We start from the raw sequence: 69,968 nt of genomic DNA on the forward strand, positions 1-69,968 counted from the left end.
CTCAACTTGCAGGTTGAGAACCATTGCTCTAGGAGTTGGTGTTAGTTAAGCTCAGACCTTTCTTGGAATCTCTGTCCGCACAGCCCCTGGCGTGTTCAGCCCTGTACCGGTATTCCTCAGGCACGGTCGGGAATGCGCAGCCTGAGGCTTACCCAGCAGCCCATCCTGGCTCCCCTCTGCCCCAACTGCCAGCATTCCTGCTCGTGTGGAGGAATCGGGTCTGCCTTGACGAGGCTGACCCTCTCCTGTCAGCTTTCATGCCTATTCTTCTCATACCTGCCTCGGTGTCCCCTCCATGTCCCTTCAATGCTGTCCTGTGGTCACTCCTGCCTGACCCTGGAGATGCCTGTCCCTTCCACATCAACTAGTTCCCAACGAAAGAAGCCATTTGGGTGTCTCCCCAGATTCCCATTGCTAAAGTCATGGGTAAAAGAACCCAAAATAGCAAGTAAGCCGGGGCCTGGCCTGGGAAGGGTTGGGCTTCGCAGGGGTCAGTCCCCAGGGGCAAGGGTCAGTCCAGGGGTGAGGGACGTATGAGTTTGCTCACCAACACCACTCTGGGTTCTGTGCCCAGCTTAAGTGCTCTGCCCACAGGCGTAGGCTAGACTGTGTGCCTGCTGACCTTGCTCCTTACGTGAAACACAGGGACATTTGAGCCTCAGTTTCCCCAAATGTGGAAGAAGGATCATATCTGACTGAATCTTGGAGTAGTTTAAAGGCTGAAGTGAGACAGGGCCTTAGAGAAGGGTATGTGATTTATTATTATTTATTATTATTATTATTATTATTTGAGGCAGGATGGCAGGATCTCATGTAGTCTAGCCTAGTTTTAACTCCCTGTGTAGCTGAAGATGTCCTGGAACTTCTAATCCTCCTGCCTCCACCTTCTAGCACAGGCATTACAGGTTTCTGATCCTATACCCGGTTATATGGTATTGAGAACCAAATAGCCACATCACCACAACTTGAACTGCCAGGGCATAATGCATGTTAGGCAAGACTCTGCCAACTGTACCCCAGCCCCTGTATTATTTCTTTGATACGGTCTTTTTTATTTATTTTATTTATTTATTTATTTATTTATTTATTTTTACCATAAGCCTGGGACTCATGGTAATCCTCCTGTCTCGGCCTACAGAATGCTGGGATTACAAGCATATTCTACAATATGGTTTGAGATTATGATTTTAGAACTCTGCATTACTGTTTGCCCTGAGATGGATGTGAAGGGAAGAAGGCAGGGAGAATGGGCTCAGAGACTGAGGCCCCACTAGGTGTGCCTCCTTTCTGTAAAATGGCAGGCCTCCATCTCTGTGACCCCCACCCCCCAGTTTATGAATGTGGAATTGAGGGCCTACAAGGTATCAGGCAGTGGGTGGTAAAGACCCACGCCTTGTCCACTTGACAACAAGGCTGCTGGTGTGTGCTTTTTCCCAGATGATTGTAGAAATAACTTGATGCTGTTCTGATTGAAGCCTTGGTCAACAGTGTGTAGTATAGTCCTGGTGTGCATCAGGTGCTCAATAAATACATGTGTAAACGAGTGAATGAATGTAATAGGTTTCTCTGGTGATATGATAAGCCAATTCAAGTCTAATTGAAAGTATAAAAGCAGATTTATTTGGGAACAGTTCCCAGATGAGTTCACCAGTCTCAGGGGGACAAAGACAAGGATTGAGAAGTTGAGGCCAGGTAGAGAGAGAGAGAGAGAGAGAGAGAGAGAGAGAGAGAGAGAGAGAGGGAGGGAGAGGGAGAGAGGGAGAGAGGGAGAGAGGGAGAGAGGGAGAGAGAGGGAGAGAGAGAGAGAGAGAGAGAGAGAGAGAGAGAGAGAAGGGACAGGGAGAACAGGTAATTTAAAATGTCTGGATTAAATAGGGAAGAGCCTCTGCTGGGCTGGAAAACTCAGAGTGGAGGGCGGGGTTTGCCAGCTGTATCGTGTAACAGGCAGTGACTGAGGGATGCTGGGAGAATCTGGATGCCAGGTGTGCTTTGATATGTTAAATAGGCACCTCCACCGCTTGTTTGAAACTTAACACAATCAACAAAATCCATAAAACTACCTGTTCAGATCCATGTGGCCCATGCTTGCTGTGCAGGCCAGCCATGACACCCGGCTCACGGTCTGCAGAAGGCCCTGGTGTGCCTGGGCAGGAGTGTCTGGAGCAGTGGTTTGGACCTCAGTCTGTCAGGCCAGGTCATGAGGATAATTAGGTCCCCTTGGAAGGTCCCTACGGGGATCCAGCCTCCCTGGGTCCCTAAAACTTTCTCTGTCTGCAGGAATGCTTGTTAAGCTGGGTGGGTGGTGGTGGTGGGGAGTTCAGGACTTGGTTTTATGTTTGGAGGGTTCCTTAAAACAGGGAGAAGCCTAAAAAGAAAGAAGACCACAATGTGGATGCTTCAGTGCTTTTTAGAAGGGTGAACAAAATACTCACAGGAGGATATATGAAGACAAAGTATGGAGCAGAGACTGAATGAAAGGGCATCTAGAAGGAAAAACAACAACAAAAACAAAAAAAATAACAAAACAAAAACAAAAACAAAAAACCGAACTGTGGTAGGCATACTCCAAGTAACATCCAAGACAGTGTCAGGAAGCTGAGGGGGGTTTCTGACTTCCAGCCACAGTGGGCACCTAGTGGGACTTGAGTACTCTTGGGAAAGAAGGCATGATTCCTGCAGTGACTGAGTGGACTGAGGTCAAGCCAGTGTCTCCACCAAGAGGTCGTTTCTCTTCACTGCAGGACCCGAGGCCCCAGACCACAACGCGCAAGGCTGGGATATGCAGCCCTGTGCTGTGAATGAGACAGGTTCGGTGTGCGGTGCCTACCGCTCTTGTTGCTTTAGGGGAGGGAGGAGAGGCCTGGATCCCAGTGTGGATCCCCTCTGCTGTTTGCGTGCCTCGGGCCAGGGGTGGGAGCACAGGGAAGGGAGTTTCCAGCAAGGCCCCTTTCCTCACCTGTACCCCAAACTCCTGGCTCAGGCTATTTGAACACCTCATTTGGCTCAGCACCCTGGCATCCTGCCGTGTCTCTGGACAGCCCTTTCTGTTGAGCTGTGGGCGGCTCACTGGCTGGGCCGGTGGCTGTTGACTCTGTGGGTGGTGGGCTGTGGCTGTTGTGAGCCGCTGTTCCAGTCCATCAGAGGATCCAGCCTCTGGGAGAACCCATGCAGAGCCCCTCCAGCCTCAGGAACTCAGGGGTGGCAGGTTCCTTGCCCCCCCCCCCCCCCGTGTGGGTGAACAAACTCAGTTCTTCCTGCCTCTACCCCCGAATGCTAGCATTGTGACACCTCTGTGCCCGGTGAAGTTTTCTTTATTTATTCAACCTCAATCAGTTATAGTAATACAGACAAAGACAATCCACAAGGAACCTACGTTCGAAATAAGTTCATAGGCTGGGCATAGCGTATTAGCATTTTGTCTAGGCTCTGCCCCACGGTTCCTGGCAACAGCCAGGTGTGCCTGCTTCTTAAAAGAGACTGCTTGCCCCCCTCCTCTCTCTCTTGCCTTCTCTGTCCTCTTGTCCCTTCCTTCTCTCTCCCCCTTCCCCCTCTCTCTCCACGTGCTCATGGCTGGCCTCTACTTCTCTACTTTCTCTCTCCCTCTCTCTTTCTCTGCCTTTCTCTGTCTTCTCTACTACCCTCTCAACTCCCCTCCCCATGGCCTGAATAAACTCTATGCTATCCTATTCTGTCATGTGGCTGGTCGCTCAGGGGAAGGGATGCCTCAGCATGGGCCCGCAGAGGCACTCCCCTTTCCATCAGTGGCTCAGCGGTCAAGAGCACTGACTGCTCTTTCAAAAGTCCCGAGTTCAAATCCCAGCAACCACATGATGGCTCACAACCATCAGTAATGAGATCTGCCGCGCTCTCCTGGTGTGTCTGAAGACAGCTACAGTGAACTTACACACAGTCACACACATACTTACACATAACCATAAAGCCACACTCCTACTCATCCAGGTGGCACTGAGGGCCACAGGCCCGGCCACAGCAGCTTGTCTGTTCTTTTGGGGCAGGGGAGGAGGCAGCACACATTTATGTATCCTGTTAGTCTGGCTCCTGGCCCAGCTATTATCAGTTGAGAAAGATTCACCTTATCATGGCCAGTTAATGAAGGAGGCTTAAAAAGAGAGAGAGGGGTTTAGGGAATGTGGCACGGTGGTATGGGGGAAGGGGGTGCCCAGGCGGGCCCATGCCCAGGCACCTCTTCCCCCGGAAGGACCACACACACACAGGCATGGTATAGAATAGAGTTTATTCAGGGCAGAGGATGGGAGTTAATGGTATAGTGGAGGTAGAGGGAGGCAGAGAGAGAGAGGGGAGGGGAGAGAGAGAGGAGGGGCAAGTAGCCCCTTTTATAGTGGGCCAGGTCTATGGGGAGGGGCATACCTGGCTGTTGCTAGGTAAGTGTGGTGTGGAGCTTAGACAGAATACTAACAGTTAATACCGACCATATGTGTGGGTTATCCAAACAGAGGCCCGCGTGGGCAGCACTGAGTCTCAGGAGAGAAACCCAGTCTCAACAGAACAAAATCAAAGAAAAAGAAAGCAGAAAGAAAGTTTGGGATCATAAAGAAAAAAGACCAACCATAAAGAAAAGGTTCCAACTGAAGTGTCAGTGCTCGGACAAGGCGAACTAGCCTCTTCATCCAGACGGTCCACGTGGGAAGAGGGGCCACAGAGGCAGGAAGCACAGCTGGCTTTTATGCTAACTCAGGTCGGGGCTGTGTCTTCTCTCCATTACCTAAGGTCCCATCTCACAGTCTTATTCGGCCGGCTAGTCTGAAAAGAACCGGTGCTCAGGAAAGGAAGGAAAGAGAAAAGGCTCCTGGCCTCAGACCGTCAGATTCCCAGAACAGAGAGGGAAAGGGCTCACTGCTCCCGGCCATCAGATTCCCAGAACAGAGCCATAGATCTTTGTGTGGACAAAGCTTTCACCAGGTGGGAGGCTTAAAATATTTGCATAAAAGTCTTACCAGGTGGGGTAGATAAAAAGATTTAAATTCCTTGTCTTTTGTTTTGTTTTCCTGAGACAGGGTTTGACTGCATAACAGCCCTAGCTATCCTGGAACTCTCCCTGCACACCAGGCTGGCCTTGAACTCCTTGACCAGGAGCCTGGTCACTACAGGCTTCAGTCAACACGTCAACATGACTGACATCTAATTATCAGGCTTACTTAATGAAACCTTTTAAAAATCCTGAACAGTAGGCACAGATTCCTAGCTTGACCAGGAAACCTTGGAATCATCAGGAAGGGGCATTCATTTGAGGCAGCCGCTACCCGACACTACCCGACCAAGCTACAGCACCAGTCTCTTGTTGACTTTTTTTTTTCTTTTTTAACTTGAGCACTGATCCATCCTATCTATGGAAAATTTCATCTTTAAATTTTATTTTCTGTGTCTGAATGTTTTGTCAGCATGTGTGTGTGTCATGTGCCTAGTGCCCCCAGAGGTCAGAAGGAGGCACTGGATCCCTTGGAAGTGGGGTCACAAATGGTTGCCACAGGTGAGTGCTTGGGTACGAGGTCCTCTGAGAGAACAACGCTCCAGCCCCAGAAAAATATGAGCTCTAAAATAGAATTAGATTTATTTATTTTGTGTGTGTGCCTGTGCGTGCGTGTGTGTGTGTGTGTATGTATGGTGTGTGTGCGCGCACGTGCGTGTGTGTGTGTGCATGTGTGTATAGTAGAGGTCAGAAGAGCATTCTCAGGAGCTGGTTCTCTCCTTCCTCCACACGGAACATGGGTTCTGGGGATGACTTTAGGGTTTCAGAATAACGGCAAGTGCCTTCACCCGCGCACGAACTACCTCACTAACCTGGACCACAAAAGACTTTTTCTTTTTGTGACCTTGCTTATATTAAATTAGATAGTTTTTTTAATTACACACATGTCAAATGAATAAATAAATAAATTTTAAAGAGACAGAGATTATCCTGGACCCAGGCAGGAGGATTGCAAGTTTGAGGCCAGCATGGGCTACTCAGCAAGATGTGTTTGAAATAAATAAATGAATGAATAAATAAATACCATTAAACTGTAATATTGCCAGTTAGAAAATAGGACAGTTTCAGTATCTCCAGATGAATGGGGTGTGGGACAGTGGGGCGACCCCAGTGCAGTACTGAGTATCGGCTCCACACTACTGCTCAGGACTTGAACAAAAAGCCTTAGGTGGCTTTTTGTTTTTTTTTGTTTTTGTTTTTGTTTTTGTTTTTTTTTTTTTGAGACAGGGTTTCTCTGTGTGTAGCCCATGCTGTCCTAGAACTCTAGGCTCAAACTTTTAAAGACCTGTCTGCCTCTGCCTCTGCCTCCTGAGTGCTGGGGTGAAAGGCGCTGAGCCGCCACCGCCCGCTGATGAACAAACCTGTAGAGATGGGCAGAGGGGAGCTTGTGGGAGGGATATAGTGACCCCAGGAGCTGGGAGCCATCCTGGGCACCCCAGGCGTGTCCAGTAGGATCCAGGCGTGTCCAGTAGGATCCAGGCATGTCCAGTAAGATCCAGGCGTGTCCAGTAGGATCCAGCATGGATCTCAGTCCAAGCTCCAAGGAAATGAACTCAGCATGCTTCCTGGATGGGTCCCAGGTGGGTTTTTTTCTCAGTCTCTGAAGAAGATCTCTTAGTGCGGCTGAAGTCAGGGTTCAGTGGTGAAATGCACTTGCCACGGAAGCCTGAACACCTGAGTTCAGGCCCTGGAACTGACGTCTGAACGTTGTCCTCTGACCTCCACATGTGCTGTGTGTTATGTCTCAACATGCCTGCATTTGTATGTATACATATATACACACACAGACACAGACATACACATGAATACATACATATACACACACAATACAACAACAATAATAAAAGAAAAAAATGAAAAAAATCCCAGTAGGGTGGCCATACTTTGATTTCAGCCTTCTGAGGCCTCAAGAGGTAGCCCTGTCTTTGGACTTCTGACCTCCAAGACCGACAGGCAACAGATAACAGCTGTCTCTGCTCTCTCTCTCTCTCTCTCTCTCTCTGGTGGAATTAACTAGTAGGGGGCTGTTCCCAGATTGACATGAATCCTCATGTCTTTGCTACCTGTAGCACTGGGATTCCATGTCTGTGTAGCAACATGCCCAGTTTCAAGCTTTAGTCTGTTTAATTTCAGAGGAGAGATTCAAGATTCATTTTTGTGGGGGATGACTTCTGTGGTCACTCCCTTGTACGCAGTACTCACATGCGTCAGAGTCACGCAAAATGCTTGCTTAAACACTTCTGGGCTTTGAGTCACACAAAATGCTTGCTTAAACACTTCTGGGTTTTGGGTGTAGCTGGGGGTTGAGAACTTGCTTGGTGTCTTATAAGGCCCTGGAAATAAAAAGCAATCAAGAAAGCAAGCAAGCAAGCAAACTCAGTCAGTCAGTCAGTCAGTCAGTCAGTCAGTCTGTCTGTCAGTCAGTCAGTCTGTCTGTCAGTCAGTCAGTCAGTCAGTCAGTCAGTCAGTCAGTCAGTCAGTCAGTCAGTCAGTCATTCAGTCACTCATAGTTAATCAGACACTCAGTTTCTCACTCACTCACTCTCCTGACATTCCTAGGGCTGAGAGGGGTTAGTAGTCATTTGCATTGATTAAAAAACTTCCTTGAGAGCTTGGCTTCTCAGCCCTCTGCCCCACCCCGCTGCAAAGAAGCGGAGCTCCACCCATTGGAGGAGGGGCTTATTGCTTCCGCCTTCCAGCGGGATCACTCCGTTCTCATTGGCTGTTGCTGGGAGTCATCACAGAGCTCCTCCTCCGGAACGCGGGCGCTCTCACTGCTGGGACCGGGTCCGGCCAGTGATAGTGGTGGGATGGCGGCAGAAGTGCAGCCCCTTCTGGGCCGGGACCGAGGCGGTGGCCAGGTCCACTCTGGTGAGTGAGGTGGCACTTTCAGTTTTACTTTTCTTTTTTCCCCCTTACTTTTTGAGACAGGCTTTGAACTCCAGATCCCAAGTGTTGGGATTATAGCACCACCACTCTAGCTTCTTCCAGGGGAAACTGAGGCTTAGGTAGAGAAGCGTTCTCCAGTCCATGGTCCTCAGGTAGTAAGTGGCTGAACATCCCCTGGGAGCGACTCTGAAGTACTGCTTTGGCTGCTAAGGGCTGAAGCTGGTGTCCCGAGGTCAGGGTGGCTTCCTTCCCTGTTTCCTTAACTGCTTCCGGGCTTTTTTTCCTTTTCCCTTCCTCGGTCAGGGACATTGCTGAGCCCAGGGAGAGTGGAGTCAGTTTTCCAGAAGGTGCAGGCTGAGAGAGGCAGGAGGATATTCATCTCATTTTCCAGATGAGGAAACTGAGGCAGAGAGAGAGAGAGAGAGAGAGAGAGAGAGAGAGAGAGAGAGAGCGCTCTCCTCACCTCTGACCTACCTGTAAGGTCACAGCCCTGCCTTCTGGTGTGGTCACTGCCCTGTGCTGGTCTGGTCATTCAAACTTCCCTTTCTGGGCTTCCTTTCCTCTCCTGTTTGGGAACAGACTGGGTTGGCACATTGGTCCCTGTCTGCCCATAGCACGTGACTTTTCAATGAACAGTGAGGCCACAGGGTCCGTAATGGGAGCCGAGGAAGCTGGACACTGAGGTGACCACACATCCATCCACTCCTCCCTCTCTGCTGAAACCCCTCGACAGGGATAGGGCATATGGTTCAGGGGACACACGCTTGGTGTTAAGGCATCCGGGGACCTTTCTGGGGCTGCTAGTTGCTGGGTGTGGGTCTTTGACAGGTTACTTAGCCCGGATACAAGGGGGTCATACAGACTGGTGGGGTAGGGGACACATTTTGAGGATCCATAGAGAGATTCTGAGGAGATTCTGGTGTGTGTCTTGACAGATGTCCAAGGTTGCAGTGCTAGGATGCTACTGAGTCTTGCCCCTGCAGAATGGACAAGTGATAGGTTTCGTCTTCTCTGTGGAGGGAAGACTCAATGCCGGGCATTGTCACACCAGAGACTCTCTGGGAAGGCTGGGCAGTGTCCTATGAGACTCTCTGGAGGCTCTTTGTCCAAACACTGTGGTTTTGGGTAGGGCTGTTGAGGACCCAGACAACGCTCTCTGTCTTTGCGTCTGCTGGACTGGGCTGTCTATGAGAATGGACCATTCAGCCTCCAGGCCAGCATCCTGTGGGTGCAAGAGAGTCTTGGCTCTGAGTTCGGCTGCCCTGTGATTAAATTCTCAGAGGGGGTAGCTGTTGCTGCAGGCCTCCCCAAGGATCCCAGGGGTCCCTACAGTTGTATCCTGCTAAACCAGGCCCACCTGCCTGGGCCCTGTCAAAGGTTTCACAGAATGGTTTTTATCTTGTTCCTGACTGCTGTAAAACAGGATGCAGCTGCTTATAGGCGTTGTGGGTTAACTGCACAGCGGAGGGCCTTCACCTGTGGGCCCGCTAGGCAAGGTCGGGGAGGAACCCGCGCAGAAAGGTGAGGGGCTCATGCAGGGCACTCAGCATGCGGGGCAGAGATCTAGAATGGCTGTGTAGAGAGAGGTAGAGCAGGCCTAGACCTGGCTCTCAGGGAGTAGCAGGGATTGTGGGGGACAGTGTCTGAACTCATGTGACTCCCTGACTTTGCCTCATTCTGATCCTGTGTGCAGCAGAAGTCCCCTGGGCCTGATGGTTGTGCTTATAGGTATGACCATGTGACTGCCACCTAGAGAGATGAGCTCAGGGCAGTAACCCCCGAGGAGTCTGGACTCTCAAGTTGGAGGAAGGTTTTCTGGTAGACAACTTGACTGAGGGCTTACAGGCTTGGCGGAGCTAGGCCTCGGCAGGGTCAAGTTCAGAATGTGTGGCGTGGCTGGGGTTGTGTGGCGAAGCAGCAGGAGAGGGAGTGGGTGGGCAGAGTGAGTTACCAAGTGCTGGGATGGGGTGTAATGTGGACTCTGAGCATTAGGGACCCCCAGGAACCTATGACATGCTCCCTAGAGGTTGTGACACGCCCCCCTCTGGCTTCTGCAGCGTGCTGATACTGAGGTATGAGTGGATACTGAGGTATGAGTGGAGGGCCTGCCTCTTCAGGTACCTGCCGCCTGGAGGAGCTCAGGGGGCGGGACCCAGGATCTCACACACTAGCTGCCAGAGGCTAGATGGAAGATTTGTGTCACGGGTCATGGCTCCGCACCCAGTCTGCCTTCTCTAGGGCCAGTTGGTCTTCAGTTCTGCCATGCTGGGTAACAGCAGTATGGCTTCTTGTTCATTGCTGTCCCTGAAAACCTTCGGGAGTGCCCGAACCCACAACCCTCAGAGACTGTCTTAGAAACATTTATGGTGTCTTTGGGATAACCCTTACAGACATACAAGTGGGGAAACTGAGGCCCTGGTTGATAAGGTGTTATAGGCTGGCTAGGTGCAACTCTGGTCATCCTCTGGGGTGTACTGTCTCTGGTCTGTGAGCCCCAAGAACTGGAGCAGGTGGCTCTCCAGAGACAGGGCACACGGTGTAGGCAGCCACTGGGGCTTAGTCCATGGTTGTGCACTGGCCTCAGGGTTTCTTTCTGTGACAGCTCTGTTCTTCGAAGGACATGGCTCCTGTGAGCCGCACGAGGCCAGATTTTTATAAAAACCAGAACTACAAGCTAAGATAAGCTGGGGCTTTCACCTTGTTTCCAAGTGTGCTGTGAGCAGTCCCCTAGTTCCTCTAGTGTGTGGGTGAGCAGTCCCCTAGTTCCTCTAGTGTGTGGGTGAGCAGTCCCCTAGTTCCCCTAGTGTGTGGGTGAGCAGTCCCCTAGTTCCTCTAGTGTGTGGGTGAGCGGTCCCCTAGTTCCTCTAGTGTGTGGGTGAGCGGTCCCCTAGTAACTCTAGTGTGTGGGTGAGTGGTCCCCTAGTTCCTCTAGTGTGTGGGTGAGCGGTCCCCTAGTTCCCCTAGTGTGTGGGTGAGCGGTCCCCTAGTTCCCCTAGTGTGTGGGTGAGCGGTCCCCTAGTTCCTCTAGTGTGTGGGTGAGCGGTCCCCTAGTTCCTCTAGTGTGTGGGTGAGCGGTCCCCTAGTTCCTCTAGTGTGTGGGTGAGCGGTCCCCTAGTTCCTCTAGTGTGTGGGTGAGCGGTCCCCTAGTTCCTCTAGTGTGTGGGTGAGCGGTCCCCTAGTTCCTCTAGTGTGTGGGTGAGCGGTCCCCTAGTAACTCTAGTGTGTGGGTGAGCGGTCCCCTAGTTCCTCTAGTGTGTGGGTGAGCAGTACCTAGTTCCTCTAGTGTGTGGGCGAGCGGTCCCCTAGTAACTCTAGTGTGTGGGTGAGCAGTACCTAGTTCCTCTAGTGTGTGGGCGAGCAGTCCCCTAGTTCCTCTGCTTGGGGTTATTTGGGGACCCCTCAGTCCGGAAGATAGGGGTGGGAGGGAGTTAGAGCTCAGTGGTTGTTAGTATTGGCTGGAGAGGGAGAGCGAGGCCTTTGGGTCCAAGTGTAGTTCCCCAGGTTGGTCTGAAGTCTTGTGTTCACTGGGGAGTGATTACCCCATCTCACAGTGGAGGATGCTGGCTGAACAGGAGGCGGCGTGGCACGGGCTGGCAGAGTGGTCAGCAGCCTCCCTGGGAGCCCACTTGAGCACCAGGGTCCCCGCACCACATCGGCTTTTTGGCATCCACTTGGGGGCCAAGAAGGCATCCCCCTGGCATCTACTTGACAAGGGTGACCACACCTGTATGTGCCCTGTTAGTAGATGTCCAGAGTATGAGGCCAGGGTTCCGCAGGACACACTGCCTCTTGTGTCCTTGTGCATGCTGTGCCCTGGGCAGTGGTGGCTATGGATTAGAGCTGCCTCCACTCCAGGCCTGGTGTCCTCTGCCCAGGCCATATGCTTCTTACCTGCTTGGGACTCCGGCCTGGCCTGGCACCCACTTTGGAGTGGAGGGCCTCCGGCTGCAGGCAGCATCAGCTGGCTTCCCTCCCCGATGTGCTCACCCTGTAGAGGTCCTCACCTCTACTGTGCCCTCCGTCACCTGCTCTGTCCATCTGCTTGCAGGCGCTGTGGCCGATCAGGAGCTCTGCATAGACCAGGCTGTGGTCTTCATTGAAGATGCCATAAAGGTGTGTGGGTGGCTGCCCTGCTGACTCTGCCCTGTCCCTCTGTTCCTTACAGTCCTGGAGCGGGTGCCTTGAGTGTAGGATAGACCCAATGGCAGGCACGTGGAGCCAGCTCTCCTCTTGTCCGCTGATGGAGGCCATCTCCTTGGTTGGAATCATGGTCATTGGCTTAGCACATACTGAAGCTTGCCTTGGGCTACCCTGTGCTAGGTCCAGGTCCAGGAGACATCTGCAGGGTGGATACAGATGTCCAGGAGAGGGCAGCTGGCCTTACATGGATGAGAAGAGAGCCTGGCACACAGGCAGAGGGCACGGTCTTAGCTCATGCCCAGGGAGTGCTCTCCACTGGGCAAGGTCTCAGCTTGATCTGGTTTAATCCTGAGGCCCAGTGAGGGCTTGCTTTGCATCTCTCACACAGACTGGCTACTTGTACCTCACCTGGATACGTCCTCTCTCTAGGGAGATTGGAACACTGCATTGAGCCACGTGTAGTGTGCTGGTACAGTCAGGGCATACACATATGTGGGGACCCTTCCCATACCCGTCTGTGTGTGTCACAGAGGGGACCTCACTCAAGCTCCTTTGTGTGTGTCATGGGGAGACACTGCTCTTGCCCTATGTGTACAGCCCTGGAAGAACCACACACGTCCCTGTGTGTGAGCTGCTGGAGAGACCCAACCTAAACTTCTGTGTAGAGCCCTTGGGGGCCATGCTGAAGCCTGTTTGTGTGCAGCACTGGCCCAGGGACCCTACTCACTTTGCTCTATTGTGTGGCCCTGGAGGGACCCTGCTTGTCTCACTCTGTGTGTGCCTTAGCGTTGAGGAGGATCTATCTCATGCTTATATACCCTTCGTTCCCAGTACCGCTCCATCTACCACCGCATGGATGCCAGCTCATTGTGGCTTTACCGCTGGTATTACTCGAACGTCTGCCAACGGTGAGACTGCACCCCAGTGGAACCCGGCTGAGCAGGCCCACCTGGTGGGGCTGGGCCACTCCTACACTGTCTTGAGCTTACCATGCTCCCAATCCTCCTGGGCACAGAGATGACCCTTGGTCCCTCCTCCAGGGAGGAGCCAGCTGTGGCCAGAAAGCTACTGCTGGTAAGAGATTCCTCCTTAGGATGCTGGGTCAGCCTAGCCACGGAGTCTTGGGCAGAGCCGTGTAACTTGGCCAAGCATGGTAGCCACAGCTGGGAAATACTAGCTTCCGCCTTCCACCCCTAGACCCTAGGGCACCTGATAGCATGCATGCTTCCCGACTCAGCAGGCAGCAGCCCTCACCCACTGACTGTCTTCCTCCTTCCCAGAGTGCTGGGCTTCACCATTTTCCTGATCCTGGTCTTGGCTTTTGCGGAGGTCCCATCTTCCTTCACGAGGACTGCGGATGTGCGCTACCGCTCCCAGCCCTGGCAGCCGCCCTGTGGCCTGACGGAGACAATCGAGGCGCTCTGCTTGCTGGTCTTCCTGGTCGACCTCTCTGTGAAGGTGAGGTGGGTGGTGCCCAGGTCCTTGGTGTTGTCCAGATGTCAGAGCTTTCATTGTGTGGTTGCTAGTGAGCTGTGGCACTTTGAACAAAAGCCTGGCAGGCATGTGCTGTCTTAGTTTCCTTACATCTGTGTGTATGTGTGTGTGCCCGCGTGCGCGCGCGCATGCACACACTCATGTGCACTCCTATAAGGACAGCTCTGGGGAGTCACTGCTCTCCATTTACCCTGGGGTTTCCTGGGATCAAACAGGTTCAGGCTCAGTACCCAGCTCCTTAGTCACTGAGCCATTTCCCCGATCCAGGCCTGGGTTCTCTCACACATCAGACCCCGTGTGGAAGCCTGGGGACTGTTGGAGGTCTGGTCTTTGTGGGAGGAGACCCTAGCTGCATGAGACTGTGGGTGGCCTCTCTTTGACATCCCTAAAGAGTCGAGGGGTTAGACGTACTGTAGGTGGTGTGTCTCGCCCACATAGGACTGCTGTGTGTCTGACTGGGGTCTATGTGTGGGTAGATTCTTCTGGTGATGGAGGTGACCTTCCCAGTGCAGCCTGCAGGCTGCCTGTAGTACTGCTGTAGTGTCTGTTAGTCTTGCCAGCCTTTGGCCTGGGCCTGGGCCTGGGCCTGGGTTTCTTTAGCTTCCTATGGCCTGTCTGTTGGGTGGCACGATTGTCTGACATCTGCCCTGTAATCCCAAGTGATGAGTGTGTGGGCTGAGGAGTATAACTGAATCCTGTCCCCCACCCCTGTGTGTGTGTGTGTGTGTGTGTGTGTGTGAGAGAGAGAGAGAGAGAGAGAGAGAGAGAGAGAGAGATCAGTGGGCTCAAGGCAGTTTTTCTGTCTCTATCTTTGTCCATGGTGCAATGGGTAGCTCTGGGTTTCAACTGGTGAGAGCTTGGTATTCACTGGTCGGAATGGCCAGCGCATGTGTGTATTCTCGAGAATCAATGATCAAAATCAAGATCAAATGATTTTTTTCATAAGCCTTGACCTCTAGAGGCAGGTGTGATGGTGGGACTTCAAGAGGACAGGATGGGCGGAGACCCCACCTCCTGGATTGACTTCCTGGAGTGGCTGCCCTGCCCACCCAGCACATGTCCTGTTTGTCCCCCTGTCTTTTGGAATGCTGTTCACATGGCCTGCCCTGGTGGCTTAGATAGACAAAGCTAATGGGAACCCCTGTCACCAATGAGGAAGCAGACCAGCGAGACCAAGTGCCACCGCGAGGCTGCATAGCGAGCCCCAGTCGGCGTTGGCATGAATACATGCTTCCTGACCCCTGCGCATCACTTTGCGCCACAGCGGTCATGCGTGGAGGCCGGAGTGGAATTCCTCCCTCTGTGGCCACACCCTTGTGTGTGTACTGATGCCCTCTGCCTGGCTGCAGGCCCGTGTCTGCCTGGCTTGCTGTTCATCCCTCCGTCTCTTTCAGGGCTACCTGGTGGGGCAGGCCCAGTTGCAGCAGAACCTGTGGCTGCTGGCCTACTTTGTGGTGCTGGTTGTGTCTGTGGTGGACTGGATCATTTCGCTGAGCCTCGCTTGTGAGGAGGTAGGTGGTCAGTGGGCTCTGAGACTGTGGCAGCATTGTGCGTGTGACACGAGGTGCAGCTGAGCTCGCTGTGGCCAGCTGAGCCCTCTCCATGTCCTGTTGGGCTTTGGTTCCCCCTACTAAGGATCCTGTTCTCATAGCAGGAAAGGGGCTGTGGCTCGAAGGCCAAGCTTTCCCCTGTGGTGTCTCATTGGTGAGGGGAACAGGAAGCAGGGTCCAAGTCGCTGGGACTCCTGGTCCTTCAGGTTCCATGAACTCTCCTGGGACCCCTTATAGGAGAGGTCTCAGGCATACTGGGTGTGTTTCACATCCAGAGCTGTTTGAGCTCAGCAGTAAGCAAGCCTCATCTGCCGCGTCAGCTCTCATCACAGTGTCATGCTTCCTCAGAAGCGCCCAGAACCCTGGAGGTAGGAACGGCCAGTGAGGCAGATATAGGTCGGTTTGGCCTTCATGGATCTGTTAGGTGTTCTGGGAAGGTGGGTGAGTTGGTGGAATTGAATAGAGGGTCTAACAATAGTGTAGCGGAGCTGGCTTGTCCTCTGCCCTTTGGGTTGGTCCCGCCTGGTAAGGACAGCCAGTGGTGTATAGCTATCTCTTATCACTAGCCTGCAGCCTCCCCTAGATCTGACAGGGAGTTGCTGGGGGTATGCATGGGTGGTGGGTACTGTACCCAGCAGAGGCTGTACCCAGCAGATGGCTCCTGTACCCAGCAGAGGCTGACGGGGGATGGAGGCACAGTTCCACACTGACACCTTCTACCTCCTGTGTCCACTCGGGATGGTATTTTAACCCTCCATCATAAGGTGCAGCTCCTCCTCTGATTGAAGAAGTGCCCGTGCCTTCCCGGAACAAGAAGGGGAAGGATAGCCATCATTTCTTACGGATGCTTCCCGTGGGTCTCTCTGCCAGCCACCAACCAGACCTACACCAGGGATGCCTGGGTAGTGCCAGGGCGAAAGACAAGGGAAAGAGGCTCTCAAGATGCATAAAACAGTCTATCCAATGATTGAGCCACAGTCACGGAGCAGCCCTGGCCATCTAACTAGTCTTTATAACATCCTTTATAGCCTGCTGCTGTCCCCCTGCCTCAAAGCTTGGCTAGGTTTGTCATGGAGACCCAGACCTTCACCCCTAGAGCTGGGTCCTTTAGTTCTGCCTGGTTTTGGTTTGTTTTTGTTGTTGTTATTATTGTCTTTTTTTTGTTTTGTTTTTTAAATAGGAGAATGTTGTGTTATCCTTTGCCAGGTCCTATGGGTCTTGTGCTGGTCACATGTTCTATAACGAGTCACTTCCCACAGCTGCAGTCTTCCCTAGAGGTCCCTTAGTGCCCTGTCCTGTCTCCTGGACTTGGCTATTCCCCACTTTAGACAAGTTAGGTTCCCACTTGGTTGGGCCTTGGTGGCTTCTGCCTTTGGAAATGGATACTTCCAGACTACTAGGGGCCAGCATGGTAAGACGAACAGTAGAAATGTGGTCACTGACCCCCAGCATCATGTCTAGCTGAGCCTGAGTCCTCTGAGACCCTTTCTGCAGGCCTCAGATCTGGCGGCCTTGCTACAGGAGGGTTGCTCTGACTTGCAGTGTCACATGTCACTCTGAGGTAGTGGGGATTGCTCAGAGTCATTTCCAAGTTCCGGGGTGGTGGTGCTCGACGAGACACTGTGGACAGGAGGGCGGATCATGGCTGCATGGAGAGGACACGGTGCTGTGCTGCCTGTCACCAGAGGCCACGTAGGGCCTTGTGTCGGGCTCTGCTTCTGCACGGTGGATGTGTCATTGGCCTCAAGTAGAGCTTTTACTCCTGTCCTGGTGGCTCTGTCATGTGTAGCTGAGGTCAGAGGCCCGGCATTTGTAGGACCACTGAGTTGATATGCTGGTTAAACAGGTCTGGAGACTGAGCCCTGAGCATTCTGCGCATGTTTGGAGGGGCCTATCCATGTATGTCCTCCAGACCCCTTGTTCCCAACCCTCCACGTCTTTGCATGACACTCTCTGCTCTCAGAAGTCAGGTCCAGTTAGCAGGACCCTGCCCGCCACCTCTGAGGGGATTTTTGACCTAAGGATGTCTGGCCTGCCACACGAGGTCCCTCTCTGGCTAGGTTGCCATGTCACTCAGAACCTCTGCAGCTAGCAGGACCCTCTGGAAGCACTCCACAGGTGCTGGGCAGCCTGATGGGGAGACCAGACAGACACCTGCTGTGCAGCTTTGGTTCCTATCCAATGAAGTCCTCCGGATGGATAGGTCAAATGACATGGGGTCTTCCAGGCCCTGGTGCTTGTGACACCCCCAGCCCATTTGTGCCCAGGTGCTTGCCTTCACTGTAGACCTGGGCTGTGATTCTCAGTGTGGTGTGACTGAGGCTAGCCTTGGAGTTAGTCAGGTCAAAATATCTTCTCTCATCTTTAGTCTGTGTATTTATAGGCCCAAGCAGCTGGCAGGACCATAAGTAGCTGTTATGTCCCTGTACATCAGGAGGTAGTTCAGGTTCTTGGTGGGGTAATGACTGTCAGGAGGGCTGGAGAACCCTGGGATTCTGGGCTACTACTGTGGGCACTAGGTGGTGTTCTGGGGAGCCAAGGGCACTGATCTCTCAGTCATGAGAACCAGGCAGGGCATCTGGGGTTGGGTCAGAGCTCTGAGCACTTTTCTGGTTGTTGCGGTTCCTGCTGCCTGCTCAGTCTGTTTCTGGCTGTTCTGGGGTCCTTTTGTATGAACACAGCCTAGAAGGACCATCAAACTCTCAGAAGGGATCCTTGGGTGCCTGTCGTGTGTTGGTGATGGTGCTAGAAAGAGGCTGCCAATAGTAACAGGTGCTATGATGGACAGGAACCCAGGACAGTGAGGAGGGGTTGGGAGGCATCAGGCCCAGATACGAGGAAGGCCTTGAGCTCAGCAGTAGGACCCTTGGGCTCAGGATAGCTGGAGTGGTTGGCAGGGACTACTCCCCTTCCCAGGTTCTGGAATCCCTGGAGGGAAGGTGTGGATGGTCCTGGCCCAGTGCATAGTTTCCTGTTACCTTTAGCTCCTGCGGGTGCGCCGGCTGCTCCGCCCCTTCTTCCTGCTGCAGAATTCCTCCATGATGAAGAAGACCCTGAAGTGTATACGGTGGTCGCTCCCAGAAATGGCCAGGTGAGCACGGGGGCTGGAAGTGCAAGCTGGGCCAGTCCAGAGGATGGGCCTGCTCCTACGTGGGTACGGTTGGGGAAGCTGAAAAAGTAACTTTTATTCACCTGATGTAATTGTAATCTCAGCTTACTGGTGAATAAGCTCACCCTTTCTAGTTCTTCCCAAATGCTATCTGGCTGGTTCAACTCAGCTGTTCTGGCTCAAACTCCTCTCCAAGCTGACTGATTCAATTTGGCTTCTTTCAGCTTCTTCACTGAATCACTTTACTGACTTCAAACTAACTCTGGTATCTTTGTTTGTTTGTTTGCTTGTTTTGTTTTTTGTTTTTCCGAGACAGGGTTTCTCTGTGTAGCCCTGGCTGTCCTGGAACTCATCATAGACCAGGCTGGTAATTTGTTCTTATCTTCTGGCGCCTTCTTATCTGGCTTCAATGGCCCCTGCTGTCCTGCACTGAACTGCGGGAACTCACGAATGAACTCTCACTGCACTGCATTCACTGCACTGCATTCACTGCACTGCATTCACTGCACTGACTCTCTCCCTGCTCTGCCTTTAACCTGCCTCTCCTGTCTCTTTCTGTGAGAGTTGGGCATATCCTGTCTGACTCATTCTGTCAAATCTTTCTCAGATTCGCCATTATCTGCCCCTTAATTAATCAGATGTCACTTTCAAACGTGACTGCTTCCCTCAATAAAGTAAGCTTACCTACATTGTTTGGGATTAAAGGAGTGTATTAAGGGTGTGTCTACATTCCAGCCAGAGTAGCCCTGTTGCTGAATGAAATTCTTCTACTGGCAGCCCTCTGGCTACTCCTAGCCCAGCGTCCTTCAGGGGTCAGTGGGCAGTGTTTGGGGTCCTGCTCAGACCGGTTCAGACCTTACAGACTCATCCCTACCACACCTAATCCAGATGCCTCATTTCTTGGCGGTTGTCTCTACAGCTTCAGTTAGCTTCCTCTTACACTGTGGGAAGCTATGCTGGCCTGAAGCCCTGTAGCTCTTGAGGCCTTCAACTCCCCAGATCCCTCCCGAGCCCTCTTGGCTCCTGCCAGTGAAGATGCCACCCATGCCCTCTGTCTGCCTCTAGTCCCTTTCCTGGTAGGCCACCTGGGTGACTTCCTGCTGTCCTCTGTGTCCTGGTCCATGCCATGGCCCTGGGGTTGTGTCCTACCACAAATAGAGGATCCCGCAGGGTAGGCTTGGCTTCAGGTCCCTGTCCCAGGGCTGAAAATACTCGGGAGAGGAGGGGACCCTGTGCCCATGCTCCAGGCCATGGCGGATGATGTCCTACGTCTCCGGGTGTGCGGCCTGTGCTGTGCTCTGCTGAGTACCGTCTTCCCCCAGTGTCGGACTGCTGCTGGCCATCCACCTGTGTCTCTTCACCATAATCGGGATGTTGCTGTTCACCATTGGTGAGAAGGTAAGTGTGGCCCTGGCTGGAGGTGGGTGGGGCTCACAGGCCTGCCTGCTCTGAAGTAGCCTGAGTAGCCAAGGCTAACAGACCAGGAAGTGGGTCATGACCCCTCTTAGGCCCAGGGGCTGTCTTCCCGTTGCTAGTATCTTTGTCCACCCTGTCCCCTGTGCTGGCTGCCTCCTTTGTGCAGGAGGGTTCCTTCACAGGGTGGCTTGAAAGGTCCTCTCCAGTCTGACCATTCCTCAGCCAGGGCTGCCCTTCCTGGTGCTTGTTCCAAGCCCCAGAAATCCTTGGCTGAGTTCCTGGCCTCTGACTCTGGGCCCCTGCCCCGCGCAGCCACAGTTGAGGCTGAGACTGTAGAACTTGTTGCCATGGGGAGGTATCCACCTGTCCATCTGTGGGGACATCTGCCGTGATTGTCCCACTTTAGGTTCTGTCTCTCCTCACATTTACCAAGGGCTATATCCAGGCCAGGTCACTGTCCTCCGGCCCGGGCCATCCTATATCTCTGCATCTGTTGTGGGGTACAGCAGGTGTGCTCATGGCTAGTTTTCCTGAGAGGGAGGTGACGTGATGGAGCTGTGCTGCCCGTGTGGGGGAAGACAAGGCAGATAGTCTCTGGGTCTATATGTGCGTATACATGTCTGTGCATTTGTGTGGATCTGGGTGTGTCTCTATGTGTATGTATGAGTGTTGTGTGTGTGTGTCTGAGTGTGTCTGTGTGCATGTCTTGGATGTGCCTCCATGTCTGTAGATGGGTATATGTCTCTGTGTGTATGTGTGATTGTATCTTCATGTCTGTGTCTCTCTATCTTTATTTCCACGTCTTTGTGTAGTGTCTCCATGTCTGTGTTTGTAAGTGTCTCCATTGATGTATCTCATGTCCAGTGAGTGCTTGGGTCTATGCATGCATGTCCGTAGGGAGTGGGGTAGTGGCTGGACTGGTTGACACACCCTTGAGATCTCTGCGTGACTTCCTATGACTGTGGACACTGATGTTTCTCGGAGCCTGGGCAGTATGGCAGCGAGCGGTGGCTATAGCCTTAGCCTTAAGATGAGTGCGTGGGTCTTTCACAGGAGTGCTATATCCAGAGCTACTGGAAAGTTCCTCCTACAGACTGGTTTCTGCCCCCTTGAAGGGGAACCAGGCTGAGTAGGATGAGGGTTGTGTAATTGAGGGTGAGGGTTGTGAAATTGAGGGTGACTTTCTGCCGCGATCTTGACAAGGTCTTACTCCCTGTGCTCTGTCATAGTTGGGAGGCTGTGAGGACTGACTGACCCCTGCTGAGTTCCTTGTCCATCGCCAACCTTGCCACCCTGGCCTGAGGAACAGGCTGAGAGCCTGTTGCATGTGTAGGCCCAGCTCGGGCTCTCCAGACTCATGCTATCTGAGGACGCAGCACCTCCTCACCTTGTCTGAGCCCCTTCTATAGGCGTTACTTATAGCTAGCCTGCTTGCGACCCACGTCCTGCTCACCACATGGAGCTGGAGTTTGGCTGTGGTTACACAGTGCTGCATTCCCACTGTGTCGTCAGGGTTGTGACTCTGTGTCAACAGTGAGCTCCCTCTGCTGCCACAGCTCATAGCTCAGAAGAACCTACACAGCTTGAGGAAGTAATAGATTTTTTTGTTTTGTTTTGTTTTTTTTTATTTTTATTTTTCAAGACAGGGTTTCTCTATAGCCCTGGCTGTCCTGGAATTCCAGACCAGGCTGGCTTCAAACTCAGAAATCCGCCTGCCTCTGCCTCCCAAGTGCTGAGATTACAGGCATGCGCCACCACCGCCCGGCTAGTAATAGATTTTTTTTTTAAAAAGATTTATTTATTTTATTATATGTAAATACACTGTAGCTGTCTTCAGACACCAGAAGAGGGCGTCAGATCTCTTTACAGATGGTTGTGAGCCACCATGTGGGTGCTGGCATTTGAACTCATGACCATTGGAAGAGCAGTTGGTGCTCTTACCTGCTAAGCCCTCAGAAGTAGTAGATTTTTTTTTTTTTTACAGTGCTGCAAGAGACCTGCTGGGAGATGGGCCAGGCCTGGGGCTCCTACCTTGGAGGCCTCTCATCATCCTTGAGCCTCAGTGTTCTTGTCTGTAAACTGAGGCAGGTGCTAGAACCTTCCTCATCCAACACAAAACCTTCCCTGAGCTCACTTCAGTGGATGGCTTTAGACCCTGGAAGGCTGGCTTCAGTCCTCTAATGCTGCAATCCCTGGACATGTCTTTGAGAGATAGCTTGTCCTCTGGGACCCTTAGCTGAGCAGTGTCTTTGAAGGTGTTTGCTCTCCTGTTCTGAGCCCAGGTTGGGCTGCCTGGTCCCATGCCCAGTGTTTTTGTCAACCGAGTTGGTTTTTGTGACATTTATGTCCCACACCCCTAGTCATTTGTGGCATCTGTGACCACCAATCACTCATCTGTACCCGTGTGAGGCAGACGGGTGACAGTGCTGTTTTGTAGATGAGGTGAGCGGGTCCTGGGGTTAATGCTTGTCCTGGGTCCTGCTCAGGTGGGGGACAAGGGACAGGGTTTGGGGTAGGGTCTAGGGGGTGGGGGTAGTGGCAGGTGGCTACTTGCTGGGCTGCTGGCAGAGTTGGCCTTTGGGCGGCAGAGGGACTTGACTTTGACGATATTTTAGGAGAAAGCTGGTTCTGTGTGCGTGCATCTGATTCTTGTATGTCACCTGTCCTGCTGTTGTACATCACTATCCATATTCTGGCTGGGTAGGCACAGGGTGGCTCCAGGGACAACACTGTGTGAATTCAGGAGTCTGGAGCTGAGGTTTCTTTGAGACATATGCACTACCCATGTTTGCTAACCTCCATGTGAGGGCTCTGAAGGAGGACCAAGAGTGGGAACCCAGGCATGGCTGCCCTGCTGTCGGCTATGGGAAGGCACTGCTGTGTGGATAAGGCCTCTGAGTTTCAAGGGTCTCTGCTCCAGGAGCAGTGAGGTCTCTCCCAGGAGTTCCATCCCACATCACTAGAGATACCCAGTGCGGCGGCCTCCCTGAGGTCATCCTTTCCTGTCTGGGTCTTTGCCTGTCCTGCCCCCTGGCTCTTCCTCACTGTGCACCCAGTGCCTGACAGGCTCCATGGGGGCTCATATGGCTGCTTGGCCACCAGGCTGCTGTGCTTCATTGCGCTGTCTCAAGGTTTTCACTGGGCCCTGGACAGGCAATTATGGTGGTAGGCCTGCTTAAGTGCCTGCCTGCAGGCCCTGAGTCTAGACCTGCCTGGCAGTGAGTGCAGAGCCTGTTGGGAAGGAATAGAGATAGAGGGTGCTGACCCCACCCCTTGCCCTGTGTGTGGTCCTGGCTGTGGGACTGAACGGAGCTGCATTAGATTAAGACCTCAGCTGGGAGACAGAGGTCCAGATGGCTACCTCATCTGCTCTCAGGACGAAGCACTGGACAAGGAGAGGCTGGCCTACTTCCGGAACCTTCCAGAAGCACTGACCTCACTCCTAGTCCTGCTGACTACTTCCAACAACCCTGATGGTGCGTGTGGGAGCTGGGAGGGGCGGGGCTAGGGCCGGTCGGGGTGGGGCGAGGGCCTGTTGGGGGCTGAGTCAACAACCCTGATGGTACTTGTGGGAGCTGGGAGGGGTAGGGCGAGGGCCGGTCCTGGGCTGAGTTGTGATTTGACCTGAGTGTGTGAGCCTTTTTCATTAGCATGGCGATAAGGTACCAGGCCCCCACTCCCTGCCTTTCCTCTCACCCCTTTGCAGTTTTGGTCTCTTCCAGTCCGTTCTTTCTTCCTTCTTGCCATTTTATTCCTTGGAGAAACTGAAAGTGTCTGGTAGTGTGTAATGATGTGGTGTTACTCAGTGGTTCCTATAGTGGTCTCTTTGGGGCCTGGCCACTGCCAGGGCCGGCTGTGAGGTGCTTGCCATTCAGGGGCATCAGCGTGCGAGCTTCCTGGTCTTAGCAGGCCATGGTTGGGTGCTGCCAGGTCCCCACTACTGCCGTGTGGACTGTGCAGGCATGGAAGGCTGCAGTCCTTCTGAGCCCTGCTGTGGCCTGGCCACTGTGCCCAGTGCCATTTACTCTGGTCTTAGGTCTTCTCACAACCTGGGCAACCCCCCTTCACGGCCGCCTGGGATTCCCATCCCAGAAGTGCTGTGCAGCCTAACACCGCAGTGTGGCTTGGGGTGTGGTCACAGCCACCCCTACCCCCACCCCCACCCCCAATGCGGGGGGGGGGGGGGGGAGGGCGGGGGCGGGTGGCTAAGCTTCTATCCAAGAGTCTGAGATCAAACTTTGAACAAGGATTTCTCAGCTGCTCTGTGAGGTCTGGTGATGAGGGGTCAGGATGAAAACAGGGCCGGCTGCCGCAGGCCTGTGTTTAATCCCAGGTTCTTCCTTTGTCTCAGTGATGATGCCTGCGTATACCCAGAACCGGGCCTGTGCTCTCTTCTTCATAATCTTCACCTTGATAGGTAAGTGCCTGTGGGTTTGTGTGGCACTGGGCCACGCTCACCCACGCGTGACAGGATCGCCGTGCTCAGGAGTGGCTGGCCGCAGCTGGTCCCCACTTTCTAGCTCGGCTTGGCCTCAGTCTACCCTCACCCTGGAATTTCCCCTCCCCCACTCCCTGTAGCTTTCCCTCAGCTCATCCCCCAGACCCCCACCTTCACCTGACCTCTCAGTGTATCCCCACCCTGTAATTTCACCTCAGCCTGTCTCCCCGTAGCTTCACCTCAGGCCGCTCCACAAACCGCCACCTCAGCTTGCTCCCAACTTAGGACTTCATCTCAGGTTGAACACCTATGACCTTACCTCAGCCCACTCCCCACCCCAGCCTCCCCACACTCCCCTGGCGGTATGTGGCCATTAATGGCCCTGTCACATCTATCTGTGGCCAGGCACGCTTGGCCTCACCCCGCCTCACCCCATTGATGGGCAGGGGAGCAGGAGTCTGGGGTGTGTGTCCTCTGCTCTGTGGCAGGAGGGAACTCTGTGAACTTGACTGTGGTCGGTCATCCCATGCTCCTAGCCATTGTGCCTAGGTTTGCTGAGACCCTTTGAGCCGGGGACAGTTGTGGTCCCTGGCTGCTGCAGGTTCGGCTCCCCTGTCCTCTGGTCAGGTTTTGTTTTGCTTTTTCCTTTCACAGGAAGTTTGTTTCTGATGAACCTGCTGACGGCCATCATCTATAGTCAGTTCCGTGGCTACCTAATGGTGAGCCACCCTGTGTCCCTGTGGGGCTGTGACAGAACTGGCTTCAGAGGTCAGGCAAAGTAGGCCTTGAGTCAACTGACCCTGGTGGGAGGGAAATCCGGGTGCCACCTTCTGTGGACCAGCTCAGAAACACTGTCTCTGCTATGGGCCATTTCAGGAGCACAGGCGTTGCCATGGTTACCCAGGGTTTCCTTCCCTGCCTTTCCACACCAAGAGGAAAACACCTGGAGACTGCAACTCCTCGGGTGTCTGTGATACCCCCTAAATACATAGAGAAGAGATGTAGACCTTAGAGCAGTGGTTCTTAACCTGTGGGTCGCACCCCCTGGGGTTGATGAATGACCCTTTCCAGGGAACGCATATCAGACATCCCGCATATCACATATTTACATTAAAATTCCTACTGAAAAGAATTTTATGGTTGGGGGGTGGTCATCACAACATGAGAAACTGTATTAAAGGGTCGCTGGGCTCCCTCCTTTGAGAACTGTGCCTTCTAGTGGTGTGATTGTCCTCCCGTGCCTAAGGAGTGAGGGGCTGCAAGCAGCCCCTCTTGGAGCCTGCCCTAGCCCACTCCTCAGGGCAGTGTGGGCAGGGATCAAGATGTGTGTGAGTGATGCTGGAGCTGGGTGTTCAGAGCTATCCTCTTTATAGAAATCTCTACAGACCTCACTGTTCCGGCGGCGCCTGGGGGCCCGCGCAGCCTATGAAGTCCTCACCTCTAGGGCAGGGCCAGCTGGAGCCACCCCTGAGTTGTGAGTGTCGGGTGGGGTCCTCTCCCATGACAATATGGTCTTTTGCTTCTGAGAAGGGGAGCAGGGTGCTCATTAGGGGTTTCCTAAGCAGCCCTGCTGGCTGGCGCCAGACTGGATATTCCACTGGGAGCTGTAGGAGCTGCCAAGCCCTTGGTGCATCCATTATCTTGTTTACCCTTGCCTGTTAGCCCCCTTTGTCTAAGGCAAGTGCCACACCGCCAGGTGGGCAGAGAAAGGAGGGCAGACAGCTCCGGTGTGCCCCTGACATTCAGCGGCAGCCGTCCCTGTCTAAGGGGGCATCTCGAGGGGACTGCAGCTCATGGTGGAGGTTCACCGAGGCTCCTTTTCCATGTAGCCGGGTGGACACATGGCTGGAGGAACTGGCACTGACTGTTTCTCACTAGGGTGGGGTTTCTTTGCCACAGAGCTGGGGTCAATCCTGAGAACTTCCTGCGAGTGCTTGAGAAAACCCAGTTGAGCCAACACCACAAACAAGCCATCATGCAGGTCGCTGCCCTCCCCGGGGTCTTCCTCAGCTCCTGTCGGGTGGGGTGGGTTGTCAGGCCAGTGCTTACTGCTGACACTCGGGTGGGGCTCAGGCATCCCTCCCCCCATTGCTGGTGGCCAACCCGGCCTTCCTTCCACAGAAGGTGCAGTCCTATGAAGGCCGCCCGATGCTGGCCGATGAGTTCCAGAAACTCTTCGATGAGGTTGACAAAGGTGTGGTCAAAGAGGTAAGTAGGTCTGGCCTGTGCCATCTGCCCAGCCTGGGGCCACCAAGGCTAGTGGTGTCTCTAAAGACCACTGCCAGGACTTGCCTGCCCTGAATCCCCAGTTTGGGACTGGCAATGGGAATCCTTTGGCTGGTGAATTCCTTGAATGAAGACATTTACTATTCAGAGAAATGGCCTGGGCGAGCCTGACCCAGAGGAACATTCCACGGCATTTCTCTGTCTCAGACAAACTCTTCTATTTCCCTGGGAGGTCTAAGGCTGGCTGTCCCAAGGCCTTTGCCTTTCATTCTTGGTGCTTGTGGCCGGTCCCCTGGGGGCCTTGGCTTCCATTTCAGACCCAGCCAGAGGACAAGAATGCTGGCATGTTCCAATGTGGGTGACTGGAGTGGGCAGCCTTGCCAGGCGTAGCTCAGTATCTCAGGCAGGCAGAGGGACTGCTGCTCCTGCCAGCCGGCCCTGAGAGGACCAAGGTGGATCCTGAGCCGGCACAGACTGGGATGGGGTCTGATGTGTCCTGCTGCTCGAAGCCTTGACAGTTCCACTGCTGTGCGACCCGGCTGCTCAGCCTGACTTAGACTCAGCCACATAGCAACAGCATTTAATGTCTCATGTCCTGGGCTGGAAACCGCAGATCTGGAGATGTCACAGTCCCAGCGCCTCCCAGCACCTCTCCTTGTGGCTGGCCCACGGTAGCTTCTCCCTGTGTCTGCATATAGTTGTTATCTGTGTGTATGTCCCCAAACCTTCTTCTTACAAGGGCATAGGCATGTGGAAGAAGACCCCCTCCCCAACCTTTCACATAGCCACCTCTGGAAAAGAAAGGCACTGTCTACAAATGCATCACATTCTGAAGGGGGGGTGTTGAGTGTGGGGATTCTGTGGAGAATGATCAGCTCACCCTGTCAGCTGTTCTGGGAGAGTTGTCAGCTTATGTGGCCTCAGTTCCCCATCACAGGTGGATGTCTTAAAACCATGTTCTTCTCAGGCCTCTTGAGGCCTTCTGGAGGCGTGCATTTGGTGCTCTTGTCCTTGGGGGTGTCACTTCTGCCCCCACCTTGGGCACAGGAGTCTGATGACAGTGATGCCGTCAGCCCTCTGCTTGGGCCAGGTGGGCTTTGAGGTGTCAGTGACTTGGGGCAGGCAATGCTGTTGGCCGCAGGCTGCCGCGATTATGAATGAGCCTCATGGGACTAGGGGAGGCTCTGCTACCGGTGATGGTTCCCAGCCTGGGTAGGAGGTCTGCTGCCTCAGGAGCTGCTCTCGGAGGCCATGTGAGCCAGGCATGCCTTTCCCAGGTACAGCCAGACCTGGGCAGGAGAGCAGTTACCCAGTAGTGCCTGCCGTGCTACCCAGGTTCTCCCTGGGCTGCTGCTTGCCAGCTTCTGGGGAACAGGGGAGAGGGTAGGCTCAGGCTGGGAACAGCCTAGCACGTGAGCCCTATGCCCCCCTCTGTCCCGCTTTCCCGGCTACTTTTTGGATTCTTTGAGACGGGGTCTCTCTTTGTAGCCATAGCTGGCCATGAACTCAATGTGCAGCCCTGGTTGGCGTCACACACTCATAGAAACTCACGGTGTTTGATTCTGAGTGCTGGGCTTAGAGGCACGCATGGCCATGTTTGGCTCTCCCAGCTGCTTAACTGCTCTGTGGAGGGCATGCTCTTCTGGTGGCCCAAGTTCTGAAGCTCAGGACTGGGGTTTGAGACACGTGTTCAAATCTGGAAAGTTTTGAGTCACAGATTCTTTCCTTGTTGTTACCTCACGCTTCCCTCCAAAACCAAGTGCAGTGAGCACTGTACTTCAGCTACTGAGGTTGTGCTACTTGGAGGCCGCTAACATCAGGGGCAGGGTTTGACTCAGCCCCTTCAGAGAGGTGCCCTGGGATAGGGTGGCGCCTCTGAGCACGGAGCCAGGTACATGCTGATGGGTGCAGAGGAGGCACCATAAGGCTTGCAAGAAGGGTAGTAACCACTGTGGCTATGAGACAAGAATGGGAAAATCCCCCCTCTGCCCTCCCCAGCAGCATCCTCTGTCACGTGGAACCCGTGGATTCAGCTCGCAGTGCCACAGGTGCGTGTGGCTAGGTTCGGCTAAGTTTGAACAGGATGGCGGTGCTGAACGGTGTTAGCAAGCTTCCAGTCAGGCAGAGCCACAAAGGAAATGTAAACAAGGCCCCCTCCCTACAAGGAAGTCTTAGGCGTGATGAAAGACTTGCTGTAGAGGAGGAAGAAGAGCTCAGGCCTCTGTGGAGAAGTGTTGTTCATACTCCTGTGAAGAAGGAGACCCAGACTTCTGGGAACAGACTGACTCTGGTCTGCCTGAGCCAGTGCTGGTCTGTGGGCTATTGGCAAGTGAAAGCAACCACCCTGGGTGCTCCAGGGGCCAGGCTGTCTGCAGCAGAGGTCAGGGTGTGCAGAGCCCTTAGGGCCCTCCGGGCAGGCAGCCCTGGTGCACTGGCGCACATGTCAGCAGGTCAGGCTGCAGCTCTGGGGTACCAGGAGGACTGCATGCTGGATGCTGACAGGAACTGTATTCACAGTGGACTGGTGTTGCTGGTGAGTCGGAGCTGAGAAGTAGTGACTGCTTGTCAAGGACCCTCCCCAGAGGCGTCACTCTGTTCAACATGTCCCACATTTTCTATGGGGCATTCATTACCTCGTGTAGCTGTAGGCATTGGCTTATACCTGACATGGAGTTTGTGACATTTGGGATCTTCCCATTTAAACCACTCTTGGTGATGAACTCTCGTCCCGGCACCCCTCTAGTGGCCATTCTTTGCTGGGAGCTATCACCAGAACTGTGGCTTTGACAGTCACTGAGGAAGTCAGTTTTATCATTGGAACTTACTGTTTGTTATGTGTGAGGGCAGTCTCTCCGCTGGGGGCATGAGGAGCATTCTCTCTGCCACCTTAGGTTGGACTCACAGGGATTCAGGCTTTTCCCACGGTTCACTGCAGAGGTCCTGCTGCAGCCACGGTCCATGCTAGTTTCAAACCTGCCTCAGAAAATGCTGGGTCTCCTGAGGCTGCCCCCACTGCTGTCCACTCTGGCTGGCCACAGAGCACCTCTGTTTGCTACTGTGTTGGCCTAGAACTTGGTGAGCCATCTCTAGGAATGTTTTAAATATAATTTTTTTAATTTTAAGATTTATTTTTAATTAATGTATGTGTATGCATCTGACATTAGATCTCTCTGAGCTCTGGTTACCAATAGTTGTGACCCACTCTGTCAGATGTGGATGCTTGGAACCGAACTTGAGTCCTCTGTAAGCGTAGTATGTGCTCTTAATTTCTGAGCCATTTCTCCAGCCTCTTAAGTTACTTTTGTTAAGTGCTTTACCTGCAGGTATGTCTATGTACCATGTGTGTACAATACCTGCAGAGGCCAGAAGAGGGCATCAGATGCCCTAGAACTGCTGGTACAGAATTTGTGAGCTGTCACGTGGGTGCTGGGAATTGAACATGGGTCCTCTGGAAGAGCAGCAAATATTCTTAACTGATGAGCTGTCTCTCCAGCTCAAGATTTATTTTTTAAGTATATGAGTGATTTGTCCACATATATGTATGTGTACCACTTGCATGCCTGGTCCCTGCGAAGGGCAGAAGAGGGCATTGGGTCACCTGGGACTGGAGTTATAGATGGCTGTGAAACACTGTATGGGTGCTGGGAACTGAGCCCAGATCCTCTGCAAAAGCAGCAAGTGTTCTTAATTACCAAACCCTCTCTCTGGCTCCCAGGCATGCGTGTTTGGCTATTTCTTCTGTGTACCACATGTGTGCCTGGTGCCTGCAGAGGCTGTAAGAGTGTTGTATTGCCTGGGACAGGAGTTATAGATGGTTGTGAACCACTGTGTGTGTATACTGGGAATGGGTCCTCTGGAAGCAGCCTGTCCTCTTAACCATGAATCTTTGCAGTCCCCCAAGCATACATTTCAAATGACTGATGTGACGCAGTTTACACTCAGGTCAGTAGGCATTCAGATCATTCTAGCTAGGTGCTATAAAGGTCATGGCAACTAGCTTCTCATGCATGAAACTGAGAATGTATGTGTGTTTGGGATTACTTCTGAGGCTAGATAGGGCAGGGCAGGAATATATCATCCCAGAACAGGGGGCGGGCCATGTGCCTCACCATGGCTCTAAGGGTGTGGGTTCTCTTTGCAGCGCCCACCAAAGCCCCAGTACCAGTCTCCATTTCTGCAGACTGCCCAGTTCATCTTCAGCCACCCCTACTTCGACTACCTGGGAAGCCTCATTGCTCTGGGAAACCTCTTGTCTATTTGTGTGAGTTGGGGCTCACCCTGCGGTGCTGTGAGAGGCTCTCTCCTGCACCCCTCCTTCCAGCTCAGTGCAGGTGTGTCCTGCAGCCAGCCTTCCCTCCTGATCCCTGCCCTGGGGCTGGCCACCATGGTTAGGCTGTCCTTCATTCTGGCTTGCAGGTGTTCCTGGTGCTGGACTCAGACCTGCTGCCCGGGGAACGTGATGACTTTGTCCTGGGGGTGAGCTCAGGGGCTGCTGGACTGTGGAGCTGTCAGCTCTGCCAGGGGCTGAGCAGTGAGCAGTATGGGGATGGAGACAGGGTGGCTGGCCAGAGCAGTGATGCTCTCCCTGGGGTGGAGGCTCTGGTTATACAGGAGGGAGCCCGTCAAGGAAGATGGCCTCTCCCAGGAAGGAAACACAAGTAGCTCCTCCTTTAAAGTAGGTCAAGTGGATGCACACACACACACACATACACACACACACACATGTACACACCCCAGAGCAAGGGGAGGTGCTCTACACTACTCCCCAGGAATAATACTGTTCTATTCTGAGATGTCAGCCTCTGCTAAAACACTGACAGAATCTAACCTGAGATTGATAGTGGAATTCAAAGTGGAAAGCCTCAGTTCCCAAGGAATTTGACAGAAGCTTCTGCAATCTCAGGGAGCGCCTGCCCGGAGTGTGCTTTTTCTGTGTCTGTTGGCTAGGGAGGCCTAGGTCAAGGATGTGCGTCCTTGGGGTCTGCGTGGACCTGAGAAGGACAGAACAAGAAGCACAAATGCTAGTAGTGCCTTAGATGGGGGACAGGGAGAGGGCGAGGGGAGCAGAAGGGCAGCAGGGGAGGTATGTGTGGGGGCACAGGATACTCTGATCATAGGCCTTGGTGTCCTGGGGCCAGCATGGGGATACAGCAGTGAAGCTGGCTCTGGGCTTTTCTGCCTCTTCAGATCCTTGACTGCATCTTCATCTTGTACTATCTGCTGGAGCTGCTGTTCAAGGTGTTCTCGCTGGGCCTGCGTGGCTACCTGTCCTACCATTGCAACGTGTTTGATGGCCTCCTCACCATCATCCTGCTGGTAAAGTCCATGCAAGCTGTGGTACCTGTCCCAGTAGCTCTGTGAGCCTGGCTGGCAGCTCTGCCTGGGTCCCTTGGGTGTATAGCGTGGCACAGATAGATCAGAAAGTATAGTGGACTACCCAGGAGTAAGTGGGGCTCCTGGCTCGAGGGACCTGTGATGAAGTACATGATGGGGTGTGGGAATTGTCCCCATTGTCTGTGAGTGTTGTAGGGGCTGGACTGCCACTTTTCATCCTGAGGGAGGCCCCGCAGGCCCAGAGCTATCACTACCAACCCGCCCTTGGCACCATCATCCAATGCCACTGGTTCATAGCGCAACCTTGGTATGGGCAACTGAGGGTTAGGGGTCTCAGCTACCCAAGGTGCCCTTAGGACCCTGCTTGCTTGGAGTAAGGGGTTCACACTTGGTATAGATGTGACAGCAGTGACCTCAAGTGACATTTTGAGAGCCAGTAGCCCCCTGGGGACATGCACAGAGAAAGTTATTTGAGCCAGACCTTTTGGTCCATCTCCGACAAAGTGGCTTCCCCAGTCCTGATTCCTGAAACCAGGGTATTCTGGCTGCTGGAAGTCTAACATCTGGATGTAAGAGGCCGGGCGTGAGCTCTGCGTTCCACTGCATGCTGGACCCAAGTCTTAGGATGCTGTTGCAGGCTGCCTGGGCTGGCACTGCTGGAGGTGCCACATGGGCTGGCACTGCTGGACAATGCCCCCTCTCTCTGTGGTTCAGGTTTTGGAGATTTCTACCCTGGCTGTATACCAATTGCCGCACTCAGGATGGTATGTGATTGCAGAGAACCCGGGGACATAACCTGGGCAGTGACCTGTCTCACTGCGCCCAGGTGAGAGATTTCTAGGACCACATTGGGGTTCCTGGCTGCCGGCATGGCCCACCCTACCAGTAAGGCTGTTGGACTGTGGGCTGTGTCTGCTCAGCATGGGGGGGACATGTGGAAGTGGACACCATTCCTCCTTCAGGCTGTCCCCTTTGCAGTGGCTTGGTGGGCAGTGGTTGTGTTCCCTGTAAGGTAGTCTAACAGGTGGCCGTGTCCCCTCTTCCCCGTCATCTCCACTGTGGGACATGAGGCCCAACTCAGGTCTGTAGTATGGGGCAATCCCCGTGCTGGCACCTGCCTAGCGTGTGGCATTGGCTCATCCCTCGTGCTTTGTGTCTGTCCACCTCCACGTTTTGTAAAATGGTGTCCCTGGGGCTCTGGCTTCCTGAAGTGTTAAGGCAGTTTGAGCCCACAGGCCTCTATTCTTACCTTATGGAGAGACTCCTGGGTAGGGCCCCAGGACCCTTGGCACAGCCAGTGGTGCTAGGCTTGTGCCTGTGCCTCTGTGGGTGAGGCTGCCTGTAGCAAGGTGATGCATGAGGTTGTTGTGAGGGATTCCTGGGAGCTAAGACTTGCCTAGCACAGGCCCAGGGCCACTTATGTCCACTCTGAATCCCTACCCTGCCTTATTGGCACAGTTGGGAGAGGCTTCAGAGGGCTGGGGGGGCGGGCTGGATTGGCCTGCAGAGTTGTCTCTGGCTGCCTGCTGGGATGGCCTGGAGATGGGCAGGGACAGTCCACCCCTGCGCCAGGCAGGAGCCAGGTGACAGCGGCAACCTTGTTTCTGAGTCAAGCCCCTCTCAAGCTTTGGCCCATCACCTCAGGAGTTGAGGGAGTGACAGTCGGGGTGAGGATGGCTTGTGTTTAGATAGGAATTGAGGGTACAGAGAAGCCACGGGGATGCTGGAGTGGAATGGCAGCCACAGAGTTGGGAGACAGGACTGGGCCATGGGATAGGGGATGGGTCAGGAGAGGCTCCAGGTGAGACAGGGTCAGTGAAGGGACAGGGCCAAAGGTCAGGGAGTAGATTGGGGTTAGGACAAGCTTCCTATCAGCTCTTCAGGAACTGAGCTTGACAGGTCAGGGTCCTGGGCAGTGGATACTATCTCTGCCTTCATGCTATGGGGCTGTTCTGGGAGGTGTGGCCCTGGCTGTGGCTGGGGCGGGAAGAATGACAGTAGCTGTGGCTGTGGCTGCCTGGACACTGGGTGTGAGTAGGGTATGGCCAGGCTCAGCGCCCCACCTCCTGGGAGCTTTTCCTGCCTGGTGTCCATACAGTGCCTGTCGCTGTCTCTTCACCCCGCAGCCTTGTTTCCTAGCCCCTCTGCTCCCCCAGACCTCCTAACGCGGCTCCTGTGCCTCCCTAGGAAGCCCGAGCAGTATGGCCCGCTGTCGCTGTGGGACATGACTCGGCTGGTGAACACACTGATTGTGTTTCGCTTCCTGCGCATCATCCCCAACATAAAGGTGTGTTTCCCGTCATGGTCTGGGGCCGGGATACTCAGCATCAGGGCCCTTCGGAGCACACCTCAGCCCCCTTGGCATTCCTAAGTTGCTGGGGTGGGGCCACTGGATCAAGAACCCAGACATCCATTTCTGTCACATAGGTGCAAATCAGTCTTCGTGGGCCAGCAGGCAGAGGGTGGCCACAGGGTGTGGGATGCCAGGCTCTGTCAAAAGGACCTGTGACACAACACCCACAGGAGGCTGGGGATATTCGGAGAATATGTGAGCATGTATGCAGGTGTGGTGTATGTGAAGGTGTGTGTGTGTGCATGTGTGTGTGTGTGTGTTTAGGGTTTTCTACATTTGGGTGTTGATGTGCACAGAATGGATGTGTATGAGTGGCTGCAGGGTGTAATGGGTGTAGGTGTATAGATGGATAGCTTTAGGTGGGCATCCAAGTGTATCTTGGATGTGTGTGGATGGCTATAGAGTTGCTGGTCCATTCTGTCCTACTACTCAGGATGAGAGAGAGAGAGAGTGTGTGTGTGTGTGTGTGTGTGTGTGTGTGTGTGAGAGAGAGAGAGAGAGAGAGTGAGTAAGTATGTGTGGGGGTGTAGGGGGGCACTGTTGTCCCTGGGGCAGAAACAGTCAGTCTGAATCCCCTTCTTACCCACAGCCCATGGCTATGGTAGCCAGCACCATCCTGGGCCTAATCCAGAACTTGAGGGCATTTGGTGGGATCCTGGTGGTAAGTCCTGGGGCTCTGGTGGTGTCCTGGGCGGGCTGGCTTTGTGGAGTCAAGTGGGGTATGCTTGGCCTGCTGCTCTGGCAAGGAGGCCCACAGCAACGGAGGATGTTAGACTTGGTTGGCTCCTTCCTTCCACAGAGGACCTGGGGTTGCTGCCTTCACTCTGTGCCAGGGTCCTTGTGTTAACCGTCTAGTCCCTTACGACCCCTCGGTTATGTTTCACAGTGAGAAGCAGAGAGGAAATTGGGCCCCCATGGGCCCCAGCTTGAGAGTTTGGGGGATACTCTGTCATAGACATACTTTGGGGCTTGTAACCATGTGTGCCAGATAGACCCTGACATGTGCCTGGGCATCCATTGGGGGCAGAGGGCCTGGTCTGTCCTCTGTGGTAGAAAGGGCCTGGTCTGTCCTCTGTGGTAGAAAGGGCCTGGTCTGTCCTCTGTGGTAGAAAGGGCCTGGTCTGTCCTGTGCGGTAGCAGGCTTGCCACTGGAGAACCTGGGCAGCACCAAAGATCCCCCGGAGAGCTGCCTGGTGCTTCTGGCCTCTTCAGCTTCCATCTTTAGGGCATAGGTGTCCCTGAGCCCCACCGCCTCACACCCTTCAGCCTCAACCTGGCCTTGTGGCTGCACTGATGTCCGCTTCTCCTCCCCTCCCCCATAGGTGGCATACTATGTGTTTGCCATGATTGGGATCAGCCTGTTCCGAGGTGTCATCGTGCCTCCTGGGAACAGCAGGTGAGGGGCTGCCTGAGGACATTAGCCCGTGGGCGTGCCAGTGGGCCCTCCCTGCTAAACATTTCTTGTAGGTGTCTTGCCTCTGGTGTCCTAAGCACAGCCCCCCCCATACACACACACACACTCAGGTTCAAGGCTGTTACATCGCTGGGGTGGGATTGGGGGTGCAGTGCCTTCTTGAGAACCTGGAGCCCAGAGTTCCAGGGATGGGAGCCCCTTGGGTCATATCATACATTCTCCCCGGGTGGGTAGGTGGTGGTGTCTCTTTTTGCCTTTTCTCCTGGAGCCTGAGTTGATGTTGGGCTGGGAAATGGGGCAGTGCTCAGCCGTGCGGACCCCTGGCTGCAGCTGTTAACCAGGGGCCATTGCGTCTTCAGCCTGGATCCGGATAACAGCTCAGCTCTGTGTGGAAGCTTTGAGCAGCTAGGGTACTGGCCCAACAACTTTGACGACTTTGCTGTAAGTCCTCTGCCTTGTTCCCAGGTCCAGCTCACCTGGGACTCCCCCTCTGCCTTGCCCCAGTCCCCGTTCTCTGGTTTCCCCTCTCCCTTGTCTCTGGACCCTCCTGGACCCCACCTCTGCCGTCCCCTAGGCTGCTCTGATCACACTGTGGAACCTGATGGTGGTGAACAATTGGCAGGTGATCCTGGAGGCCTATAAGCGCTACTCGGGCCCGTAAGTCTCCGCCCCAGTACTGGCTATGAGCTGGACACCACACCAGAGGCCCAGGGCCTGCACTGAGAAGCAGCCCAGTTGCTGACCCTGGAAGGTTGGCCAGGCTGTCTCCTGGCAGGCTTTAACCTTCATCCACGCTACACCGGGAGACAGCCAGGGCCCCAGGCTTCTGCACCCTGGTGTGCAAGTGTGGTTCAAAATAAATGGTATATGATTGATGACCTGGGTACGGGGAGGTGTTCTATAGGGTAGAGTTCCAGGGGACAGTCAGGTGACTCATTTATCTCATAGCTGGAGCTCAGCAGAGGGGCCTGGGTTTAAGTCCGACTTGTACCTCATGCTAGGCTTTCTCTGGTGGTTCTGGCTGTTCTAAACCCTGTGGTCACGGGGCATTACTACACTATATACTGTAGCATTAGCAGCAGGGTCTAATGAGGCCCCATTGATGTATATTATAGCTGTTTGTCTTTCTGGAATGCTCTTGTCCCACTCATCATGGGTCTTGGTCTCCTTGTCCTTTACAGGTGGTCCATGGTGTATTTCGTGCTGTGGTGGTTGGTGTCCTCTGTCATCTGGGTCAACCTGTTTCTGGCTCTGCTTCTGGAGGTACCAGCTGCCCTGTCCAGGCCTGAGATTGCCTACTGAGTGGTTTAGAGTTTTGGTGGGAGAGCCATGCTAGCCAAGACTACAGGCTGAAGGGAGCCTGGTGGAACCTCAGGCCTGCTTGCTCTGCTGGTCTGTGGGCTTCTTAGGACCCCAAGCCGGCTTAAGGGTGAAGTGGGCACCTTACTGTTCCAGGGGTGTGGGTCTCACAGGCTCTGCCTCCAGTTGTCTGGAGTGGGCTACTCTCCATAGTGACTGTACTGTGACTGCAAACTGGGCAATGGGGGCTCCGAAGCTGGTATCACGTGGGCGCTGACACCCTTCCTCCCTCCTGCTCCAGAACTTTCTCCACAGATGGGACCCTCAGGGTCATAAGCAGATCCTTGTTGGGACCAAGCAGACCACCTACCAGATGTCAGTGGAGCTCATGTTCAGGTGCGGTGTGGGCTTGGGAGTGTCTCCTGTCCACGGACCTTGTGGAGAGGGGTGTGCAGGGAGGAAGGCCTTCTGGCCGGGGTTCCTCTCTCACCCAGTCGTCTGGACTGCTACTGAGCTGGCAGAGATGTTCACAGCAAGATGGTGGGCACTTCTGCTTCTGTCAGGGACTTGGACTGCACTGTGCTTGGGATCCAGCACGTGGAAGGGACTAGCTTTCTTCCACTGTCTTATAGCTTCTGGTTGGAACCAGATGGTCTCCTCTTGTGACATTGTCTTAGTCAGGGTTTCTATTCCTGCACAAACATCATGACCAAGGAGCAAGCTGGGAAGGAAAGGGTTTATTGAGCTTACACTTCCACGTTGCAGTTCATCACTAAAGGAAGTCGGGACTGGAACTCAAGCAGGTCCGGAAGCAGGAGCTGATGCAGAGGCCATGGAGGGATGCCACTTACTGACTTGCTTCCCCTGGCTTGCTCAGCCTGCTCTCTTATAGAACCCAAGAGTACCAGCCCAGAGGTGGCACCACCCACAAGGGGCCCTCCACCCTTGATCACTAATTGAGAAAATGCGCCATAGCTGGGTCTTATGTAGGCATTTCCCCAACTGAAGCTCCTTCCTCTGTGATAACTCCAGCCTGTGTCAAGTTGACACAAAAGCCAGCCAGTACAGACATCATGGAGTGTGTCCTCTGCTTGTATAGAGAATGGCTGTCATCCAGGGCCATCTTTCCTGAGCCCCATTTTCTTTCACTAGTGTTGGCTGTGTACAGTCAGCTGTAGCCACACCAGTTGGTGTGAGAAGGGCTCTCTAGGCTTCCGGGCTTTTCACTTAATTCTTTTTGATGTGGGTGCCACACACACGCTCTACAAAGAATCCCTCCTTAGCCCTCTCTAGTATGCTTAGCAATGCACCCAAAGGTTTCTAGCATCTCTGTCTCCCCAAGGCAGGACCTACTTGTCTAATGTCCCCAGGTCCCTGCTACTGCTTGTTTTGAAAGTGTCTCCTGGTTGGGAACTCAGACTGGGCACCTGCAGGCCTTATCTGCTGATTTTGGTTTGGTTTTTCAAGACAGGGTTTCTCTGTGTAGCCTTGGCTGTGCTGGAACTCACTCTGTAAACCAGGCTGGCCTCGAACTCAGAAATCTACCTGCCTCTGCCTCCCAAGTGCTGGGGTTAAAGGTGTGCGCTGCCACTGCCCGGCTTTATCCCCTGATTTTTCTTACAGTCTCTGAGGCGGAGGCCCGCCCTTCTGAAGCTTTTCCTGACTGTTCCTACCCTGCAGGGATATCCTAGAAGAACCCAAGGAGGAGGAGCTGATGGAGAAGCTACACAAGCACCCACACTTGCATCTGTGCAGGTGACATCTGAGTGGCCTCCTAGCTGGGGTGACAGGACAGAGATGCTGGCCTAGGCCCATGCTGTGGAGGCAGCAGCTGGTCGAGACTGAGCAAGAAAAGATGGTGCCTGGCACAGACCACTCGGGGACAGACCACGCGGGGACAGACCACTCAGGGACAGACCACTCGGGGATAGACAGATGGAGGCTGGGAGAAGGACTCATCCCCCCCGTGACTGCTCAGCAGTACCCACCGTGCATTCTCCGTAGCCTTGGCAGACCTTGGCAGACCGGTAATCGGCACCACAGGGCAGTGTTTCTTCATTTGCTGCTTCTCCAAGCTGCCTTGGTGAGGCTCGCTAAGGAGAGAGAGTGATTTCCAAGGACTTCCAAAGCCAGGAAGCAAGAAGGCCTCAGCTCCCCTTGTTACCCACAAACTTAGGTGTGCCTTCAGCATCGGTGGCATTTGTGAACCCAAGCCTGCACAGGACAGTGGTTTCCAGGGCATCGGGGTTGATGTCACTTGTGACGTCACCTCTTCGTTTCAGTGTCCATGGATGTGATGGGGGTGTTCCGGGGGGGTCACCATGTCAATCATTTTCTGTTTCATAAAGAATGAGATTGTTCTCACTCTCACCTCTTTTCTGCTTCGGGGTTGTTGGGTGGAGTATTTAGGCTGCGGGCTACACAAGAGTGCCAGGTCGTGAGGTGTGAGCTCCCACCTGTGATGAGAAACAGCCCTTAGTGACACACACAGGCTTGTAAGCCCAAGGTGACCCTTGTTGTTTGTCCTCAAGGTTTGTGGCAGAGGAGCTGCGGCAGGAGGGATAGACTCGGCACTGAGACGAACCTTTGGATCCTCATTTCAGTGCAGCTCTGGGGGGGTTGGTGGAGGAGTTTCTTGGGGGTCTTCCAAGCTTTGGGCTGGCAATAATGTCTGCCTTGGGCCCTGACACCAAATGGGGGCCTGGGACTTACTGTTTGTAGACTACGGGCTCCTGGGCGTGTCTGTGGTATGGGAGAGGAACCTGGGGGAGCATGATTGAGGGGGTTAGGAAAGCCAGGAAGGCAGTGCTCAGGCTGGAGTGCTGTAGAGTCCTTGGGCTCCCAGCACCCAAGGAGTGGCTTAGGAGACTTAGTCATTTTGCTGACACCCTCAATGTGATACCCACAATGTCAATGTGGGCCCTTTAGGACTTCTGAAAACAGTTTGGGACCTGCCCCTCAGCAAGCTGCCTTCCTGGAAGGTAGATTAGAGCCACACCAATTGTCATGAGCTGAGCCAGTTTCTTGTGTGATGGCTGTTCCTTGACCCCAACTGCTAAGCCTCAAGCGCCACCTACTGGCGAGATGGGCTCTGCCTCGCTCTCCCGGCCTGGAGGCCTGGAGGCCTGAGGCACCCTTCAGCTGAGCACTGGGCTTGAGTTGTTAGACGTGTCAAGTACACACTGCGAGCTGATGAGGGGACCTGAGGAGACATGGAGACCACATCTACCTGGAGATCTTAGCCTGCCCCACGAGTGCTTACAACTTGAACACTGAAAATTGTCATTTTCTACACCGGACACCTTGGGGCAGAAACTGCCACCAGGGGCTCCTGCAAATCCCTGACACCCAATCCCAGGCCATACTGGAAGCATTGCCTAGACTTGCTTGTCTGTGTAGCTCTGTCTCCCTGTCTTTCGGGACCCCTCCTGGCCAGACCTGGGACCTGCTAGATCCTTTGAAGAACAGCCAGTGCTCTTAATTGTTGAGCCATCTCTCCAGCCTAGTTTCTTCTAGGTTCAGCCCTACACAGTGGATTTTTCTGGTTTCTTCTTTCTCCCAGTGGTTGCCAGTCTCTTTAATGTATGTCTTTGAGCAATTTCCAGGACAGTTAGCCAGTGACCACTAGCTGCTGGTTCCTGTTACCGCCCATCCCACTGGCAGAGCTGTCCCACACTGCCCTGGCTCAGCTCTTGCCCTGGGGGGCACACAGTAGCTCCCCCCCATAACCTTGAGAACCTTTATTTGTCTAGATCAGCAGTTTTCATCCTTGGAGTTGTATATCAGACATCCTATATATCAGATATTTGCATTATGATTCATAAATAATAGTAAAAAGTTATGAGGTAGCAACAAAATTAATTTTATGGTGTGTGTGTGGGGGGGGCTGTCACCTCAATGTGAGGAATCTTAGTAGGGATGTTGAGAACCACCAGTCCAGCTCTTTGGTCAGAAGCACCAACACTATGACAGCGAGGCGCCGACTGCTTTGTTGCTGTGAGATTACATGTAAATCACTTGCTTTTCTAAATACTGGCCAGAAGGGTGTGGGGCACACACCTTTAATCCTAATATTTGGGAGGCAGAGACAGGTGGACCTCTGTGTGTTGCCATCCTGGTCTACATACTACGTTCTAGGACATCCTGGGCTACAGAGTGTGGTTCCATCTCAATCAGAACAAACCCCACTGTGGGAGAAGAGCTGGACTTGTGTGTTTTCTTATTTCATTCTCTGCTGCTGTATTGTTTGACACGGGCTCTCTGTGGGGCTCCCGGCAGCCCTCTCTCAGTACCCCACCGCAGAGATCATGGGTTAGCTTTGACCCCTGGTCTGAGTTTCCTGAGAGCTAGTAGTAATCCATCCTGACCATGTTAACAGTGCAGTCGCCCTCTGACTGGGTACTCAGCCATGGGCTTGACTCCTGATCATAACATATAATATTTTATATTATATAAACAACATAACATATTTGAAGACTGTGAATGTGCCCAAATCTTGCTGCTGTTCTGGGATGCGTGTAAGTAGCACTATGGTGAGCTTTAGTTGTCATCCAGATGTGGTTTAAAGTGTCACTTCTACAGTTGCTGTCTTTGGGTGGGGCCATCCTGGAACCATACCCTAGGGCTACTGAGATGCCTGTAACTCTGGGGCCCACAAGAGAACCCCTCCACAAGGAGGTGACCAAAAGTAGTCATCTCTTGGGGAGACAAGGATGGAGAGAGGGGTGTGGGTGTCTCGTGTTCTGGGCCTGGTGCCTGGTCATTTATTTGGCTTTCTTACATGTGGTACATTAGCGTGACAGAAGGGGAGCCAGAGAGGTACTGGGTGGTACTGAGTCCACTGCTGAGGTGGAGGTGGAGACCCAGTCACCCTGGGCAAGGATGGTGGAGTGTGGGTGAACAGGGCCTTGAACAGAGGTAATGGCAGGAGAGTGTTGGGGTAGTAGCTAGGTGGGGTCAGGGTGATCTACTGTGTGTGTGTGTGTGTGTGTGTGTGTGTGTGTGCGCGCGGAGCTGATGCCCTCCTCCTGTAGGGGGCTGGCTGGGATCCAGGACTGACGCCTGATCTGTGGCTGGGGCCCAGGAGCGGGGTGTTTGATGTGGTCTCAGTCTGCTCCTCCTAGGAGTGGGCTCTTGTCCCTAGTGCAGCCCAGATTGAGTTTCCAGCCTTGGAGATAATTGGTGGTTTTTATTCACAGGTTAGAACAGCACCTTGCTTCAGAAAGGAAGCTTGTGGGGCTTGGGCACACCACTACTCTTAAAAGTTAGAGGGGGCGTGGGGCTCGGGTGCCGCGCCTCACATCAAAGTGGCCAGCAGAAGCTGGGGGGCAGCAGGCGGGCATCACCCTGCCCTCTAATCACACTTTGGGGGCCTGAGCTTTTCTTCTGGGTCATTCAGTCAGAGCCTCACCAGGCAGGAGTGCGGCACACACCTGTGGGGCACCTGGCTGCCTCCTGCCCTCCAGCAGTTGGCTAATCCACGCAGGGACCGGGGCCCCAGCAGCACCTGTCCCTCGGTGAGCCAGGCCTGCCTCCCTGCCTCCTTGGCCCCAATCCTTTGGCCTTTAATGGGAGGTGGGGGTTCTCACATAACCCGGGGCTGGTCTTGTACTCACCCTGTTCCTGATGGTGACCACCAGACCCAGATTGTGTAGTTCTGGGACCAAATCCAGGGCATCATGTGTGCCAGACAAGAACCCCAGTCCCAGCTGCAGACAGTTCTTTGAGCATAGCTGGGAGGTGCATTTCCTTCTGCAGTGGACAGGCCAAGAACGCTGCCTAACTGAACCTCGGCCCAAGGCCTGGCACTCACCAGGAGGACTAGATGGACATAGTTCTGGGCCCTGCCTCAAAGCTTCTGATTATAATGGTAGAGGAGGGGCTGTTCCTAGAGGCCTCCCTCCTTCCCCCTCTTTGCCTCTCCTTATTTTTAGCCAACAGGAGGAACGTCTACAGTTGCTCTTGGTTTTATGCTCAAAAGCAGTCTTGAAGGGGCACAGTTAACTCAGGTTCTCCACAGCTCAGTGCTCACAAAAGGTCTGCTTGGGTAGTGGATTCAGGGAAGAGCAGTACCCTGGTGCTATTGTAGTCCCCTCCCTACTGAGTTGGGACATGTGCCTTGGCCAACTGGGTTCTAGCAGGAAACCCCCCTCTCCATGTAGAACCTGGTTGGAGCATGTCATATGCAGGGCCAGAGAGGGACTCCTACGAGTTTCTGGGCAGAACTTGAGTGCCATAGTTAACCACTACCTGAAGCTGCATGTATGAGGTGGTCAAGGTCTGGGCCCTGTTTCTTCCTGCCTTGGTCTTAGATATGCAGAGCATGTCTCCCGTCTGTCCTTCTTCCGGAGGAAGTGGTAGGTGGTGAGAAAGCCCAACTTCCTGCAGGGCAGCTCCTGAGTTTCTAGGTCTTGGTAATGAGTGGTCTGTTAGCTTCCCTGATGTTGGTCGGGAGGGGCTCCCAGAGACTGGATACGGGTGGGTAAGAAGGCCCTGGAGTGGCTAAACCTTCTTCTGGGGCCCACTGTCTCCTCAGCGCCTACCTAGGGCTGGGAGCCATTAGGACCCAATTGTTGTGCTTAGAGCCCAGGATTGGTCAGGCTGATGGGCTCTGCTGCAGGGGTTACCTACCCACTCTGCCTCGTGGTCTTGCATGAGTTCTGCTTGCCACTGAAGAGAACAAGGGCCAATCCTGGGCGGAGTTGGGGGAGGCACCTCTCGCACTTCGGGATGGCAATTCTGGACCAACAGCTTCCTTAGACCCAGAGCATCCTTTCCTTTGGAGACCCCTGAGAAACCAAAACCACTGTTTTTCAGATAGGGAAATTGAGGCCAGAGAGAGGAGGGGCTGCTTCTGCTGCTGTGTGGCCTAGATAGGTTGGGCCCTGGGCTTTTGTTACGGCTGATCCGTGGTGGTCTCACCAAACTCAGGCTGGCTGCAGGATGCAAGAGGCTCCCCTTCCCCCTGGTGACAAGCATGGTGGCTCATGATGGTAGACAGCCTGCCCCTAAGGGCCTCAGCTCTGTGTAAGGCATCAATTTTTAATCCCATTACACCATTTTTTTTTTTAAAAAAAAAATCATATCCAGTGCTTGAGATGAAATCCTTTATGCATAGCCAGGTGCATGGTCAGTGTGAATGCCGGCCATTTGTTATTACTAAATGAATAAGACTCTGGTGTATTGATAATGAGCACAGGAACATTTGTGTGTGTGTGTGTGTGTGTGTGCTTCATGTGTATGAGTGCATGTGTGTACATGTATGTTGTATGTGCATGTGGAAGCCAGAGGATAACCTCCGATGTCTACTCCTCAGGAGCCATCTACCTTGTTTGTGAGACAGGGTCTCCTACTGGCCTAGAACTCAACAAGTAGGCATTCCGTCCATGTACTGGGATTACATTACTTATTTTAACATGGATTCTGGGGTTGGACTCAAGTCCTCAGACTCGCCAGTAAGTACCGTACTGTCTAAGTTATATTTCCCCAGCCCTGCAAGGCTCTTGCCAAGACCTGAAGCTGTTGCCTCTCTCCTCTGTACCTCCTGGCACCCCTCCCCACCCCCCACACACCTTTCAGGGCACCTGCACTGGTGGGAGGTGGTTTGGGGCAGAGGCCTTGCTTCCCAAGGATGAAGATGGCAGGTGTTGACAAGCTGCCTTTGGGAACTTGGGCTTCTCCCCATGCCTGATGAGACACTGATGTGGTGCCTGTCTGTCCCCAGACCTACCGGACACCCATCTTCTCTCTTGATGCCTTTGTTGGGTCTTAGGATAATTCATCTCTATATCTTTGCTCTCCCCTTCCCCAAATCTGGGAAGCCACAGGAGTTCTCATCACTGATGGCAGCCCAGGGAACCTAGCTTAGCCCGCACTCACCTCTGCTGCTGTGGCATCCCTGTTGTTCTTGGGCTTAGTGTTGGAGGACACCCCTCCCCCATCCCTTAACATTCTCTGGTGGATTAGGGGCCTGAGAACCAGGATCTGGTGTTGATCCATTTATTCTGTTCAGTCTCTTTTTAAAAAGAGTGTATAGGTGTTTTGCCTGAATGTATGTCTGTACCACGTGTGCACAGTGTCCTTGGAGACCAGTTGTAAGGCACAATGTAGCTGTTGGATCGCTAACCCAGCTTCACTGGATCTAAACCAGTGATAGATCTCAACTGCAGAGCTGTCTCTCCAGCCCCAGATCTTTAGCTGTTTGAAGGGATGCCTGGAGGAGCCGCAGCTTATGTTCTGATGGAAACAATCTGATATATATATATATATATATATATATATTGTGTGTGTGTGTGTGTGTGTGTGTGTGTGTGTTGGAGTGGGGGTAAGAGCACGTGCTCTCCACATGTGTGTGGGAATCTGAGACAACCTTTTGGCAGTCAGTCCTCAGCCTTCTGTCTGTCTGTGGTCAGGTCTCTTGTTTGAGGCACTGAGAGCAGCATGCTCTAGGCTGGACAGCCACAGACTTCCTGCCGCTTCTCTTGGCCTCCTATCTCTCAGCAGGAGTGCTGTTATCACAGACACACATCTGGCTTGCGTTTTTCTTTATTATTTTTAGCATGGGTTCCTTGGATAGAACTCAGATCATCAGAGTTACAATGGCAAGTGTTTTTACCTTCTGAGCCATCTTGCAGCGATGTGAGCTATGGAGGTGAGCCTGCTCGGCCTCCCCTGACAGTGGACCTGGAGGCCCCTGGGCCTGGACTTGTGTTTCTCAGTGTTGTAAATCACTTCACAATACACTCCAAGTACCTAGAAAAATGAGATATTTGAAGAAATGAATACCACCTCCCCTAAATCCTACCCCTACAGTGATAATGTACGAGTCAGAACATTCTGGGTAGGACAGAGGTGAGGGTCAAAGCTTAGACTCAGGCACTTTTCTAACCCAGGCTTCAGGCCTTTGCACACCCACAGGATCCCAGGCTCTGTCTTGGAACTGTTTTTAGATTGGCCGGAAACACCACCAGGGTGTGTGCACTCGAGAGCAGTTCAGTGATGGGATCCCCTGGCAACCTGATGCACTGTCCTGTGTGTGATTCCTAAGGGACAGGTGGGCTCACATCTGTCATCCCAGCACTCAGGAGGTGGAAGCAGGAAGTTGTGGATCTCAAGAGTGAGTTCCAAGCCAGTTTGAGCAACATGAGACCTTTACTCAATAGTAATATAAAGAATAATTACCACTTTATAAAAATATAGTTTTAAGAGTAGGCAGTGGCTGTCGTATAGTATCTGTGTGGGCCCAGGGCCACAGGGGAACTGTGGATACTGTGTGCATGTAAGGGTGTTGGAGATACCATTTGGTTTTCTTGTCTGGGATTCCTGGCCCCTAGGGATTCTCCATAAGTGTTGCAGCAGGGTTCTTGTCTGTCTGCTGGCCTGTGGTGTTGGAACAGCTTCTGTCTGGCTCTTAGCTTAGCTAGGGCTTAGCCTGCTTGCTTGTTTATGGGCCTGAGGTGACCCAGCGACTTCATGAGCTTCACACTAGTAACATGTAGATACCTCCTGGGAAGCTGCTTCTCCTAGCAGAGCTGTGTGTGGCAGGCATGGCCATGTGTGTCATCTGTTCCAGGTGCTTCAGCCCCAGGGAAGCAACCCATGGTAGAAGACGACCAAGCCACTGCGAGGTTCGCCCTGCAGCCGCTGTGAACGTGGGAGTTGTCTTGGGCCCTAAGCTTTAATATCCATCAGAACTTGTGAACAGATTTCTGGACCTCACCCTCGATTTTGGGCTCATAAGCCTGGGTGGGGAGTCTCTGTGCTAAACTGCTTCCTGTGATGTACAAGTCTGGAGATGCACTCTGAGAATGGCCATGCCTCTCCTTCTCCACCCCCAGAGACCTTCAAAAGTGCCTGAGTCCTAATCCCTAAGCACTGTGTGACTTTGCCTGGGGAAAGGATCTGCAGAAGTATTTAAGAAATCTTGAGGTGGAGTCACAGTGGGTATAGGGTCAGCCTCGGATTGACTGGCATCCCTGTGAGGGGAGACAGAAGAGCCCTGTGGAAATGAAGGTGGACATCAAGTGATACAGGTATGTCTCGAGGGAGGCCTGGGAATCTGCAAGCCAGAGCCAAGGAAGGCTCCTCCCCGGGCTCTTTGGAGGGGTGGGGCCCGGATGCCAGCACCGATGCCTGGCTTTGCATGCTGTGAAGGGAGACAGTCTGGTCTGAGTACCCCAGTCCGTGGTGGCCGTCACAGAGACGTGAGGCAGCTCAGCCCTCTGTGGGTGAGCATCTCACGCTGATGATGGACCCTAGGCCACCAGGCTCCTGAGGTGGGACTGGAAGTCAGTAGGGCCAGAGTGGCTTAAATGACAGTTTCTGACTGTCTCTGCGTAGTGATCCAGGGAAGCAGGTTCTGTCCATGTTGGCTTGTCACCTTGTTCTGAAATGACACCATTGGAAGCTAGCTGAGCTGGGCTAGGGATGCCAGTGGGCTGCCCTGAGCTGGAGGGGTTCACAAGCAGGCACATACTGGATGGTCCTCACCGCTACCTTCTTAAGGTGGGGATTGTTCTAACCATTGTTGGTTGATCAGCCTCTGGGATCTGTGGACCTCAGATAGGTTAGTAGGTAGGTAGATAGACAGACAGACAGACAGATAGAACTACTTAATAGTGATTCTTAGGAGAGAGTATCTGGAGATTTCTCCAGGCCAGGACACTATCTGGGTCCTTCTTCCACTGCTTCTGTTTCTTTGTGTATAAGTTAGGATTGACCTGACTGACCTCTAGACCCGTAGGCACTCTGGAGACCTCAGCTCCTAAGAAAGGCTTTGTCTGGTATGTAGCATCTTTGGAAAATGGCTTTCAGAAGCCTGGTGTGACAGGGTGGCAAGGAAGGGGCTGCATTTCTCATGGGCTCTTGGCCAGTGGGAATCTGGCTCTCTATTTGTCACGCAGTTTGGGGGCTCTCTGACAGTACCTCCTTCGCCTCTACATCTGTACAAGGGTGCTCCGTCCTGTGCTCACCTGTCTCCATGAGCGTTCTAAGCAGTGTCCCTCCCCCAGGTGAGGTGTGCACTGTGGCAGCTGGAATCTGTGTGCAGATCCAGATGCCACTGATGTCTGAGGCCCCCATGGGGCCTGCGGTGGGCTGCTGTCACCGGCACCTTGTAAACCCACAGGACGTCCAGAATTGGCTTGGGTAACGGGATGTGTGTCCTTCATAGGGTCCAGCTGGTAGTATGAACTGGTGCCCAGAGATGTTTTGCATACAGGTGAGGGCCTGTGACAGGCACAGATTGTCCAGGAAATAGGAGTTCCAGGCCAGGGTACCGGAAATCCCTGGTCTTCCCAGCAGGGGGCAGCAGAGCTCCAGCGGCAGTGAGTGGCTCCTGTCCTGTACCTCACCTCCCTTCACTAAGGCTAGGCTGGTGGTTACCCAAATGATCTTCCTTACTGTTTTCATAAAGGCTTTCTTCTCAACTGGAAACTTTCTTTGATTCCAAGGCCCACGTGCATTGTCCTCTCTACTGTGCCCCCCCTTGCCCATCTTAATGCATGTGTAGATCTTCTGGCCTAAGGGACCCAGAAGACTATGTAGGGCTGGAGTGTGTCTCCGGGGCTGTCCTAGGGCCACAGTCAGCACTGTCTGAGTGCGCTGCAGCTGACCTCAGTAGATATGCAGACCATTCCTGCCTCCTCTCCCGGCCTGGGTTGCCCCTTGGTGTTCTTCTTGTCTGATGTGGTGTGTATTTAGGGGTTCTCTGCCATGGGCTTTCTCTGGCTAGAATGCGAGCCCCACCAGGATAGAGGTGTATTTTGCTTTTGTCCAAGTCCCAGGTGCTCAGGAAGGGACTGGTATATAGGAAGATGCCCGGGAGGTGTATGATGGGCAGACTGATGGGTGGAGAAATGAGTGGGTGTCCACTCCTGGGCCAGCCTCGTGGTCTCCACTGTGCCTGTGAGCTGCCAAAGGGGTCCAGTTTGGGGTACAAATCTGGCCATGTTCAGACATACCCTCTGTCCTCTATGGACATTGAAGAAGGTAGAAGGTACCAAAACCTGAATGGGGAAATGGTTGACCTTGGGCTGGGCCAGTGTTGGAGTAGACTCTGGGGTGATGGTGCCCAGAGAGGGGACTCTGTCATGTGCAGATCAATGTGCACACATGATTATCCTCATTTCTGTTTGACAGGAAGGAACTGGGGCTCCGACCTTTATTGACACCTTCCCCACATTAACATCCCCCCTTTCTGTGTGCATCAAAGATGATGCCCCCAGAAAACAACTTGGCACTGGCTGTGTGTGTGGATGGAGAGACCGAGATGGTGTTGCTGATGTGGTAGGCAGCTCGCACTTGGCAGGGAGGGGAGAGGAGGAGAGGAGGGGGAGGTGTGAAGTCACTGCCTCCCTCGGGCTCAGAGTTCATGGCCCATAGAGCCCAAAGCATTTCTCTAATCAGGTACCTTCAGCATTTTTGTGAGAAGCCAGGAATGTGTTTGGGGGCATTGGGGACCAGTTGGCCTTGCTTTCCCCTGGCACATAAACTACCACATAACTAAAGGGCAGGGACTCCTCGTGACCACGGCATGCAGAGCGGTGATCTCTGCTCTAGCCAGTGGTGATGGCTGGTAGCCAATGGAGGGGAATTCCAGGCCAAGCAGGAGTCAGGGTGGTAAAATTGTCAAGGGGTAAGGGACAAAACCCTCCTCTGAATACACTGAGGTGGTCCACTGGCTTCTATTTTGTTTGCCCTTGTGCCCAAGTGGTCAGTAACCTGACGGGACTAGAGGCCACATGTTGAGCAGCAGCTGACCCATAAGCTCCCTCCCTAAACTCAGGGTAATGGGTGTTGACCTCCTGGAGTAGCCTTGGCTAGGAGGAGTAGCCTTGACTTCTAAGCTGAGCTGGCTGTGTGACTTTACATTGCAGAAACCCACCTTCCCATTCTGAAGTCTCACATCCAAGGCCAAGGTGGGCTGGTGTCCGTGGCCTTTGAAGGGGCAGGGAAGATTCTTCCTAGTTTTTGGGGTTGCTGATGTCACTTATGTTGTTGCTGTTACCTGACAAAAGTGACTCAAGGGAGGAGGAAGTCACTGTGGCGCACAGTTTGAAGGGATACAGTCGTCATCAACGTCGTTACCCCTCCCCCAGGTCCCCATCCCCCATCCCGTGAGGAAGAACAGAGGGGAATGATGGTGTTCAGTTCATTTTCTCCTTTTCATTCACTCCAGGACCCTCAGTCATGCGATGATGCCACCCACATTCCACGTGGGTCCCCCTCAGTTAAACCTCTCTGAATGCCCTGTCACAGACACACCGACAGGTGTATCTCCTCAGCAGCTTTGAATCCAGGCTGAGGAAGGATGGATCCTCATACTGGGTCACTCCTGCCCCACCCCCATGTGCTGTTGTCTGACCTCCTCTTCTTCTCAGTGTGCCTACCTCCTTCTACAAGGATGCCAGTGCTGGGCTTTGGACACATCTTATTCCGGTATGAGCCCAGCTTGGCTGGTCGCACCTGCAAAACCCTGACTAACCAAACCTATGAGGTAGGCTGTGCATGGGGCACGGGGACACGCTTGGCTTAGCACGGGCATTTTCTCTGACAAGCAGCGTCTACCTGCTGGCAGGTCCTCTGACCTCACACAGGGACTGTCTGCTCCCGGTACTGTTGTGAGTGGACAAGTGTGAGATGTGGCGGGTAGGGGTGGGGAGGAGGGGGAGGAGAAAGCAGGACAGGGTGGCTGTGGCGTCCCTCTGAGCCCCAGCCTGCTCCATACCTTTGACAGTTTGGCCTCTATGAAGTTTGTCGTATATGATGCGGGGACGGATCTCTCTCTCCCAACCCAGCCAATTGCTGATTCACAAAGACGATTGCAGCCGCAGAGACTGTTCCTGAGGGAACAGGCTCCGCTTCTTCAGAGGAGACCCAAGGGTCAGTCTTGGGTCCTCCCTTGGCCAGGTGGTTCACAGGCTTTTTGTACTTTTCTATAGTTATCTTTAGATGGCAAATAGGGACACTCCCTCCTTTGAGTGTCTACAGGGCCTCCTGAAGACAACCTTCCTCTCTCTGGAGACTGTTCTACCTCATGATGCCCCAGTAGTACCCAAGATGAAGCTGGTCACTGCCTCAGTTTCCCGATAGATATTTGGGGCTTGTCCTGGCGGCAGTGCACAGGGTTATCAGGTCAACAACACACAGGGCCATTCTCCCTGCTGTTGGCCAGCAAGCCAGGGGACTCAGGAATGTTAATTCCAAGAGATTGTTCCAGTTTTCTTATGGATGAGTTTAAGACCATGATACCCAGCCCTTAGGCTGTGCCATTAGCAGTGGGCATTTCCTGTGTCGGGCTCTCTCTTCTGTCTGTGGGATGTGTGGGGCTCCCATCCCTTTGCTCGAACCCAAAGCAAAGCATGGTGACTGTGTGAACAGTGCCATGTCAGCTGGCAGGGCTGTGAACTTTGTAGCTTCCCTGTTTCCTTAGTCTGAGCCCCTTTGTCACAGAGCTAATGATCCCCAGACAAGTGCGACAGTATCCTTAGGGAGTGCCCACTTGAGGGGTCCTACTGTGGGTCTTTGTAACATGAGCCACAGCCCCTTGGGCTAGGGTTCTCATGGATCAGAGGGGCACACCTGTGCTCAGCCCCCCTCCAGCCCAGAAAGACAACCCTGGGGTTGCCTAGCCCGCAGTGTATGGCCCCACTTCACCCGGCTCTCAAGCCAGTGGGAACACAGAGAAGGACTTTTGATCTTGGGAGGGTAGCACTTTTGCCAAGAGCCCCAGACACCGCTGCCTGGCCCTGTCCCAAACCTGCTTCCTTCCAGAGCTCCTGGGAAACACCTTTGAAAAATGGCTCTAGGCGGTGTGCTGTGGGGCAGCAGACCTCGCCCTGGGCTCTTCCTTGGCTACTAGCCTGGGTCCCAGGACTCAGGGCCATATGGCAGATTCATAAATTAAGCCAGAGCCTGACATTCCTGTGCAAGGGCCCTGGAGGCCAAAGTACCTCCCACATGCAGCCCACCCTGTCTCTGCCAGCCTGGGGCCTCAAGAACTCAACCTGTCCTGGGGCTTTGGGGTGGGGGTGGAGTGCAACGGCCTCCAGATTTCCCTCTGGAAATATCCATGAGTGGTGCAAGCAAACAAGGGGTCTCTCCTTCCTATCTATATCCTCGTAGGGGTGGTCCCCTGAGGCTAGCTAGCCAGATCTGAGCTGGATGGGGACTTTATTTTAGTCATGTGCACTCAGGGTAGTTATCTTTAATAAGGCCATCACGGACATTTCCTTGTAAGCTCATTTTGAGGATATGTTTGTACGGTATGCATTTTCCCACAGCTGGGAGACAATGCCCCAGCCCTTGCCAAAGATCACATTTGCCACCCTCGGCCTTCCCAAAGCTGGAAGGTGAGTCTGGAGCCTGGCCAGGCAGGCGCTGCCAAGGGCTCTCATTGATCATTATCAGGGCCCGTTTGATTAATATACCACGTGGATGCAGGCCGTGCTTGGCTGGCCCCCTAGTATCCTGCTGTGGAGGGGCTCTGTGTGCCTGGCTGGGCTGGGGGCGGCCGGTGCACACACTGGCTCCAGCGACCATGTGCTGGGCTTGGCCCGGGCCTGCTCTCAGCTCTCTGAAGCCCTTCCTGTGCCTGGCTCTGCTTGCCCAGTGCAGACCTTTGCATTTCCAGTTTATCCAGATCCACAGTGCAAAACCACATCACCCAACCCCGGAGCCCTGCTGACCCTGTCTCCAAGGCCTCCGTGGGAAGATGCCTCTGGGCCATTCTCTAAGCCTGAGAGTGAGCACTGAGAAGGGAGCAGGTCCCAGATACCTGTCCTCTATGAACTGGCCTGGTGGGGACAGAACCAGGTGCTTCCAGGGTACAGTACTAACCTACTGAGTCGTTCCAGGCAGGGAAGAGCCAGGCTGTCTGTCTCTAAGGGTGGCACAGAGAACAGGATAGGGGAAGTGCAGAGGATTGTTGATGATCCCAGCTCCTGACTTGGAGAAAGAGGATTTTGACTAAAGGGAGCTATGGGGAGAGAGAAGAAGGAGCCACTGGCATGGTGGCTGGGGGAGGAACATCTGTGGTAGACTGAAGAGCTGAGATATGGCAGCTGTGCTGATTCCTAGGAGAGGAAGTTTGCCTCTTTGGTGAGCTGTGACCACTAGGTCACACTGGCAAGCATTTATGTTCTCCAAATGGTCAAGGTTCTGCTTTATAGGGCTGGAGAAGTCTGAAGTGGGAAGGGCCTGCAGAGACCATGGTATGAGGCTGTTGTAGCAGGAAGACCTAACCCCAGCATAACAGAAGCATGGCCACGCTGCTGGACAGTCCTGCAGTGATAGCTTATTTTGGGCAGATGTAGAAAGCCCTTGCATGGTCTGGGATGTACTATAGGGAGTGAACACACCATGGTAGGAAGACCCTAATGCCCAGGCACCTATCTTAGGAAGACCCGCTGGGCACCAAGGTTTGTTGAGCATCTTCCCTGGTTTCTGTCTCCTGGATCTGCCCCCATGAGAAGAGAGCTCCCTGGCCCTCACCCAGGGCTGTCACAGGGCCCTGCCTACTCCTCCATTTCAGAAGGCCCTTCTATGCCCGGCTCCTGTGCCAGGCTCCGGTGCCAATGTTGTAGCTCTCTTCTGATCCCTGCCTGGGCCCCTTGGTTAGAGGGCTCTTCAGCCACAGCCCCTGTGCCCTGCTGGCACTGCTCCCCACCCCCATGGCAGTGGATGGCATCCCTTCCCAGTTCAGACCTAGTCATGGACTCCTGCCAGCCGCAGCCCTGGGTTCCATGAGAACAAGTGTCACTCGTCATTCAAATGCTTCAGCTGTGGTCCTGCCTTATCCCTGTCCCACAGGAAGCCTGCCTGCCTCAAGGGCAGTGCCCGTGACATACATCTTGTATAAGTGGGGTCCAAAAAAGATACCAGCCCATAGTCACCTCTGTGTTCCCGGCGCTCAAGCGCTAGAGGCAAAAGATGGAGAGTCAAGGACAACCTTAACTAGGCGTACCTAGTGAGACCCTGGAATGACTTATTCAAGCCCTGACCCAGGGGCCCTGTGAGGAAGGTAATACCATGTTGGATTATTCCCATTGGATGGTGTTAGGAGCTGGAGTCAATCCTCCCTGGTGCTTTATGGGACCTCCAGGGAGTGGTTAGGGTCAGGTGAGGTCAGAGTAGGCACCTGAGAATTTTAATGGCTTTGTCAAAGAGAGACAGACAGACACACACACACACACACACACACACACACACACACACACACGCACACACCCCATGTCTCTGTTGGATGCTCGGTGCTAGCGGGAACACCAGCAGCAAAATCACTAACGACAAGTGTATCCTTCATCAGATCCATGGGCCCACATCAACCAAATAAACTTTGCCTAGCCTGAGCTGCTGTGTTATTGACAGCAGAAAGCAGACCACTAGAGGAATTTCAGGCCAATGTTCTGCATCATCCTTGTGCGCCAGAGATCCAATGATGAGGGCCCTGTAAGAGACGTAAGAAAAGACTTGGGCAAGAGAAGTGAGGCCTAGGTGAAGACTGGGGATGTAACCATAGTCACAGAGCACAGGCGCCACCAGAACTGGCCAGGCAGGTGGTGGGATCTCTTCTGGAGGGAGCATCACTCTGCTGTGGCTTGGTTTCAGGCTGGTTGCCTCTGAGACTATAGAAGAGTTAGTTGTTTTTAAGCCATTGGGCATGAGAGCATTTGTCATGGCTGCCACTGGGCGCTCATATGCTCTCTTTGGACCTGATGTGCCTTTCTTGGGCATCTTTGATGTCTCAGCTGATACCCACTTCCTGGTGACTGTCTGGGAGCCCACTCCTGCCCCCTGGGGAGCCTTGTCATAATTAACTCGGATGCTTCTGTCATGGCCTCTAGCCTCTTCTGATCGTGCAAGAGGAGCCTGAGCTTGGGGTGGTGCCATCACCTGTTTGGTGCACATGTCCTCTGCATTGTCCTGGCATGGAGGACAGTGTGAGGCGCATGGCTGCCCACTGGTGGATGGAGTGAAACCAGGGCCCTTGGGCCAGAGGGCTTAAGCTAGAGGAAGAGTTGAGTTGCAGGCTGTGGAGGGGCAGGCGTCCTAGGAGGAAACTCTATGAATACTGCTTAAAGGACAAACACAGGCTGAGGGGAGACCCGGCCTTGTCCCTTGACTGAGATCCTTGTCTAGTTCTAAGAAGACAAAGAAGGAAGAGTGAATTGTTCTACCAAAACAATGAGTTTGGAAAGGGTTTGATTAGTTTTCTCTACCCACCCATCATATGCTCCTCCTCTACCAATCTACCCAACAATCATCTATGTATGTATGTATGTATGTATGTATGTCCCCAATCTTCATTTATTCAACACTCATTTGTCCATTCATCCATCCATCCATCCATCCATCCATCCATCCATCCATCCATCCATCCACTCATCCATCCATTTGTCTATCTCCCCAACATTCATCTAACACTCTTCCAATTATTCATGTCCCCAGCATCAATCTATTCAGCATCCATTCATCCAGCCAGCCACCTACCCACACACTGGTCCATTGATTTATGCCTTCACCCATCTATCTATCCACTCTCTTCATGGATTATCTATCTCTCTGTTCCACATTCATTTGCCCCCTACCCACTCACCTGACCACTACCCTGGTTATCCATCTATCCACCCATTCAATATCTATCAACTTAGCCATCTCTCCATTCAACATTTACCCACTCATTCATCATTTACCCACTCATTCATATGTCCATTTACCCATTCACCCACCCATCCATTCACCAGCCATAATAGTTCTTTTCTTTTCTCTTCCCCTTCCTCTCTTCTTCCTGCTTCCTCCTATCCACCCATCTAGCTATTCATAAACCAAATTGAATCTTCTTCCCCTTTCTTCCTCTTCTTTCTCCTCCTCCAGCCACACTTTCTCCCTGTCTCTCCCTTGGTGACCCCTGTTCTGTTGGGAAACAGGATTTCATGGTCAAGGTGGGCACCTCCAGACTTCCCGCACCCAAGCACTTTGCTCTGGCCAAGTCAGCTGAGAGAACATGTGGTCTAAATTAGGCAGGTGCGAACACCCCCTGGAACTCCCGTGGGCAATTTTGCACATCTTTCCCTGTCTGTTCATGGGTACAGTCTGTTCGGACCTTTGGAACATTCCTCGGCTTTGATTGAATGTGGGAAGAATCATTTATGGAATTAGCATATAAATTGGCAGAGGTCAGCAGCTCTTACAGTAGCTGGTGCTGTCAGGCGGGGCAGCAGTAGGATGAACCCTGTCTGCTCCCCACACTGCTCTATTGCTTCTAAGACGCTAAAGACACACTCTGCTCCTTTCCCAGACTAGCAGCTCGAGGAATGGTGCATGTCCTCTTGATGATGGCCATAGGGAGAGTGGGTCTTGGCCAGGGAGGAGCAGGGTGTGTGGGAAACTCCTCCGGTGCACTGGCTTGTGGTGGGAAGAGCTTCACACAGCAAATCTCATGGCCTGAGGGCAAGGACAAAGTTATGCAGAGGGGAAACCAAGGAATAATCGTCACCCTAGTTGTCATGTCTGGTGTGGTTGGGGGTAGGCATTTTACACATTTTATAGCTCTGTGACTTCCAGGACTTTGGGACAGAGGTGACCAGTTGATCATTAACTGTTTGCTACGTGTGGCATTTCAAATTCTAGCTCAAGATAGCTCAGTCCAGAATCTTGATTCCGTCTACCCATTGGGCCATGGCTGGGCCATAGGGGTGGTGCAAATTCCCCTGATGCCGGGGACAGGGCCCTTGTGGTGGCCCATGGGCTCCCTCAGGCTCTGGTGTATTTGCTTACCTCTCTCTTTAGGAAGCCGGGTAGCCTGTGACCCTAATTGTATGTCTTCTTCTCAACCCTGGAGTGTCCACCCCAGAGGATGTAGCAGCTAGATTCTTGCTATCCTCATGTCTGCATGGTCCCTGAAATGACACAGGCATGTTTCTAAGCATCCCTGTGGGGCTGGGGGTCCTTACACCATTACTGGGTCTCTAGGCCTGGCCAGGAACTTTCTTGGTCTTCTTCAGCCACTTTGTTGTGTTTCTTACAGCTGTTATGAAATGCCTGATAAACAACATCAGGGAAAAGAGATGGGTGATACTTTTGGTGCACAGTTTGGGGTGTGGGTGTCACAGTCCATCACAGTGGGGAAAGCACGGCAGCTGGAGACTCTGAGGCTGTGGGAGCGTGCCGCTGCTTGCTCATACCTCAGCAGATCAGGAAGCAGAGAGTGATGGACGCTGCTGCTCAGCTCACTGCCTCCTTATTCACTCCAGAAGCCAAACACATGGGACGGTGCTGCCCACGGGCAGGGCGAGTCTTGCCTCTTCAGTCAGACCTCCCTGGAAACACTGTCATGGAGATGCATAGGAGGTGTATCTCCCAGGTGATTTCAAATCCAGTTGAACTCAGGATGCAGCCTGGCCATCACATCAGGACCCATGATTTCTAGTACTTAAGATTCCTGACAGAATAGGGCTTGTTGGTCAGCCTGAACCCTTCCATACTGGCTTCTTGAATACAAGAGCCAAGTCAGTCAGCTGCCATGGGAGCTAGGAGCGTTTGTGTGTGTGTGTGTGTGTTTGGTCTAGAACTCATAGGCTCAAACGGTCTTCATACCTCAACCAAGTAGTTGGGGCTAGAGACACAGCCCACCATACCTCATATGAGTAAGGTCTTATTTTCGTATTTATAATTTTTATCAGGCTTACAGAAGCATTTTTGGTAGACTCATAAGAAAAATAAAACTCAATATGCATGCACCTATGATAGGCAGGCTTCTGGTACCACGTCAGTCCTGACATTAGCCCTGAAGACAAGCTCTTCCAGGGGTACCCTGACCCTGCTCCCACCCCAAGCGCTCAGTTTGCCTCCCTTTAATTCTCCCTCTACCGTCTCCTCTCCTGTGGCTGGCAGCTTCTAGTGAGCACTTCTAAATGGCACAGCTCAGCCTGGGGCTGCAGCTCAGTGGGTAAAGCCCTCGCCTGGCATGCACAAATCTCTGGGTTCCGTTCCCAGAACCACATAAACTAGGCATGGCAGTGCCTGCCTGTAATCTCGGCACTTGGAATAGGGTGTTAGGAGGATCAGAAATTCAAGGTCATCCTCAGCTACATGGAGAATTTGAAGCCAGCCTGGCTACATGAGACCCTGTTTCAAAATAATAATAGGCATGCTCTGTCACTTTCCTTGGGCTCGGCAACTCCAAGGTGTTAGAAGGAACCATTTACAAGACCTCTTTCCTGACCAAGGCCCTGCTCAGGCAGCCCTCCACGCCTTTCTGGACTCAGGGGGCTTGGAGGGTATCTTGCAGTTCCCTAGTCATGGCTTCAGTGCCCCCTCTTCTTCCTCCTCACCTGTTGGGAAGCCCGTTCTGTTGTCACTGTGTCCTGTGGGGGCACCCAGGACCCCTTTTGTATCTTGAAGGACCAGAGTCAGTCCCGGGTTCTGCTGGTGAGAATTGAAAGACTGAACGCACGTGTGGGCAGGTAGGGAGGCTTTGGGGACCGCCCTCCTTTTACTGCTTAGCTGAAAGGAAGGGGTCAATGGAGGCACACAGACCTGGGCTAGACCCCACCCCAGCTGCTGTGTGGCCTTGAACAAGCTTCTGACTTCTATGAGCCTGGCTTTCTTCACCCAATAAAACAAGCAGTCTGAGAGCATCTTGGAAGAATATCAGGGAGCCTGGCGCTGGCTTGTGCCTGGGACTACGTCATGGATCCTGAGTGTTATCCGGGGTCTGACTGACGGCGGGAGACGGTTTCTGACTGCTCTAAAGCGGCTTGGGCAGGAGGGGTCTCTCAAGTGTTGTGGAAAGATGGCTCTCATCTCACGAAGGACACGTGGGATCTGGATCTCGCAACTGGGAGGGCTGGGGACAGGTCTAGGCTCTGCCCTCACTTGTCCTGGGGGCCCCACACTCTTGGGGTTCCCTAGGTGTTATATGCAGTGATGCCAACTCTCCTGTAGCTGTCCAGAACCTTAAAGAAATGTGCATGACCTCTAGCTCTTGGGGACCTTGGGTCCTACACTGACCAGACACTGGCCTTGGTCCAGAATTCTGTATGCACACACCGTGATTAGAAGAGAAAATATCAAAAGTGAAAATGTTCATATCTGAAGGAGAGGTCCACCTTGGCCCTCAGATAGGGAGGGTCTCCTGCCAGTGGAAAAAGCTCCCCTTCGCCCAATCTGTGAAGTGTGGCCTTTAAGGAATGCGGGGATGGGGGTGGGGGAAGGCTTAGAGCAGCCTTATTGGAGCAGCAGGTGACCGGGCCATGTGGCATTGCCCCATGTTTGAGAAAACAGTATTCATCAGACTCTGGTGTTTATCCAATCTCCTAATCAGAAGCTGTCGCTGTACAAGTTAGTGCTTGACTCTCACCTACCCTGTTAGGCTCTCCACTCTGTCACAAAGCCTGTGGTGACACCTGTCATTCTCACATCATCCCTGACATACACGCCAGAAGTGGACACTCTTATATGCTGCTGTGGATGATAGTGGTCTAGGTCATCTCTGAAGAGCCCATGGGTACCCTGGGAAGGAGCGCACTACAGTTCAGTGCTCAGACAAGGCCTGGATCTGCCCAAGGTCACCAGGGAGAAAACTTCTTGGCTTCTTAGCCCTGAAGTCTTGGTGGTAGACATAAAAGGCATCTCCCTTGCCTTCCCTAGAATGAAGGCATAACAGGGGGCATGGCTGAGGGCACTTGAGGGTTAGGGAGTGCCGTGGGAAGGTGGGCTAGGGGCCCTGTGGAGGCCTGACCTTCCCAGGACTCCTCATTGCCAGCCTACAGCTGGGGTCCCTGGAGGAATTCTGCAAAGAGAGCTATTTCCCCTTCAAGGAATAAAAAGCACACACACACATTCCTTCGAATCAAAGGTGTGTCCCGGGGAGGGAGGGTGGACCGGCGGGCCCCTCGGTCGGTGGCCCCAGCACGTGACAGCCTTGGAAGCTGCTGGCACCAACTCCAGCCGGGCATTTGCAGTAGATGGCGGTGCCAGGAGAGGGTTGGTGGCCTTTCACCAGCCTGGCACCTCTGCCAGGTGACGGCCTCCTCCCCTGGGGAGGCCCTGCTTTGTCCTGTGCTGGCTAGGCAATCCTGAAGGGCACGGGTGTTCACTGAGCCTTCTGGGCCTGGCTCCCCACTCCAGCCTCTGAAGCCTCACTGAACCCCTGCCCTCTTAGCCAGGTTGCAGGGGCAGGAGGTGGGTGGGTGAGGAGCTCTTGGCTACATCACAGGCAGGAGCTGGGGAACTCACATACGAATGAATGAATGAATGAAGACAGGGTCTCATGTAGTGGAGGTTGACCTTGGACTACTGATCTTCCTGCCCCCACTCTTGAATTCTGAAATGACAATGTTTTATTTGGTTCTAGAAATGGAACCTGGAATTTTTGTTTTCGTTTTCCAAGACTGTGTAGCTCTGGTTGTCCTAGAACAGGCTGTAGACCAGGCTGGCTTTGAACTCAAAGATTCACCTGCCTCTGCCCCCAAGTTCTGGGTTTAAAGTCGTGCACTCCCATTTCCTGGTGGGACCTAAATTTTGTGTTTGCCAAACAAGCAGTCTCTGAACTCTGCTCTATCCTCAAACTTATTTCTAGTTTCAGGGTTTTTTCTCTCTTCTTTTATTCCTTTTGTTCAGGGTCTCATGTAGTTCAGGCTGGCCTTAAACTTGCTTAATAGCAAGGATGACTTTGAATGTCTGGTTCTCCTGCCTTTACCTCCTCGGTGCTGGGATTATAGGGCTATGACACCATGCATCTCTTTCAAATGCCTTTGAAGACTTTTCAAGATAGCTGAGCATGGTAGTGCATGCCTTTAATTCCACTACTGGGGAGACAGAGGCAGGCTGATCTCTGAGAGTTGCAGGCTAGCCTGGGCTGCATGGTGAGACCCTGTCTAAAGATAGAGATGTGCTAGGGAAATAGCCCACTACATGAAGACACTATGACTAAAGTCCAAAGGTGAGCCCAGCCCCTGCACCCACACATAAAGCCAGATGCAGTGGCTTCCATTCGTTATCCCAGAAGTCTGGCAGCAAGTGAGAGGTAGAAGCAGCAGGGCCAGGGGCTCGCTGGCCAGCTGCCTTGGTATGTGCAGCACAGCAGTGAACACTAGAAACCAACCTCAATGAGGGGGGAAGGCAAGAATTGTCCTCTGACCACCACATGTGTGGTGTGGTGTGTGTGCCCACACTTACAAATCATGCACATGTGCTTCATACATGCATTTAAAAATAAGGTGGAAAATGATTGAGGAGGACACTTGATGTTTACCTATGGCTTACATACACACACACACACACTCATACTCACATAGGCACACACACTCACATAGATACACACGCATACACACACTCTCACATAGACACTCACACACTCACACACACAAAGGTGAGCCTCATACATAGACCTCAGACCCAGTTCATTTTGGCTAATACATTCAGCAAAGCCTCTTGTGTACAGGTCTGGAAGATTTGGATGTCTCCTGGTGTCCCTCGGGTAGCAGAGGGACGAGCACGAAGCACACGTATATTGTACTTCTAAGGGCCTAAAAGCGCTAACCATAAATGTTTTGGGTCAGACAACCTTGAGGTACTTCTGAGTGTGGAGCTATGGGTCAAATTTGGGAAACAGTGATCTGGGAGGCCTGAGATCTAACCTGAGAAGGTTAGGATCCTTGCCCAGTGTGGAAATCTCAGCTGCTCTAGTTAATGGCTGAAGAAGCCAATGGTCTCAGCATCTGGTACAAGGCCAAAGGATCTAGCTGTGGAGATAAGGGTTGAACCTACAGAGAAGGGCCTGAGTCCTAGGACTCAGATGTGGGCTTTGTGTCCTGTGGAGTCTGTCCTCTCGCTTCCTGAGCCCTTCCCTAACTCTGGGCACTGGTAGTCATACTGGCGACCTTATTCTACCCTGTGGTCCCTGCTCTGGGATCAGAACTGTGGCAATTAGAAGACTCTGCCCCCTAACTCCCCTAATATCCTGGGAGGGTGGCCCCAGCTTGAGGCAGGGCTAGGGGATGACACCCCCCTGGAAGGATCTGGGCTTTTCTCTGAGCTCTGCAGGTCCCAGGAGAAGGTATGGGGCTGGCTGTGTGTACCCCATCACAACACCTTATCCGTGAAAGGTTGATGGTAGGTCTTCAGCATTCTGAGCCTCAGTTTCCTCATCCGTGTGTTGGGGTGATCTCCAGCTTCTGGGGCATTCCACCTTCAGAGTACTGTGTAGCTGTGCAGGGCCAGGGAGGACCCCAGACTCGCGTCTTCTCAGCATGGTTTTTGGGGGGGGGCAATAAGGAAATAAGGCCTTGACAATCCCTGTCCTTTCCCATATCCTGCCAATTGCTGCAGTTGACAGGGCTGAGTCAAAACAGGTCTGGAGCACAGGTCATGCCCGCCTGGTGGCCAGGAGGGCAGCTCAGAGTCCAGCCTAAGTGCCCAAGCCCCTCTACTGCAGAAGGCTCAGGCCAGCTGGCCACGTGCTCCTGCCCACGAGGTCCCTGGTGTGCGGAGTGGGAGGATGGGACACAGGGCCCTGGCCAGCGTAGCCAGGTCCACTGGGAGGCTGCCGTGCCATCTTGGGGTTCTGCCTGTTGTAGAGACCTAGGCCCCAACTGGGTGTTGTGCTCCTGTTTTGGAGGCTGCTGGAGGTGTTTTGGGTGGGGCCTCTTCTGATGTCAGCTCTTTGACAAGGACAGACTTTATGTTAATGTCCCGAGACCTTTTCTAGTAGCTGCCGTCAGGGAGCCCCATGTCGGCGGCTTTGAGAGACAGGCACGTATTATTCCACATGCCTGAGACTAGAGGTCCAAGCTAGAAGTCCCAGGCTCAGCTCCTCCCGAGTCTCCTCGACACACAGACGACAACTCTTCCTGTCTCCTCCTCACAAGGTCGTCCTCTGTGCACTTGTATTTTTATGAAGGACCCATCCAATCAAATTAAGGATCTACTCTAATCTTTATTCCTGAGGTAGGGTTTCACTAAGTAGCCCAGGCTGGCCTCAAACTCATGACCATTTCCCTCACCTCTGCCTCCTAAGCACTGGGATGACAGATAATGAAAATTAAACTTAATTCTTGCCACATACCAACATTTTTGGAGGCACTAGGGGTTCAGGACTTAAGTGTAAGCATTTTGAAGGATACCACCAGCTGGGGACATGCCCCTGGGAAGAAGGTAGATAAGGTAGAAAGGGAGATGCGGGGGTGTGTTAAACCCTGGTGGAGGTCTTCCGGATCACGGCCCTGGCTAGCTGAGCTGAGCTGAGCTGAGCTGGTGAGACCTCCTGGGGAATGGGTCCCACTGTGGGGACTTGGCTGCCTGAAGAGAACAGCAGGGGTATCTCAGACTACATGTCCCTTGTGTTCGTCCCTGGCTCACTGCTCACTTCAGCCCCTGGCCACTGACACCCTTGGAATGCTCTCCTTGTCTGTGTTGAGCACAGAAGTGGACAAGTGCCCACTCACAGGCCAGCTGTGCACGGTGGCCTGGCTGGGCCCTTAGCAGCAAGGATTCATCTTGCCCTTCAAGCACTATAGTGTGGACTCTGGGTGATGGACAGATGGCTTCTCTCCTTTGCCTCAGCATCCACATCTGTCAGATGAGAGGCACTGAGGGAGCTCACAGGGCTGTGACTGAGGCCCTGAAGGAGCTGACCCTGTGTGGTTATGTGTGGGCATCTCCGTCTCTGTTACTTACTCTCATCTCTGGATCCTTGGAATATTCTGGGTGGGCAGAAAGTCCTGTTATCTACTACTGAGCTGGTGGGGAAACTGGCCTGGGCAGATGAAACCCCAGGCTCCATGTTGTGGGCCCAAGGCTATCCCTGGGTCAGTCAGGCATGGGTGAATACCTGGTTCCCACCATAGAGCCGGTAGACACCCCTCGTGTGTCCGTTTCTGTCCTCTGCCCATCATGGATCCAGTTGGCTTCCCAAGGGGTGACCAATCCAACCATGAACCAGCATCCCCCCAAAGGGAGAGGCCCATCCTTCCTCCTCCATTAGAGGGGGCCAAGATGCACAGGGTACGGGGCAGCATCCTCAGAGTGACACACAGTATGGACCAGAGGCTGCAGGGCTGAAGGCAGACGAGGCAGAAGGCTCCTTAGAGGAAGCACGTTGAGAGATCAGAGGTACATTGTCCCGATGAGGGAGCAGCTGAAGGCGTGACCCTGAGGAAGGCAAGACCACCTGTCTGCCCTCTCGGAGCCCCACGGAGGCCAACATATCCTCTGTGCACCCACCCCAGAGTGGCACCCCTGCTGGGTGGAAGTGGCTGCGTGGTCCAGTTTCTGGATGCCTAAGCTCTTCCCTGAAGTGTGTGTGATGATTGTCCTCAGAGGCTCATTTAGTGAAGGCCCCGGCTTCCAAGGGGTGCTACAAGGATGGGCGGAGCCTCTGAGAGGCAGAGCCTGGGGCAGGCTTCCGGATGTGCCCTTGAAGGATATTGTGCAGGCTCCCTGCTTTTTCTTTTGTTGGATAAGGTATCCTCCCTCCCTCCCTCCCTCCCTCCTCTCTCTTTCTGGATCTCAGGCTGGCCTGGAATTTGCTTTGTAGACCAGGCTGGTCACAGTCTATTGGCTTCCTGTGTCTTCTTCCTAAGCTCTAGTATGGCAGGTGTGCACACCATACCTGGCTTATTTAATTTAATTTAATTTCAGGGACTAGGGCCTTACTATGCAAACCAAACCAGCTTAGAATTTATGATGATCCTTCTGCCTCTGCTTCCGCAGTGCATGGAATAGATGTGTGCTTCTGGGGATGGAACTCAAGGCCTCGTGCATGCTGGGAGACTCCTTCTATCAGCTGAGCTAGCTCTCACAGAGATCATTAAATAATAACAGCCCTTGGTGCCCCCCTCCCATTTACAGATGAGGAAACTGAGGCTTAGAAAGGTGAAGGGCTTACCCAGTGAGTCCTGCTGGGGCTCAAACCCCAGCTTTGTGGGTGTAGAGTGGTAGCTGTGTGTCCCTGGCTAGCATCCCCCAGTAGAAGAACATCTGTAGCCCTCTCCTCTCCATAGTTCAGTGGGTCAGACTCAAGACCTTGCAACCAGATCCCATGATCATTCTGTGGGGCCTGAGGTGTGCTACCTGGCTCCCATATGTGCCTGGGGTTGCTGGCTAGTTCAGCATGGGTGAAAGCTGGGGAATGAACTCTTAGGGCTAGCTGGCCTCTCCATGCCACATATGTGTATAGAGTGCAGGCAGCTTCTGCCCCATGAATCAGTGCGTAGGAACTCCTGCCAGGGCCCAGCACACAGTAGGAGTTTCGGGTATCATTTCACGTACTAGAGACAGGAGGTGTTCTGAGAAATAGGAGCTAGCACCCAGCCTTCAGAGAGAGCACTGTGTGAGGAGTCTAGGAGAGAGAGAGAGAGAGAAAGAGAGAGAGAGAGAGAGAGAGAGAGAGAGAGCACTGTGTGAGGAGTCCAGAGAGAGCACTGGGCAAGGAGTCTGGAGCCTCCTCTGCAGGTCCCCAGCTAACCAAGGCCACACTGCCCTCTCCTGGCCCATGTGCTCCTCACCCCTGATGTAGCTCAGGTAGGCAGAGCAAGACACTGCTGGCCATGGGACAGGACCCAGGCACTGCCTGCTGTTTACCAGGGTTCTGCTTGGAGGGTTCCACCTCCTCCTGCCTGCAGCCCTGCTGCCGGCCTCCTCCCCACTGTGTGTGACTCACGACTCTGCTATGTGTGCAGAGAACATTCCTGAGTCCCCGCCCTGCAGCAGGGCTCTCTGTGGGGGCAGACTGCAGGGCTGTTCACCATCCCACAGCCTGTTCCTGCCTGGGACCTCAGCGTGTGTGTGTGTGTGTGTGTGTGTGTGTGTGTGTGTGTGCATCCGTCCGGGGATTTCCTAGGACTAATCACTAGTCATCTTACCACAGAGAATAATGAGTCAGAAGGAGCCAGTATACCTGGGTCATCTCTGTTCATGGACCTTGGGCAAGTCGGGTTGGTTTTGTGTGAGTGACAGTGGACACTTGCACTTGCAGAAATAGCAGCTGCAGGGTGACATGCACCAGTGACAATCATCCACCCAGTAATGCCCACACAGCCTGGCCTTCATGGAACCTTCTCTTGGTAGATGAAGTTTGGCGGTGTGACAGAGCCGAGTTCTGTACTACAGGGGCCACTGGGTCTTCCCTGTCAGCGAGGAACTCTCAAGGCTCCCTAAAATTCTCAAGGCCACCCCAAATCAATCCTCTATACTCTACTGTAGCCTAGGTTCCTGTGTGTGACATTCTGTTGTCCTTCCCTCGGCTGTGAGAGCATCTGGTACCCAGGCCCTCTGAGTGCATGGGGCTAAGGACTCACCCACTGCCGCACCCTAATGACAGACACTGCCTGATGCATGGGCATGCTTCAAATCCTCTGCTGGAACCTTGAGCCTGCCCCTGCCCCTGCTCCTCCTTCCTTGCAGGCAGACTCACCAGCCCTGCTGCCTTTGCCCCTTCCTCTCCTCTAGGATGCTGGTCCTGGTCTCACCCTTCTTTCCAGGGAGAAGAGATTCATTGTGTTTAGATTTGCTGTGGGTCTTAGGACCAAGACACATATGGAAACATCAGGGAAGAACACAAAGTACTGGAATGAAGGGTGTCCTCTGTGGGGCCTTATCTTATGCGGAGGAAGGGAAGTGTAGATGCTGTGGTCTTGGGCAGGTTACCTCACCTCTCTGGTCAGGGTTGGGGGGGTCCATGCCATCTATAGGTTGTGGGGAGCAGTCAGTACATCTGGCAGACACTGGACCTGGGTCTGTGCCCTGTGAGAGCCTTGCTGTGACTCAATGTGATTATCTTAGTGTCATGACTCTTGTGGGAGTTCTGCGAAGGAACAAACCAACATAGGTAACTGAAGACACTGGACTGGCTATAGCAGCTGACACCCTCCAAGGGGATCTTCATTGCTCTTGAGCAGCTATACCCCACAGAAGCATAGACACTGGGGGGCTGAAGAGATGGCTGGTGCTTAAGAGACTGTATTGCACGGCCATGCTTGTACAGGACCAGAGTTTAGTTCCCTGCATATCCAGTGACTCATACCAGAACTCTAACTCCAGTGGATCTACTGCCCTCTTCTGGCCTCTGAAATCACCTGCACTCATGTGCACAAATTCACACAGACACACATAGATACATACTTTAAAGAAAAAAAAAAGTCAGGTGTTGGAGGCACAAACTTTTAATCCCAGTACCCAGGAGGCAGAGTCATAGCGATTTCTGTGAGTTAGAGGCCTGATCAGCATAACAAGATCTAGATTATCCAGGGATACATAAAGACCCTGTCTCAAAACAAAACTAACCAACCAACCAACCAACCAACTATCTAACTAACTAACAACCAATTAAAAAGAAATCTTTAAGGCAAACTACTTTTGTTGTTGTTGTTGTTGTTGTCATCATTGTTTTGCAAGACAGGGTTTCTCTGTAGTCCTGGCTATCCTGGAATGCACGCTGTAGACCAGGCTGGCCTTGAACTCAGAGATCCCCCTGTCTCTGCCTCCCAAGTGCTGTGATTAAAGGCGTGTGCCACCACTGACTGGCTAAGGCAAACTACTTAAGAGGATGCTGAAGTTTTGAGTTGGCCCCTTGAAGAGGCCAGAGGAGCCAGGTAAAGTGGATGTTAACCATGTCTCCATGTGACCAATATTCAAATCCTGAATTGTGCATTCTTATTCGTCACCATCAGGTTGTGTGGTTACACACAAAGACTCTGCCTGTTGAACAGCTGATCATGGTGGTGAAGTTGTATTTAACAGCTTCAGGACAGGTAGTCGCGGCACACACCTTTAATTCCAGCACTTGGGAGGCAGAGGCAGGGGGATCTCTGAGTTCAAGTCCAGCCTGGTCCTGAGTTCCAGGACTGCTGGGACTACCCAGAGAAACAGAACTTGGATCCTCTAGAATTGCAATATGCACCATTAACCAATGAATCAACTCTCTAGCCATCATCATCATCACCACCACCACCACCAGCATCATGTGTATGTAGCTCTGGCTGGCCTAGAAGCTGACATGTAGCTGAGGATGATCTTGAAGTTTGTATCCTCCTGCCTCCACCTAACACAGTGCTGTGATTACAGGCACGGGCCACCACACCTGTTCTTTTAGAGATATGGGGGACCAGATCCCAGACTCTGTGCATGCTAGACAACCACTACACCTATTAGGCCACTCCTCCAGCTCTGCATCTGGTCTTGAAGTGACTTTTCTTTGCTGTGGGGCTGAGGGAGGTAACAAGGGGTGTGTGGGAGAACCACGTGGAACTGCCTTGTGTGAGGCCCGGGAGAAGAACAGGGGAGGAGACACAGAGAGGAGGTCTATGTAGTTTCTTAGAGGCCAGGCAGGAAGCCTGCCCTGGTCACTGGTATGCTGGGACAAGCTCACTCTGGGTCTTAGCCTTTGGGCCTGGCAGATGCTGGGGACTAGCTGCTTGTGGCCCTGGGGTTGGCACAACAAAGTCTGTCTGCCAGCAGCAGGGTGGGTGGGTGGTGCTGGAGCAGCATCCATCACTCCAACAGTCCCGTGGCCCTGCCAAGTAGTGGTGGAACCAGGCCCACGTGCCAAGGTGCCTGGTAACTGGGTGGCTATGTGAAAAATGCCAGGAGTGTCCACAGCCAAACCTCTGCCTTCACACTGGGATTCTGGAATCAGGCGGGTGGCGGCCGGAGCCAGGCTGTTTGTGCAGGGCAGCCTGTGGGAAGGTGCCCTGGGCGGGACAGATTACAGCCAAGGGTATTACCCGCTGGGCTCAGGGTTAAGGGAGAGGTAAATAACCCCAGACAACAGAAAGCACAGCTGCTGGCCTCCTGGGCTTGGGGACGCTGGGTGCCAGGCGAGGGTGCCAGGCACACACTCGGGTGGCATTTCTAGAGCACACAGCACCTGGGATCATCTAGGGGCACATGATAGTGTTTTCCTTTTTTAATCAGAAGATCTTAGGTGATGTGGCTTGGTTGCTAGAGTGCTCGCCCCGCATGCACAGAACCCTGGGGTTCTGTTCCCAGACTGTGTGGGCCGGGCACGATGGCTCATCCCAGTCACTCCTGTTCTGGGAAGGTGGAGGCAGGAGGATCAGAAGTTCACAGTCATGTCTCAAAAGTGTAGTGTCCTGAGGCTGTACCCTCTGTGGGGGTGTTGATAGGGGCGAGGGGCATTTTCTTCAGTGGTTTGGCTTCTGGTGAGGTGGTCCAGGCTTTTTCAAACAACCCCATTCATGCTTCCATAAGCCACCTTAGTGGGTTCTTTGGGACACACACACACAGAGAGAGAGAGAGAAAGAGAGAGAGAGAGAGAGAGAGACAGAGAGAGGTAGGAGAGAGCTAGTTATGAAGAGGGAAGGAGTTGGGGTGAGCTGGAAGCTGCCTGGGGGAACATGGCAACACACACACACACACACACACACACACACACACACACACACGAGCGTATGAAACACCACAAAGAAGGCCACTGTGTATAATTACCGTATACTAATAATACAAGACTGCTAGTCTGCAGACCCATTCACACATTTACACAGGATTCAGTGATGTCTCTGTAAAATTCATGCCTACCCCAAAACTCTATATACTTGGACAAACTATCTTGGCTCATATAATTAGTCACAGAGAGGATGCCATGCAGTAGTGTGGGTGGGCCATGATCCAGTGGCTCTGTCCCTTAGAAGAATGCCACAGTCAGAGACATGAAACTATGAAAAACCCTTGGTGTTGATGTCATAGTGATGTGACCAAGAAACCCCAGAGCTCCCAGACCCTGGAGCAGGCAGGAAGGGCAGTCTCCAGAGCCTTCTGAGAGCGGCCCAGCCCACACCTTGAGGTTGAACTTCTGGTCCACATGGTTCAAAAGACTTGGGTTGAGGTGCCATCCTGGGGTGTCAGCCGAAGTGGGCAGGGAGCTTGACTCTTGTCTAAGATGGCTGTGGTGCTCAACATTTGTCATTGTTTGTTCATTTTTGGCTGGGTCTCACTGCATAGTCCTGGATGACCTGTAATTCAAAGATATGTGTGCCTCTCCCTTGTGAGATTAAAGCATGCTGCTCAGGAGGGTCTTCTCAGGAGGTGTGAAACTCACTCCACCCTGTTGTCAGTCTGGGCCAGGCAGTGACATGAGGGATGCTGTCCACTCAAAGGACATCAGCGGTATGCACGTGGTGAGGGTGTGGGAAAGAGGTGAGCCTGCCCCCGGAGTCTCAGTTCTACTGTAAGCTCATGTTTATATTCTCAGCACTCAGAGAGTGATGTAGGAGGGTTGACATGGGCTACAGAGTGAGTTTGGGTTAGCCTGGGCTTCAGAGCAAGACCCAGTGTAAAT

General features: G+C 53.2%; 1 protein-coding gene across 1 annotated transcript; it reads left to right on the top strand.

Annotated features, from left to right (window-relative positions):
- The first annotated feature begins 7,751 nt into the window (after positions 1 to 7,751).
- Tpcn2 (two pore segment channel 2) lies at positions 7,752 to 39,034 on the top strand. Its single transcript, XM_052194313.1, has 25 exons — positions 7,752 to 7,879; positions 11,946 to 12,010; positions 12,869 to 12,945; positions 13,318 to 13,495; positions 14,926 to 15,042; positions 18,066 to 18,172; positions 19,513 to 19,588; positions 22,983 to 23,082; positions 23,958 to 24,023; positions 24,699 to 24,763; positions 25,418 to 25,518; positions 25,944 to 26,025; positions 26,166 to 26,252; positions 30,412 to 30,531; positions 30,687 to 30,746; positions 31,458 to 31,586; positions 32,319 to 32,368; positions 33,792 to 33,891; positions 34,547 to 34,618; positions 35,280 to 35,353; positions 35,731 to 35,812; positions 35,946 to 36,028; positions 36,553 to 36,634; positions 36,972 to 37,066; positions 38,351 to 39,034. Exons 1-25 carry the CDS (start codon positions 7,819 to 7,821, stop codon positions 38,427 to 38,429), a joined length of 2,208 nt encoding a protein of 735 aa, XP_052050273.1. The 5' UTR covers positions 7,752 to 7,818; the 3' UTR covers positions 38,430 to 39,034.
- Positions 39,035 to 69,968: the final 30,934 nt, after the last annotated feature.

Source organism: Apodemus sylvaticus, chromosome 1 (assembly GCF_947179515.1).
Source record: "Apodemus sylvaticus chromosome 1, mApoSyl1.1, whole genome shotgun sequence".
Classification (NCBI taxonomy): Eukaryota; Metazoa; Chordata; class Mammalia; order Rodentia; family Muridae; genus Apodemus; species Apodemus sylvaticus.

Coding starts and splice junctions, on each gene's coding strand:
- Tpcn2 (XM_052194313.1), top strand. CDS start 7,819: ATGGCGGCAGAAGTGCAGCCCCTTCTGGGCCGGGACCGAGGCGGTGGC. Junction 24,024..24,698: donor CATAATCTTCACCTTGATAG/GTAAGTGCCTGT, acceptor TTCCTTTCACAG/GAAGTTTGTTTCTGATGAAC. Junction 35,354..35,730: donor GTGCCTCCTGGGAACAGCAG/GTGAGGGGCTGC, acceptor TTGCGTCTTCAG/CCTGGATCCGGATAACAGCT.